Source organism: Solanum stenotomum, chromosome 3, assembly GCF_019186545.1.
Source record: "Solanum stenotomum isolate F172 chromosome 3, ASM1918654v1, whole genome shotgun sequence".
Taxonomy (NCBI): Eukaryota; Viridiplantae; Streptophyta; class Magnoliopsida; order Solanales; family Solanaceae; genus Solanum; species Solanum stenotomum.
In genome coordinates, this window is record NC_064284.1 from 4,801,116 (window position 1) to 4,862,063 (window position 60,948).

Genomic DNA, 60,948 nt, shown 5'->3' on the forward strand with positions numbered 1-60,948 from the left:
GGATTTTACCTGCAACAATTCCACAGATATGGTACGCTGTCTCTTGGACTATTTTGACTTTCTAAGCTTCTAGTACAAGTAATTTGGTTCTGTGTTATCACTGTGCTGTTAGATAATACTAGAGAGGAATGCAGCAAAGTTTTTGTTAGCACATTTCGTTTCCATTGCTGGCTTGAGTAGAGGCTATTGTGTAGTCAATAACATAAATTGGAAAATCCTACTAATCCATTATGAACTTTTGTAAATAATAAATGAAGAATCTCATCTCCAGCTTGTTATTGAGAAGATTAAACGCCCAAAGATACTATCACTAGTGAAGTGGTCGATGCGGGTTATATCCGTTTCCTGAACTATCTTTTGTGGAGCAGTTAAGGTTTTATGGACTGTACTGCTTTCTGTCTAATTATCTGACCATTAATCAGGAAAGAGGGAAGTTGGGTCCCCAAAACCCCGGTGTATGCTCAGGAAAGGCCACACATCTTCCAGTTTGTGAATGTGGATTCAAAATGTTGGACTCTTGCTTCTTGAATAAGAACAAGGTACTGTCGTGACAGTTTAATTATTCTGGTTATCCTTCGTGCTCTGAACTAGAATATGAAGCAAGACTATATTTAGCTATTCTGGTCATTCTTTTCAGATGCTTGAAATCGAAAAGGGAGCAAATGACTTTAACATACCCATAATCAGATCCAACCGAAAGTTAGTTGCCTCTATTGATGGAGGTCTGCATAAACCGTCTTGTTTAGTCTTCAATTCTGCATGGAAGGCCCGACAACTAGAACATGAACCAAACAAAAAGCTCAATTATCCATCACCTGCTGGTATACAAAGACCAAAAAGTGACGAGGATATCGCATTCATGAGTGTAAGTGCTCCGTGTTATTCCCTTTAGATCTATATATCAGGACTGCTCAAACTTATGGCATTTTCCGTCTACTCATACACCTATACTTTCATTTCAGATTCTTGAACTTGGTCAGCTTCTCAAGGCAAATTTAATCACATCAGTGGAGCTGACTGGAATTTTCTTGAAGAGACTGAAGAGGTGTTAGAACTAGTGTTTGCTTTCAATTATTTCTTGTTATTGATTATCTAGTCCTCATAATGATGCATCTACTGGGGGTGTCGCAGGTATGGTCCTGTTCTTGAATCGGTCGTTACAATTACTGAAGAATTAGCATACAAACAAGCAAAAAAGGCTGATCAACTGCTTGCTGAAGGCAAATATTTAGGTAACAGTCTGCCAAATTCCTCTCCACTAACCTCTTTCACGTATTTCCTACTTACATTCATAATTTTGGATTTTCCGTCAATCAATCACTGAACTATGCCTCAGTAATAATGAATTCTCCATATCCATTCCGCTCTATTCAAAATTTTTGGATTTTCTATATGAGTTTTTATTTATACAACTGGAGTGAGGGGATTTTGTGGGGAAGAGACGAAATAGGAATTTGGTTTTAAATCTCCATAGATGTCATGGACCCAGGACCTTTACATCTGAAAAAAGTAGTGGTATACATCCAACTTCTCCATAAAGAAATATAAAATGTGAGCATAGTAAGTACCATGGAAGGAAATTTTTATATGTTTATCAGCCATATCAAAATTAAACCATCGAAACATTACACATAATCAGGAAAATCGTAAATCTTCAAGCTGCAATGTTCTCCAGTTTCTTCAGACTGATATTTTCTTGATGCCATAATGGTTTACCTTACCCTTCAAGCACTTAAGGTTGTTCATTTTCTACAGTTACCTTTTCCAGACAGAGTAATCTTCCAATGCTTCCTTCGCTTCTCATCTCATGCTCTGAATTAATTTTTCTTGATTTCTTTTATTTTAGGGAAGCTTACTTTAGGATTTTATGGCATAGGTAGCTTCTTGAAATGATATTTCTTGGTACTTCTTTATGAAATTTGGAGTAATACGAAAAATGTTTTCTCCAATGTTTTGTTGGATCACTTTCGTTGCGACATTAATAGCCTCATAACCCTTTTTAACAATATTTTGTTCTCTAGATTCTCTGTTTTAACTCAAAGGGATTACAAGTATAACATCTTCTTTTCTATACAGGTCCTCTTCATGGGATTCCTTATGGTCTGAAGGACATCATAGCAGTACCTAACTATACCACAACATGGGGTTCAACATCTTTTAAAGTCCAAGTTCTTGATATTGAAGCTTGGGTTTATAAGAGGTATAACTAATCATGAAATCAACGACATATAAGGCCAGATCTAAATATCCATTCTTACTGTGCGTGTATTTGTAATAATCTAGATATGGTTGATGCAGGCTGAAATCTGCTGGGGCAGTTCTTGTTGCAAAGTTAGTAACTGGTTCTTTAGCATATGATGATATCTGGTTTGGTGGTAGAACAAGAAACCCGTGGAATATCGAGGAATATTCTACGGGATCATCAGCAGGTCCTGCTTCTTGCACCTCAGCAGGTATCTTTGAGCTATCGAGCTATCCCTGATTAAATTCCAAATTATGGTACCTGTCTTCTCCATTTTGCAATTATGACAATTCTGCTCAATGTCTATTGTCAGTTTGTATCCCTTTTGGAAGAATGAAATGGGGAAATGATGTCCTTTACTGATTTATAATTGATTAGTAGGCAGAACATATTGTTTTAAGAGAGAGTCTGGTATTGCAGGTTTGGTTCCATTTGCAATTGGTTCAGAAACTTCCGGCTCTATTACCTATCCAGCTTCCCGCTGTGGCGTGACGGCACTGCGGCCCACTTTTGGAGCTGTCGGCCGAACGGGTGTTATGAGCATAGCTGAAAGCTTGGTACTCATATTTCTTCCACAGTGCAGTTCCTTTCCTAACATTAGTTTTGATTACGATACACTAAAATCTAACTTTTTGTCAGGATAAATTAGGCCCTTTTTGTAGAAACTCTGTGGATTGTGTGGTTGTTCTGGATGCCATTCGGGGAAAGGACCCAGATGATGTTTCATCTAGAGACATATCCTTTGGAGATCCATTCTCAGTTGATATCAAAAAGCTCACTGTTGGATATCTTGAGGATGCTGAGATGGAAGTAAGTAGCTATTTTCCAATATCGGATTGTGGCTGAGTTAATTGGGTTCTTTATCCTATTTGACGAATATCTTAACTGGATTATATTGTGACGACGATACAGGTCGTTCATGTACTTCAATCAAAAGGAGTGAATATGGTCCCATTTAACCTGAGTTACACTGTTGATTCTGTCCAAGGTATCCTCAATTTCACAATGGATGTTGAGATGCTGGCTCACTTCGATAAATGGCAGCGCTCAAATCTGGATGATGAATATGAAGCCCAAGATCAATGGCCTATTGAACTTCGCCGAGCACGTGCCATATCTGCAGTTGACTATTTTCAGGTAATTGTCTTGACCTACAGAGTTTCTCTTGGTTTAGATGTTTAAAATGTTACTATTTTTATTTCCATTGGTATAGGAGAAGAACTTAATTAATTAAATTCTTTCAGACGTCTCAAAATCTGACTGGCTTAGTTACAGAACGGAGCTCGTAATCCACTTTTAAACCGTTGGTTCAGAATTTGTCAACACTAAGATCAATATTTGTATGTTATTTAACCAGGCACAAAGAGCTAGAGGTATATTGATTCAGCAAGTAAGAGAAAGTTTCAGTGTTGATGCATTTATTGGAAATGCAACTGACTGGGAGAAAGTTTGTGTTGGCAATCTTGTGGGTTTTCCAGTAGTAGTTGTTCCTACAGGATTCAAAAAGATATCTGATGCACCATCAAATGATACTCGCAGGAGAACAACAATAACTACAGGAATATATGCTCCTCCAGACCGTGATCATGTCGTAAGTGTTCTTTAGTTATGATCCTCTTTTTAGTGTAGTAGCAAATGTGTAAAGGACACGTGCTATATTATCTGGTCTTGGATAAATGTATCATCTTTGCTTTGTTGTTGAGTCCTGGGATTTCTGGACTTAAACAAGAATTGGATGACTTTGAACTTCTGATTGTGCTGCTTATTACATGCACTCGTTCATTTTGTTTGTTTCGTTTATGTCCAGGCCCTAGCGTTAGCAATTGCTTATCAATCAGTCACCAATCATCATAAGCAGCGGCCACCAATTGATGACCTTGGGCCAAATGATCCTATTCCAGAATCACCAAAATCCGTGTAGTGGGGTTGTTTGTTCATGCTCACAAGTGCTTGATATGAGCCTCTATGTGCTTGAACCTGGTGTGATTCAGACCAACGTTTGTAGCTGCTAAAACTATGAAAGCATGAATCGCAATTTTCTGTTTGAGCCATGAGGAAGATAAAAATTATGTTTACTTCTTTCTCTATGTTATGGTTCTAATTCTGCCAATCTGTAAATGTCTGTAACTTCCATATTTAGTGGATTATTTATCCAAGCTGAAGAGTAACACTTCTACCGAGGATTGAAATATTTTTTTTTCTTTGATGATATGATGTCTCAGTTCTGAATTTTCTCGTGTAAACACGGGTAAAAGTTTTACATCCATTTTCTATACCAGGGATAAAGGGTATTACAAGGTTGCTTTAGATCTGGGCTAGCTCCATCTTTCTTTTTCCTTTTTCTTTTTTGGAGATGAGGTAATCGTAGAAACAATATTTGCGTGTTAGTATCATTTACTATTTTGCTTTCTTCCTTTAAACGAAATGTCGTTGTTGCTGTCTTGACGATCGCGATTACCTAATCACGATAGATTCAGTTTTGAACATGTGCTGGAACAACCTGTATTCAAAACTGTTTGAAGTTGTTATTCGTTTGTTTTAAGTATTGAAATATAGATGTCTCAGAAAGGATGAATCTGGAGATATTGTTGTATATTTAACAACTTTGTGCCAAAACTTTATTCATCTGCTGCATCACATATCGTCACTCTGGTGATAGTGTGATTATCACCTGTGTTTCGAACCGTTTTTTGAGAAATCAGTTTTAAAAAAGATACAAAATAAATACTGAAACAGAAATGTAGAAGAATAAGAAAAAAAAAATCGAGTCAACAAGTTTGTTTGTGTGACCTTAAGGAAATATAACTCCCTCACTGTTGTCAATGATTTGGGTTACTTTCGGGATAGAACAGAGAATAAATAAATTAATAATGACAATGTAAATTACAGAACTTTGATGAAGCAAAATCACACGACACTTGTTGTTTTGTTTGAAAACGACGCACAAAAGAAGAGATCTTCCATTGTGAATAAAAATTAGGTGAAGTCTCAAAATTTATAGTCAGAAGTTGGACAATCAACATGTGTGAAAATACCTGTTGGAGATCTTCCATTCCCAATTCACATTACGCCTCATTTTGAAGCTATCTCCCAACAGATTGTCCAATTTGCAGAGATGTCCTGTTAATGAAGTTATGTGTCACATGAGGTAAATCCACAAGATTTATATCATATTTATCTAAGTACCAATAACGTAAAAAGAATAATATTTTCTATACTTAACAAACATACTGTTTTATTCTTTCATTGTGATTTATGATAGTTGAGCATACTACCTAACTTCATAAAGATATGCCAATCAATAATGTCAAATGGCGTATAAGCATCCTTTTCGAAAGTGACATTTATTTTGGTTAGATAGGCCCATTATAAAGATGAGAATTAAGCAAAAAAATAAGTATAAATTATAGGAACCACATATTATAAGTACTAAATAACATCCTATCCCTTCTAGTTTTCTATTTACCAAAACTCCCTTAAAAATGATGTTTGCGGGATACATAGCGTTGTGCACGGGATACATTAGGTTTCATACATTCCACATAGCGGGATACATAGCGTTGTGCATGGAATACATTAGGTTTGATACATTCCACATAGCGGGATACATAGCGTTGTGCACGGGATACATGCGGAATACATAGCGTTGTGCACGGGATACATAGCGTTTGATACATGGGATACATGCGGGATACATAGGTAAAATAAGGGATTTTTGAAATTTTTGAAATAAGTAGGGATAAATGGATATTAAGGTAAGTAAAGGAGTGTAGTTAAGTAATTTGTCAAAAAAAAAATATCACCCTAAAACTAATATAATTATGACGAATTCATTTGAGTAAGATAATAATAAAAATTTAGAAAATATTCAATTGTCTTAAAAAAGACATTATTCAGTATTGGTGGTCATTGATGTGCTCAACTAAATTTAGATGGGAAGAAGTTAGTTTAATTAAAAATAGAAACGGATGCGGAATTAAAATTTTATGAATTTGATTCTTAAAAAGTTTTCAATAATAAATTCATTATATTATTAATATGGAAAAATTGTATGAAATAACAAACTATTAATTCAAATTAAATGTTATAGCCATGTTTTCTTTTATTTGTAATTCGCAACAAACATTTCATGTTTTTTGTCATCCCATTTGTGTACCGAAATATACAAATAGACTCATTCGGTATACATATGTGTTGTATAAAAATTAATTGCAGACCCATTTGTATACCGAAATATACAAATAGACCCATTCGGTATACATATGTGTTGTATAAAAATTAATTCCAGGAGCCATTTGTATACTGATATATACAAATAGACCCATTCAGTATACATATGTGTTGTATATATGTAGTAATTTTGTTTATAACTATGTTTTAGTCTGTATACCGAAATATATAAATACATATTTTTATGTATATTTATATTGAAATATACACAATAGTCATAACAAACATAAAGTTTGGTATGAAGCGAAATTATACAAACTATAGCTATAACATATAAATATGATTTTTATGTTTGTTAAACCTAAAATTTACTCAATTAATATTACGAGTTCATATTTAAAATTTATACTAATTTTCATATATTCTTACATATAAATTCATAATTTACATCATTAATACTAATTTTGATACATTAATTCACCCAAATTAAAATCACGATCTATCTATCAAATGAAGGAGAGATAGTGGTGGAGAGTTAGTGGGGGAAATCAATTCACTAAACATTTTTTTTCCCTTTAAAAGGAGAGATTTTGACCTATTTGTGGACCCACAACCCCAAATAAAAATAATTATGGGACAAAATATATTAGCATAAAATTTATGTGTAATTTTACAATTCAAGCACTTCACGTAAGACAATACCATAGACATGTCAACGTTACAACACAAGTGGACATATTAATTGGATAATTCCTATTTTTGGATTTTCATACCGTAAGAGGTAGGTGGGTATGTTGAGTATAAAAAGTTTAAAACAATGATTTGTTTTATTTGCTTTTAGAATAATATAATTAATTTTTTATACGTAATTTTATATGAAGTAAATTGATCGACAATAAAGTTATAATAAATTTACTTATAAAAAATACAGAATAAAATAATATTAACTCTAAGAAAATTAAATTGCCCTGAACTTCAATGTTGCCTGAAAAGTATAAAAGTTTGAGAACTTCATATAATACTTGTGAAAGAATGAATTTTAGATGACATTCAACGAAAATGTAAGATATTATTTAAGGAAAATTATGTGAATAAACAAATATATTCTAGTTAAATTAGTTAACATAGCTACAATTTGAATTAATTATCATTTGTCACTAATTTATAGGCTTAATTACGCGGCCACGTCTAAGTTGTATAAGCATGTAGTTTTTGTAATTTGTATAATATAATTTGTATAACATTTGTATAGCTTTTTAAAGTTTAGATGTTTATGTTTGTATTTGTATAAATTTTCGAGTTTTATCATATTTGCATAATTTTAAATTTACAATTGTACCCATATTTGTATATAGTTATTCTAATTGTATATTTCTATATTTTACTTATACAAAATATATAAATACAAAATTTTACCAACAAAATTATACTTATACAAAATATATAAGTACAAGTTAGTTGCTACTATTCTGTTTATACAAACCACAAATAGAAATAGCTCATTTATCAAACACTTATTCCACCAAAATTGTAATTATCAATGATTCAAACAATCAAAAATAATTTATACAAAAATAAATACAAATCAATTAATACTAACCAATTTATATAAATACAAATGAAAATAACTCAATTATACAATTACACGCGAATTATACAAACATGAAGATTATCCATAGCAATTAAAACTATAGATACAACGCGTAATCATTTTAACGGTAGCCAATTGCCTAACTAAGTTTTCTAAAGTAGCTATTTGTGAAAAATTTACAACTATTTATAACTATATTTCAAAGATCGAGTACCATAAATTAAGCACTCACAAAGCTCATTAATTGTCTGTCATCATTGTCGGAATCATGTGTAACAGTTTGATTATTTAGATAACATTGATTTGATCCATGTATCGTAGCTGTTACTGGAGTTTTATTATATTTTTTACTGACTCGCGCCTAACCTGTCATTTTGCTGCATGCAACTTTCAATTCAACCACCTATCGAGTTTTTTTCCTTTTCTGGTAACACCTATCGAGTTTAGATGTTGTTCTATACAATCTTATCTCTTAATTGATAATTATTAATTTATGTTTTTGTCACGACTAATAATTAGCAGTAAGATAAGTTATCAATAATTGAGAGTGTAATAATAATATCAAAATCTTATGAAATAGCTTGATCAGTTAAATTATACTAACCAGATCCATATCTCATGTCTGACATCGCATCATTAATTGCAATTTTTGTTGACTCATACTTGACTTGTCGCTTTTGCCACATGCACCTCCCATTCAACTATCCACCAAGTTCAATTTTTATATTATATAATTTTATCTCTTATTTAGTAATTACTAATTTATATTATATCATGATTAATAATTAGTACTTGGATGCGTTATTTATAATAGAGTGTGTAACAATAATATCAGAATCTTGTGTAATGGTTTAATAATTTGAATAACAATAATCTATTTTGTCTCGTGTTCGACACCACAATTCTGATTTAATTTTTGCTCATTAATGTATGTCTTATTGCTATTTGCCACATGTACTTACCAATTCATTCACCTATCGACTTCGAATTTTATCTCATATAGTCTTATCTCTTGTTCAGTAACCGTCGACTTAAGTTATATCAAAATTAATGATTAGTAATAGAAAAAGTTATCTATAGTTGATCGAGAGTATAACAATAAAGTTTGAATCTTATGTAATGATTTGATCAGTTGAATAACATAGATTGTCTCATGTTTGTTACCATATTTTTAATGCAAATTGTGTTGACTCGTGTCTAGCTGTCACTTTTGCCACGTGCACATTCGATTCAACCCCCCATCGAGTCCGCATTTTATCCTACCCAATCTTTTTTTTTTGGTAATTACGTACTAACTTCAGTTCTATCAAGATTAATAATTAGTAACCGAATAAGTTATCCATTCCAAATAATGTAACTATAACACTAAAATCCTTCCGGATAAAATAATAAAAACTACAAAAATACCATAACATCCTTCAAACCCTTTCTACTAAATAATAAGACGAAAAGTAATTTTATAAACAAACAATTTTATCTTAAAATTATGACATACATATTATTTTGTAACGATTTGATCAGTCGAATAACATTGATTGTCTCGTGTCTGTTACCACATTTTTAATGCAAATTTTGTTGACTCGTGTCTAGCTGTCACTTTTGCCACGTGCACATTTGATTCAACAGTCCATCGAGTCTGCATTTTATCCTATCCAATCTTATCTTTTTTTTTTGGTAATAACTAACTTCAGTTATATTAAGATTAATAATTAGTAACCGAATAAGTTATCCATACCAGATAATGTAACTATAATAATGAAATCCTTTCGGATAAAATAATAAAAATTACAAAAATACCCATAACATCCTTCACACCCTTTTCTACTAAATAAGATGAAAAGTAATTTTATAAACAAACAATTTTGTAATGATTTGATTAGTCGAATAACATTGAATGTCTCGTGATGCAAATTTTTTTGACTCCTGTCTAGCTGTCACTTTTGCCACGTGCACATTCTATTCAACACCCCATCGAGTCCGGATTTTATCCTATCCAATCTTATCTCTTTTTTTTTTGGTAATTACTAGCTTCAGTTTCATCAAAATTAATAATTATTAACCGAATAAGTTATTCAAACCAAATAATGTAACTATAATACTGAAACCATCCAAGATAAAATATTAAAAATGACAAAAATACCCATAACTTCCTTAAAACCATTTTCTACTATATAAGACGAAAAGTAATTTATAAACAAACAATTTTTGTCTTAAAATTGTACAATACATATTATTTTAGTACAATTATAAATCAAACAGTCAATGAAAAATACTTAATCTCAAATAACTAAGAATCCTGCTGGGAAAAATTAAACCCATGGTTTGCTGCTGACATGGCAAAAGTAATGCCCTCTAAGTGACATGGCAAGGCTTTATTGGTAGAATAATCTTAGGTGGCACTCCATCGTCGTCACAAATCGAAAAATCCGCTTGTCTTTATTGGGTCCAAGTACAGTCACTTTTTTCAACTAACCTTCTTTTAACAAATTCAGAAAACCCGAGGTAGTCTATCTTAAATTACCGTACAATACACAAACCACCATGGCATTTTAGGTAATTTTACCCGAAAAAGGAGGTGAATCTTGTTTTCACTTCCCCTTGTATGCCCCAGTCTCATATAAATTCACACTACAATTAGGATTTTTTTTTCTTATATTTATTTTCCCGATCTGATCCGCCGTCCTCCTCCGGACACAGCTTCTGCATTGACGACCCTCGTTGGATTCCGGTAACCGTTGTCTTCGAAGAAATTCAATTTTGCATGATTTGTTAGCTTATTTGCTATCAGATCCGTGCGTTACTTTGCTTTCTCTCGATCCATTCAGCGCTGATCACTTAGGTATCGCTATTGGATCGTGTTTATTTAATGTTTTTCCGCATCAAATCAACTTGCTTTTACAATTGAACGTTATGCCAATGCAATTCAATGTTTCGTTATTTTTTATGTGATTTTTTTTGTCGTACATGCATAATGAATTCATATCACTGGTTTGAAGATTTGGATTTCGCTGCGTGTATGTTTAGGGAGTATTCACATTGGTTGATATGTTCAAACAAGTAGCCGCATGGTCATGTTTTAAGAGAAGACCGATTTGACATTCGCCTGTATTAAATTTTTTTAATTAACACGGCTGAGATTTTGGAGGTTATTTTGTTTAGCAATCTTTTACTTTTCCAGAGATCTATATACGAATTCGTTTTTTTTTTATTAAATTTTGATTTCGTTTACTTTGTCCATGTAAGATCTCGTTATTCTACCAAAATCTTTAGTTATTACACCTTACTCATGTTAAAGGTTTTGCAAAAGAGGCCCCTTGAAAAGTGTGGCTGTGCCTTATTTTGTTTCTGCATGTCTACCTGATCGATGAGAACCTCTTATTTGGTGTTAGCAGTATGTTTCTGCCTCGATCGAATTTTGTTCTTAACTTGGAATGTTAATCTCAGGCATTTAGCAGTTGAAATGGCATCAACAGGATGGTTGAAGGGAAGAGTGAAAGCTGTTCCCTCTGGTGACAGTTTGGTGATAATGGGTAGTTCCAAGGCTGAAATCCCCCCTGAAAAATCTATTACCTTAGGATCTCTAATGGCTCCACGATTGGTAGGGCATGCACTAATAGACCATACCTTTTTTATGATCCATATCTTCAAATTGCTCCTATATTTGTATCTCTTTTTTCATTGCTCATTATAGTTTTCTTCTTGTAGGCACGTCGTGGTGGAGTGGATGAGCCATTTGCATGGCAAAGCAGAGACTTCTTGAGGAAGCTTTGCATTGGAAAGGTGTCCTTGCATTGATCATTCTAACTTGTTTATATATTTATTTATCTTCTCTTTTTAGCAGTATAAAATTTAAATGCATCCTTTTTATTCTTTAGGAAGTCACTTTCAAGGTGGAATATACTGTACCTTCCATAGGGCGAGAATATGGAACTGTTTTTCTTGGTGACAAGAACGTTTCCATGCTAGTTGTTGCTGCAGGCTGGGCCAAGGTTGGATTGGTGTTAATTTCTCTGTTTCTCAGCTGTCTTGTTTCCAACTCTATATAGCTTCATGAAATGATTATTTTTTGTGGAACCAGGTCAGGGAGCAGGGTCAACAGAAAGATGCTAATCCCTATTTGAAACCACTGCAAGATGCTGAGGAACAAGCCAAACAACAAGGTCTAGGTCGTTGGAGTAGGGTGCGTTTCTCATATTTCTCATATTCTCTGATATGTTTTTGTTATTGGGAAAATATTATGAACTTCATGCTTTTACCTTATTGAGATCAGATACTGTGAACTTCACAGTAATATATTTCCAAGCTTTATTGTCTTTTGGATTGGTCGGGGGGTTGAGCCAAGGGAGATAATATTTTCTGCTGACTGGTATATTAAGAAGTCGTTTACCTCTCCCTTTTTGGTGCCTATGTATTTTTATAGATTTGTTCCATTTTGGTGTTCAATTCTTTGCCTATCCTTGAAATTTTAGATGTTATGAAGCATATTTGTTGTCCCATTTTGTGGTCTGCTTCTGTCTGCAAAACACCTTGTGCTACGAGGATTTTATCTATTTGAGCTTCGATGGCTACCACTTCAGGATAAGTGTTGAGACAGTGGGTGGTATCCACTATCCAGATTATCCTGTTATATTTCACTTTCTTGTTTCTCTCTTTTTTTTTTTTGGGTGTAAAAGGAGTATATTAGAGTATGGATCAGTATATGGAATTTTTGTGTTCACCAGGAAATATGTAAACTAGGAATGTTGTAAGGGGCTGTCTGTTTAGGAATTACTTTTCAGTACCTTCTTGGTTTTACTAATAAACTTCTATGTTATAAGTAGAAATTATTTTACTTGTTATTCTTTCAACTAGAAAGGTCAGCAACTAGATGTCTAGATCTAATCTAAACTGTATTGATCTTTTTCGAGCAACTCTTGTCACTGTGATTTGTGTTGACTGGTGAATCTTTTGCGTTGTATCTTTGTCCATTTAGTTCAGTGTTCACATACATTTGCAATCAAGCTTTTTTTTTACTTCCTTTTCTTGTGTGCGTAGTAATTCCTGGTATACTGCTGTTTTCAGGCACCTGGTGCTTCTGAGGCATCTATTAGGGATCTTCCTCCATCTGCAATTGGTGATTCTAGTAACTTTGATGCAATGGGACTATTGGAGCGAAGTAAAGGCAAGCTTATTGAAGCATTTGTTGAGCAGGTTCGTGATGGAAGTACGCTGCGAGTGTACTTGCTTCCAGACTTCCAGTTCATCCAAGTGTTCGTTGCTGGAATACAGGTCAATGCAATACAAGTTATATTTTCTTTATGACCAGATTTTGTTACTTTTCCAGTTCGTTTTACCGTGTTGTTTCAATGAACAGGCACCAACAATGGGAAGAAGAGCAACATCAGAAACTGTCATTAATGCTAGTGTTACTTCTGATGAACCAAATGGAGAATCAACTACTGAACAACGTGCAGCTCCGACATCAGCGCAGAGGTTGGCATCCTCAGCTGCATCTGTAACAGAAGTTGCACCTGATCCTTATGGCAGAGAAGCAAAGCATTTTACCGAAACTCGTGTCTTAAATAGAGACGTGAGATTCTATTTGTTAGCTCTTAATGATTTGTGTTTCCTGCTTACCATTTTCTAATGCAGTTTAACATACAGGTTCGAATTGTCCTGGAGGGTGTTGACAAGTATAGCAATCTAATTGGCTCAGTGTATTACCCTGATGGAGAGTCAGCAAAGGACCTGGGATTGGAGCTTATTGAAAATGTACGTGGTAGACATATTACTGCTGATACTTTAGAACATGTGTCTAATAAGAAACTGAAGTTGTTATAAGGTCACTGTAATTGTTACACAGGCATACTTTTATGTCTTTTTATGTGAGGTTTCTCCCAGAAATTGGAAACTGTCTTAAGCATAGATGGGCCTTTCTTGTTTATTTTCTCTTGTAAAGATTATTTATTTATGGATTAGGATCCTCTTTCACCTAAGTTTATTAGCTTTCTGTTGCTGTAACTTTCTCTACCTAGTTTTTATTTTATGAAATTGAGGTTGTAGCATAAAAGAATTTCATATCACTCGTCTCTAATTTTTCTATTAGTTAACTTACTTGACAGTGATCCGCTAGTTACTCCTAATTCTAGAAAAGGGAATGTTTAACATTATTTTATATTCAGAACGTTTAAGGTCTATCTAATCTGAACTTTATGCCCTCCCCCCTTCCTTGGCATAGGGTTATGCTAAATATGTTGATTGGAGTGCAAACATGCTGGAAGTTGAAGCCAAGAAGAAGCTGAAATGTGCCGAGCTTGAGGCCAAAAAGACTCGCTTAAGAATCTGGACAAACTATGTAGCTCCAGCAACAAATTCCAAGGCTATTCATGACCAAAATTTCACGGGAAAGGTAGCTATGAGTCTAAGCTTTTTTAAAGTTCTTCTTAGTTTCTGCATCTCTCTCTTCAATGTTTTGTGCTTGGCTTTTTGTAGGTGGTTGAGGTTGTCAGCGGAGATTGTCTTGTTATAGCTGATGATTCTCTGCCATTTGGAGATCCATCAGCAGAACGAAGAGTCAATCTTTCAAGTATTAGGTCTCCTAAAATGGGAAATCCTCGTAGAGAAGAGAAGCCTGCTCCCTATGCTCGTGAAGCAAAGGAGTTTTTGAGAAATCGCCTTATCGGAAAACAGGTATTACTATCTTTTCTGATAACTCCTCTCCTTGTTTTAGAGGTACAGAATAAGAAAGGGATGATTTACTAACCTTATATCCTTTCAGGTGCATGTTTCCATGGAGTACTCACGGAAGGTCGGCATGGCAGATGGACCTGCTGCCCCCACCAGTGGTGCAGATTCAAGGGTGATGGATTTTGGAACTGTATTCCTGGCATCCAAGGATGGGGATGATGCATCACCTGCTCCATCTGCTGCTGGCAACCAGTTGGCTGGAGTCAATGTTGCTGAGCTTTTGGTTGCCCGCGGTTTTGCAACTGTTGTTAGACATCGTGATTTTGAAGAACGTTCAAACTATTATGATGCCCTTCTCTCCGCAGAATCACGTGCTACTTCTGGGAAAAAGGGTATTCATTCTCCTAAAGAAGCTCCGGTGATGCATGTAACAGACTTGCTGACGGTTAGTATCCTTGCCACTGGCTCTCTTTTTATGTGGTGCTAAGGAATAACTAATTTTTTCTGTTTGACTTTCAGGCAGCGTCAAAGAAAGCTAGAGACTTTTTGCCTTTCTTGCAGCGTAACAGGAGGATGTCTGCTGTTGTAGAATATGTCCTCAGTGGTCATAGATTCAAACTGTTCATTCCCAAGGAGACTTGCAGCATTGCTTTCTCTATTTCTGGAGTGAGATGCCCAGGTCGTGATGAGCCCTACTCTGAGGAAGCCATTGCCTTGATGAGGCGGAAGATAATGCAGAGGGATGTTGAGGTAATATTTTTTCTTTCTTAGTTTTGTTATGTGCTACACATGAATTTCTCTCTTATTTCTTTCTTTTTGCCTTCTACATAGATCGAGGTAGAAACAGTTGACAGAACAGGGACTTTCATTGGAACATTATGGGAATCAAGATCCAATGTGGCGGTGACCCTACTGGAAGCTGGTTTAGCAAAGCTTCAAACTTCTTTTGGAACTGATAGAATCGCTGAAGTTCACCTCCTCACGCAAGCTGAACAGGCCGCCAAAAGGCAGAAATTGAAGGCAAGAGCAAGATCTGTTATACTTATTAGTCATGAATTTGTTCTTTACTATTTATTAACAAGTGCCTCGATATAGATATGGGAGAATTATGTCGAGGGAGAGGAAGTTGTCAGTAGTGGAGCAGCTGAAAGACGCCAAAAAGAAGAGGTGAAGGTAATGTAATTAGATCTAGTGCTTCTCAGTTAACTATTGTTTGTCATAATTTACCATCTGGATGCATTGTGAATACTATTTTGTGTTATGATTTTCTGACTTCTATACTTTTACATGATTATGTTCTCAGGTCACAGTCACTGAAATTTTGGGTGGGGGTAAATTTTACGTTCAGTTGGTTTCCGACCAGAAAGTAGCCGCCATTCAGAAGCAACTTGCTTCTCTAAATCTTCAGGAGGCTCCTGTCATTGGTGCCTTTAATCCAAAGAAGGGTGATATGGTTCTTGCTCAATTCAGTGCTGATAATTCATGGAACCGAGCAATGGTATGTGATCCAATAATTTTATTACTCTTACTTTATTTTATTTACGTAGATCCATAAGCCTTTAAACAGTTGAAGATATGACTTGAATTACTGAGTACCCTAACTTTTTGTATTCTATAATATGAATGTAAATTACCAGTTTGGATAGTTGTATGAAGTCAAACCGTTAAATCTTCTAAATACAATTTGGGACATTTCACTTGAAACATTACAGTTGCTACTTTTTATGTATTCAAAGAAAGTTGGAATGTGTGCTTTTCCATTCCAATCAAATTAACTTATTGCTTGAACTGTACTACTCTTTTTGTCATCACATAAACTGTATAAGTTAATCTAGTGCTTGGTTTGACACTTACACATATATATTATAAGTAAATCCCTGCTCATGTGATGTCCCTAGCTCTTTAAAAATACCTTACTTGGTCTTGCTGCTGCTCTTGTCTAATGAATTGAACTTTGTTCACCATCTAGTTGTGTCCCATAAGCCTTTTTTCTATAGTTAATCCAATGCAGTTCTTTGTTGGGTCATTATTGTAGATTATTGAAGCTTCATATCTTCTGAAGGATATAGGTGATTTTATTGTGTTATATGTTTGCTTGTCATATCATATTCTTTTCCTGATTTTTCACTTTAAAATATGTTTAAGATTGTCAATGCCCCTCGCGGTGCTGTGGAATCTTCCAAAGACAAGTTTGAAGTTTTCTATGTTGATTATGGAAACCAAGAAGTTGTTTCATACAGTCAGTTGCGGCCTCTTGAAGCATCTGTGTCCTCCAGTCCTGGTCTTGCCCAGCTCTGCAGTCTTGCTCATGTTAAAGTTCCTGGGCTAGAAGATGATTATGGTCAGGAGGCAGCATACCGGCTCAGTGAACTTCTTCTAAGTGGGCCAAAGGAATTTAGAGCTGTTATTGAGGAGAAAGATGCTTCAGGTGGAAAAGTTAAAGGTCAAGGAACAGGAACAGTCTTTCTGGTGACTTTGGTTGATCCTGAAAGTGATATCAGCATAAATGCTACCTTGCTTAAGGTTCGAAATTAATAGCCACTTTTATTTTAATTACGATTCAACATTATTTTACTCATTTCTATTTCTTTCGGATTCTGCTGAGTTTTTCAATAGCCACTAGGTCCCTGTTCAGTACCCCCCTACAATATCATAGTAAAGCAGTGCCTTGTATTTGGCTGTTCAAATTCCATTTAGTTAGACCATCTTTTATCTGGTAGAGTTGGGTTTGAAATTCCTAGTGCTGCCATTTTCCTCTGTCCCTTTAAGCATTATGTTTTTTTTTTCTGTTGGCGGTGTTATAACAAGGGACCTATAAAATTTTCAGGAAGGACTTGCTAGGATGGAGAAAAGGAAGAGGTGGGAGCCCAAGGACAAACAACAGGCTCTGGATGAATTGGAGAAGTATCAAACAGAAGCACGAGAAAAGAGGTTTGCAATGTGGGAGTATGGAGATGTCGAGTCAGATGAGGAGGATATCCCTAGGAAACCTGCTGGGAAACGGTGAATGCTGCAACAGAGTTAAACTGGTGGCAATTGACAAAATTTGGATGGGGGGTTTATCCGCCTAAAAATCAGACAATTGCTGTCTAGAGAAATAGAGAGGTGAAAGTTTGAGTTAGCTTTATGTGTTGTTCACATGTAACTTTAGGAGAGAGAGAGAGAGACTTCAGGAGGTGAGAAATTTTGTTCTCTTTCTTTTTTCCCCCTTTTTTTCTTAATTTTTTAAAATTTATATGACTGAATAAACCGGCCTCCTTTGTCGTTCTTACATCAGGGATGTGTTAAATTTTATCAGAACTGAGAGGCAATATTTATCGTGATCGTTTTACTATCTCTGTTTTTTTACGAGTAAAAGGAAACAAAAACAAATGTTTTCATCAATTTATTGAATGTTATACCGGTAAATCCTTAGATTTTACTATAAAAAGGGATGGAGATGACACCCATATTCCACTATAATTCAACACTTCCAGTGTTCTCCCATTCCAGGGTCCAGACTTTCACCTCTTTACCATTTCTCTTCCCCCTTTTCTGTCACCCATCGATCTTCTTTTGCAGCTCTTTCCACTCCATAACTATTCAGAAAATTAGGAAACATGAAATAAGATTGGTTTAGAAGCAAATTAAATTAAGAAAATTCAAATACCATTAGGATATATACATACAGAGATTAAAAACCATTTAAAATTTTGTCACGACCAAATGCAATCGTGAGTTGTGGAATGATCGAAAGATGGAAGAAGGTAGAGTCTTATGTGGAAATATTATTCAATGGCACTGCCTTATGAACATAATATCTGTGTAAGATTAGTTTTTTAAAAAAATAGACCAAGGTTTTCAAATAGAAATCGACAATTCACTACACGTATTTATTGTACCAAGCTTCAGCACAAGTGGGCCAAATTATTTGGAGAATCGTTTTGGGCTTCTTACTACATGTGAATTTTTTCTCAACAAAAGGCCACACGTATATGTAATGTATCATATTGCATAAATAGTATACAACCGTATATGTATGTAATATATTATAATCATATATCAGAGATCTATATACAATTATATATATTTATTGTTTATATATGTATAGCTATATATTAGAGATGTATATACATTCATATATGCTGTTTATGCAATATTTTTCATATACATATTTTTCTCAATCTCGATCAACTCAAATATCCTCTAAAATGTTTCAAATTTTAGATATGAGTTCCTTTTAATGTTTGAGTCTTGATATATTATTCATGAAATGATTTTCATTTGCGGCACGTTGAATTTTAGAATCGAGCTTTGAAGAAGTTTTAATGGCTAATGGAGTTTTTCAATCCCGATCAACTCAAAATCTCTTCTAAATAGTCTCAAATTTTAGATATAAGTTCATCTCAATGTTTCAAGTGTTTTGATTAAATCACTCGAAATAATTTATGTCTACGACAAATCAAATTTTAAAGTCGACCGTTTAAAGAAGGTTTAATTAAGCTAAAAGAAGAAGAAAGAAGCTAAGAAGAAAATAAGAAGCAAAAAAACTGAAGAAGGAAGATAAGTATTAGTGCAACTAAATGCACTTCGGCTGAAAATAAAATGTGCCGAATAACCATTCAGTAGTCAAAGTTATTTTTGACCCAATGAATATTTTGTCTAATTCTTCGGACTTCCGTTTAGTACTTTCTCTGTCTCAATTTATATGTGTTGGATTTGACACGAAATTAATTTTTTTTTTTATGAGACTTATGATCTTAAATGAGTCATCAATATTTATGTGATTAGAAATTATTTTATTAAAAATAAAATGAATATTTTAAAATTAGTAAATCATTATTCATTTTTTAGACTAACCAAACAAGGAAAGTAAATTGAGGGACTAATAAAACTTTTTCAGAACTTCAACGATTAAAGCAAGTCTGCACAAATCAACACTAAAAACAATTGGAGATGGGATTTAAAGTAAAACTTTTAACTCTTTTTCTTAAAAAAAAACCACGGTGCTGACTTGGCAACAGCAACATTTCCATAGTGACGTTGCAGGAGTTTATTGGTGGATTATTGCACGTGGCCCTCCGTCGTCGTCGTCACAAAAAAAAGGAAAATCCGCCTGTCCTAATCAGGTCCAAGTACAGTCATTTTCTTTTAATCAAATTAGAACCTTCTTTTACTAGATTTTAAACTACTACTGGCACTTTAAGTAATTTTACCCAAAAAGGAGGTGAATCTTCTTTTCACTGCCCCTTCCCCTCTTCTATATTGGGCTCACATATAAATTGGCACTCTACTCTACAGTTACGGATTTTCATCTAAAAAATTCTCCTCATTCGATCCGCCGCCCGCCACCGAACACAGCGTCTGCATTCTCGTTTCTGGCCGGATTCCGTTAACCGTTGTTCTGAAGCAATCCAATTCACATGATTTGGTAGCTGATTTGCTTTTAGATCCGTACGTTACTCTGCTTTCTCTCTTTTCCTCCGTCTACAGTCGATCCATTCAGCGCTAGTCATTCAGGTATGCTGTCGGATCGTTCATGCTTAATTGATGCTTTCATTTGTTTATGCATCAAATCAACTTACTTTTACAATTGAATGTATCGCCGATGCAATCCTTTGTATGTTTTTACATGTGATGCTTTTTTTTCCTCAGTTGTTTAATGAATTCAAATCACTGAATTGAAGAATTGTTGTTTACTCTGTATGATATATGTTCCATGTATTTAAATTGGGTTTAATCAAACCACTGGTTTGAAGATTTGCTTTTCACTCTGTAAGATATATGTTTCATGTGTTTAAATTGGGTTTAATAAATAAAAGGGCTGATAAAAGTGTATTGGTTAGAATTTATAGCACAACTTTGTAACAGAATTGAATAACTCCCCATTGATGGAAGGTGACAAATTATGTGACTGTTCCATGATTAGATGGTATCCATTCACAATGTACGATAATGTGGCTGATAAATTTTGGCAAGTAAGCATGACATGGTTTAGCGTGCATGCCTCGTCAACATGACACACATTGTGCTTGTACAATCCTGCTATATATAAATACTCATAATGAATTCACAGTTGCACATTAAGAAGAGAGTAGCTTAGTGATTTACTTTATGTGTAATTGGAGTATAAAGTGGTTTTTAGAAACTAGTCCTCTCTCAATTGCAATTCATAGTTATTTTTATCGATTAACGCGAGGAAGAAGGTAATCCAAAGGAGAGAAAACAGTTTCTCAGAACTAGAAAGTTCAAGAACTTTTGCTCAAGATATTCAAGAAATGCTATATGGTTAATCGTTTGTTCTTATTATTGTTGAATTTCACATTGATAATTTTAATGTGCCATTAGTTTTTTTTAAAAAAAATTGGTAAATTGAGGTTAATGTGCCATTAGTTTGTTTTATATCAATGATAGTAAATATTACTAATTGGCGCATTATAGATTATCGAATAATGTTTTAATTTTATTGAGCATGTCTAAATTTGTACTTTCATATTTTTCCCAAAGGAGAATATGACTATACATTTAATAATAAATATACAATTTTTTAATCTGATAGTATGTTTGGGTTATAACTCAAAACATTAACAAATTAACATATTTTATTTGTAGCATTTGCTCTTCGTTCACACTCTGCTTTTGTTATGACCTTCCCTTGATACGGGGAATGTGTTCTCAGAAAATCTTTCTCCAATCTAACCGAAATGGTAAACGATCCTTGTTCGCGATAGAGAACAAGACAACGAGCGAGCGCCTTTTGTTCGCTTCTTCTCCACCAAGCACGGAAGTTTAAGGATAACCGTAGATCGGTGGCTACCTAAGGAAACTACAATTTGATACGCTAACTTAACTTCCAACATTGATGTGAATAGATCAAATTCCATGTTGGAGTGTTAGATCTTGATTCCGCACTGTATAATGAGAAGCCAATTGCTGTTATTGGAAGTAGCATTGGGACCGATCTACCATTTAAGTCATAAGCCTAATGTTAATTGAATGAATATTACGAGCAACATTAAGACTAACTCTTTCCAAAACTGGGATGAGGCGGCGTTGGGGCTAAGAGCAAAAGGAGTCTGGGCAATGAGCAGAAGAAATTGGGGGTTGATTCCGGCGCATATTTGGTGGACCATTTGGAATGAAAGGAATTGCGGATGTTTTGAGAATAAAAGTAGCACCATATGGAAGATCAAGCTCAGTGGTGTTCTGCTATTTTTTTTGGTGTATAAAGTCATATCCTGAAGACACATAGACAATCCTAGTTTTTGATTCATGTTAGAATTGTATCCCGTCTCACCTTGTTTTTGTTATTTTCTGTTTTGCACTTTCTTTTGTAGAGAGTTTTTTTGGTTCCCAAGTATTGGTAACCAATACTTAGTTGTTACCTATTCAAAGAAAACAAAACTCTTTCCAAAACTGGAAGTGCTAGATAGATTTTGAAACTTGTGGATGAATGCTTCTAAACAACTGATAAATCTCTTGTCAGGACACTAATGGGTACCTTGACGGTCATGAAGTTTATGGTTTTGTACCATGCATGAGCACGTCATTGAACTGACAAATATAACAATAAGACTTAAGACCTTGGAAATGGAGGTAGATGAGAATTTCCTTGTGAAATTCATCATTAACTCATTATTGTTTAGGCCTTTCTAAATGAACTACTATATCATGAAAGACCAATGGAATGTGCATGAAATGCACTAAATGTTGGTGTTGGAGGAAACAAGGCTAAAGAGTAAAAAAACTCACTTCATTAACCTTATCAGCCATCAAGGAGCTAAAAAGAGGACAAAAACACGACAAGGGTAAATAGAGGCAACATAATGTAACAAGTCATCTCTCCAATTACGTAAGAAAGAACACATGAATGTTAAGTGTCGTTTCCATTGAGAACCTAGCACTTTTAGAAATATTACTTGAAAGGTAATGTTCAGTTTGAGAAGAAAGGTTAACCTAGTGCTTTTACGTGTCTTAAATTAAATCTAATTGAAGTACCTTACAGTACTTGGTGGATTGACTTTGGGGTTCTAACATAATGCAAGAATTCCTTACAACCAAGATCATAAATCAAAATGAAAGATTTGGGTACATGGAGAATAAAGTGAACACTCTATTTGAAGCTATCGAGACTTTTAAGTTTAGTTCTAGATACTAGCATCACTTAAACTTGTTTGGAACCTATTATGTACCCTTTTTTTCTTCAAGAAATCCAATTTTCATGTCTAAGTTAGGAAAGTTGAATACTTTTTAAATTTAGACAATGAATGCTCTAGTTTGTTTAAGCATATAATCATCTCATTGGTTCGAGTATTTGTTGTGATGGTTTGTACAAACCAAATCTTGATAGTCTACTTGACAAAATCCTTTCAACTGTGCATCATAATGTTGGATCTAAACGTGGTTTGGTGAATGAACACAATGCTTACTTGTTGCATGAACCTTTAGGTCACACATCCAAAGAAAGAAAGAAATCCTTCCAAATTTGAATTTTATGGAACTATAATATTTGATGTCAATTGTATTAGAGAAGAACAAACCAAACAAACAGGGAAAAGAGCCACATAAGCACAAAGCTTCTAGAAATTATACACACCAACATATGTGGTCATTTTGAAGTAAATTCTTTCAAGGACAAATGGTTAAATTTGCACTTGAACTGTGGAAAATGGACAAATTTACTCTCCGTTGATGGTTAGGGTCAAATCTGCTAAAATTGGCACAACCCTACTAGCTGTGCACATTTTTGACACCAAAAGGTATGGAAAATCACAGAAGAATATGTGCATAATATTTATGGAGTGGAGTGACTCGTCGTTACTAAAATGAGCTAATTTTGTCCTTATTTTCAAACAACGAAATAGCACCCGATGATGCCATGTGTTTGCGATTAATGATTAATTTTTTTAAACGGAGGACAAATTTGAACCTTTCGCATAATTTAGGGGTAAATTTGAACCTTCTCCTTAGTTTTGACTTTTTAATTCTTTTTGTTCCTTTTTTCTCCCTCCTTGCCACTACCTCTATCAGCAATCACTCTTTATTCCTCCATCCTTCTTCTCTCCCTACCAACATTGTCACCATTACCTTCACCACCATCTTCTCTTCCACTTCCTTTTCCCTTTCCACGCCACCCCACCATCACCTCCACCACTAGGAGGGAATATGCTAAACGACTTGAATATGCAACAAATAATGCTCCATTCGTTTAAAAAAGAATGACCTCCTTTCTTTTTTAGTATGATTCAAAAAGAATGACCTCTTTCTTTTTTTGGTAACATTTTAATTTCAGCTTTTCACGTGACATGTTTAAGGGCACAAGATTAAAGGACAATTTTGTACATTTGACATAACTTTAATTTAGGCCCATAGGATTCAAAAGTCTTCTTTATTTTCTTAAACTCCGTGCCAAGTCAATTTAGACCATTCTTTGTGAAACGGAGGGAGTACCAATTTAATGCAGGTGTATAGCTGCATATGGGACAAAGGAGGAAGAAAGAATGATTGACGGTAGAGGTAGTGGAGGGAAGAGAGAAAGGTGGAATAATAAAAAAAGGCAATCTAAAATCCAAAATTAAGGAGAAAGATCAAATTTGCCCCTGAACTATGCAAAAGGTTCATATTTATGCTCGTTTAAATAGATTAATCCTGACATATGGCATCATCGAGTGCTAGGCTTTCGTTGTTTGAAAATAAGGGGAAATGTGGCTAATTTTAGCGAGGAGGGTATAGTTGTCCCTTATTATTAACGGAGGGAAAATCTATTTCATTTTGCATAGTTTAGGGGCATATTTGACCCTTTGCCCTCCTTTCAATAAAGAAAAATAATTATCACTTTTATTGATGACTTTTCACATTATAGATATGCCTATTTGTTGCATGAAAAATCTCCTGCAATAAATATGTTAGAGTTATTTATTAATGATGTTGAAAGAGAACTAGATAAAAAGGTGAAAATAGTAAGGTCAAATAGAGGTGGTGAGTATGATGGAGCATATGATGAAACTGGACAACATCTTTGTCCATTTGCTAAATTATTTGACACTGGCATACATCCTCAATGCATAATGCTAGACCCCACAACAAACAGTGGTAGAAAGGCATAATCGTGCATCAAATGATTTAATCAGGAGTATGTAGGAGTATGTTAAGTAGTTCATCTTTACCCATCTCACTGTATAGGTATGCTTGTAAAACGGTTGTGTATTTGTTAAATAGGTTACCTAGTAAGAAAGACCGAAAAACACCTTTTGAACTTTGGATCAGAAGGAAACCTAGTTTAAGGCACCTGCATGTTTGAGGTTGCCCAGCGAATCATCTACAAGAAAAGAAATTGGATTAAAAAACAATTAGTGGTTTCTTTATTGGTTATCCAGAAAAATCAAAGGGGTATAAATTTTACTGTCCTAATCACAGTACGAGCATTGTTGAAACTAGAAATGTTGGGTTCATTGAGAATGGTGAAGTTAGTGGTAGTGATGAACCACGTGATGTGAAAATTAAAGAATTTAGGGTGCAAGTTCCTCTATACAGCACTTCTTTTTCAAAAATTGTTGTTCGTGAAGTAGTTGTACAACCTAAGAACAATAGTAGATGAACCCCCAAAAGTAGCATTAAGAAAGTCTCAAAGACAAAGTAAACTTTCTATTTTGGATGATTATTTGGTATATCTACCTGTGTTAGAAATTGACTTGGGAATTGACAATGATCTAGTTTCATTTTCACGAGTCATTTGAAGTAGTAGTTATGGTTAGATGTTATGAAAGATAAGTTGAAATCTATAGAACATAATTAAGTTGGCTGTTATTTTATTTAGCAATTTCAACAACTTTACTTCCGCAGAGATCTATAACAAAATTCATCTTTTTTGTTTTGATTTCATTTACTTTGTCCATGTAAGATCTTGTTATTCTACCAAATCTTTAGTTATTCGGCCTTACTCATATTAAAGGTTTTGATTTTTCTTTACCAAAAGAGAGGGCCCTCGAAAAGTGTGGCTGTGGCTTATTTTGTTTTTGCATGTCTACCTGGTTGATGAGAACTTTTCACTTGGTTTCAGCAGTACGATTCCTGCCTCGATTGAATTTTGTTCCTCACTTGGATTGTTAATCTCAGGCATTTAGCAGTTGAAATGGCATCAACAGGATGGTTGAAGGGAAGAGTGAAAGCTGTTCCCTCTGGTGACAGTTTGGTTATAATGGGTAGTTCCAAGGCTGAAATCCCCCCTGAAAAATCTATTACCTTAGGATCTCTAATGGCTCCTCGATTGGTATGACATGCACTAATAAACCTTATCTTTTTTATGATCCATATTTTCAAATTGCTCCTATATTTGTATCTCTTTTTTCATTACTCATTCTGGCTTTCCACTTGTAGGCTCGTCGTGGTGGAGTGGATGAGCCATTTGCATGGCAAAGCAGAGACTTCTTGAGGAAGCTTTGCATTGGAAAGGTGTCCTTGCATTGATCCTCTCTCTCTCTATATATATATATTCTTCTTTTAGTAGTATTAGATTTAAATGCATCCTTTTTATTCTTTAGGAGGTCACTTTCAAGGTGGAATATGCTGTACCTTCCATAGGGCGAGAATATGGCACTGTTTTTCTTGGTGACAAAAACGTTTCCATGCTAGTTGTTGCTGCAGGCTGGGCCAAGGTTGGATTGGTGTTAATTTCTCTGTTTCTCAGGTGACTTGTCTCCCATTATATCTAGTATCATGAAATGATTATTTTTGATGGAACCAGGTCAGGGAGCAGGGTCAACAGAAAGATGCTAATCCCTATTTAAAACAGCTGCAAGATGCTGAAGAACAAGCCAAGCAACAAGGTCTAGGTCGTTGGAGTAGGGTGTGTTTCTCATCGTCTCTGATGTGTTTTTATTACTGGACAATTATTGTGAACTTCACCATTTTACCTTCTTTTGGATGAGATGGGTTGAGCCAAGGAAGATGATATTTTTCTGCAGACTGAAACACTATGAAGCCGTTTACTTCTCCTTTTTGACCCCTTACACTTTCGAGCTGTTTTTGAGCATGTTTGTTTTCCATTTAGTGTCTGCTTCTTTCTGCAATGCTCCTTGAGCTACAAGATTTTAATCTAGAATGTATTGAGTTTTGATGGTAGCACTTCAGGATGTGTGCTGCAGCAGTGGGTGGTATCCAGATGATCCTGTTTCATTTCCTTTTACTTGTTATCCTTTCAAGTAGAAAAACCATCAACTAAATGTCTAGATCTAATCCAAACTGTAATCTCTTATGGGTAGTTCCTGTCACTGTGGTTTGTGTTGGCTGGTGGATCTTTTGCATAGTATCTTTGTTCATTTAGTTCAGTGTTCCACATATTGCGATCAAGCTTGTTTTTTCTGCTTCCTATTTTTGCAAGCGTAGTAATTCCTGGCATTCTGCTGTTTTCAGGCACCTGGTGCTTCTGAGGCATCTATTAGGAATCTACCTACATCTGCAATTGGTGATGCTAGTAACTTTGATGCAATGGGTCTATTGGAGCGAAGTAAAGGTAAGCTTATAGAAGCATTTGTTGAGCAGGTTCGTGATGGAAGTACGCTGCGAGTGTATTTGCTTCCAGACTTCCAGTTCATTCAAGTGTTCGTTGCTGGAATACAGGTTAATGCAATACAAGTTAAATTTTCTTTTTGACCAGATCTTGTTAGTTTACCCTTTTGTTTCAATAAACAGGCACCAACTATGGGACGAAGAGCAACATCAGAAACTGTCATTAATACTCGTGTTACCTCTGATGACCCAAATGGAGAATCAATTACTGAACCTCGTGCAACTCCGACATCAGCACAGAGGTTGACATCTTCAGCAGCATCTGTAACAGAAGTTTCTCCTGATCCTTATGGCAGAGAAGCAAAGCATTTTACTGAAACTCGTGTCTTAAATAGAGACGTGAGATTCTATTTGTTACCTCTTAATGATTTGTATTTCCTATTTACCCTTTTCCTAATGTAGTTTAACATACAGGTTCGAATTGTCCTGGAGGGTGTTGACAAGTATAGCAATCTAATCGGCTCAGTGTACTACCCTGATGGAGAATCCGCAAAGGACCTGGGATTGGAGCTTATTGAAAATGTACGTGATATACATACTACTTTTGATACTTTAGAACATGTGTCTAATAAGAAACTGAAGCTGTTAAAAGGTCACTGTAGTTGGTACACAGGTTTACTTTGTGTCTTTTTATGATACGTTTCTCCATGAAATTGGAAACTTTCTTAACCATAGATGGGCAATTCTTGTTGATTGTGTCTTGTAAAGATTATTTATTTACTTGTAGGTTTTCTGTAATTCAGAATTTTATGCATTGATATGCTCAACATAAGTGGCTTATATCTCATTTAGTAACACAGTTAGTGCCCTCTTTTTGCTGGTCATTGTTGGTACAAATGCAGTCTTCAATATTATGCATCTGTGTGCATTATGTACCCGTTTCCTATCATAGTCTCTATTACCTGTGCATTTAGTGAGTGCTCCCCATCATAGTCTTTATTGCCATTACATTCAGTGGGCATTTTCTGTCTCTCATTTTGTACCATCTCTTGGTTCCTTTATGTGGATGAGCAAGGGATCCTCTTTCACCTAAATGTATTAACTTTCTCTAGCCGCAACTTTCGTCACCTAGCTTTTCTTTTATGAAATTGAAGTTATAGAATAAAGACTGTTTATTAGGCTCATCTCTAATTTTCAATTAGTGAAGTTACTTGACGGTGACTGTCTAGTTCCTCCTAATTGTACAAAAGGAAATGCATTTTTTTTTTGGTTTTAGAACTTTTAAGGTCAATCTAATCTATTGTTTATGCCCTTCCCTTTCCTTTTGCATAGGGCTATGCTAAATACGTTGATTGGAGTGCAAACATGCTGGAAGGTGAAGCCAAGAAGAAGCTGAAAAATGCTGAGCTTGATGCCAAAAAGACACGTTTAAGAATCTGGACGAACTATGTAGCTCCAGCAACAAATTCCAAGGCTATTCATGACCAAAATTTCACTGGAAAGGTAGCTATGAGTTAAAAGGTTGTTTAACTTCTTATTCTCCTCTCCCTTTCTCTCTTCTAATGCTTTGTGCTTGGCTTTTTCTAGGTGGTTGAGGTTGTCAGTGGAGATTGTCTTGTTATAGCTGATGATTCGCTGCCATTTGGAGATCCATCAGCAGAGCGAAGAGTCAATCTTTCAAGTATTAGGTCTCCTAAAATGGGAAATCCCCGTAGAGATGAGAAGCCTGCTCCATTTGCTCGTGAAGCAAAGGAATTTTTGAGAAATCGTCTTATTGGAAAACAGGTATTGCTATCTTTTCTGATATCTCCTCTTCTGATTTTAGAGTTACAGAATCGGAAAGAGATGATTACTGACCTTATATCTTTTCAGGTGCATGTTTCAATGGAGTACTCTCGGAAGGTCAACATGGCAGATGGGCCTGCTGCTCCTGCCAGTAGTGCAGATTCAAGGGTGATGGATTTTGGAACTGTATTCCTGGCATCCAAAGATGGGGATGATGCATCACCTGCTCCATCTGCTGCAGGCAACCAGTTGGCTGGAGTCAATGTTGCTGAGCTTTTGGTTTCCCGCGGTTTTGCAACTGTTGTTAGACATCGTGATTTCGAAGAACGTTCAAACTATTATGATGCGCTTCTCTCAGCGGAATCACGTGCTACTTCTGGGAAAAAGGGCATTCATTCTCCCAAAGAAGCTCCGGTGATGCATGTAACGGACCTGCTAACGGTTAGTATCATTGTCACTGGTTGTCTCTTTTTATGTGACACTAGGGAACAACTAATCTTTCTGTTATACTTTCAGGCAGCGTCAAAGAAAGCTAGAGATTTCTTGCCTTTCTTGCAGCGTAACAGGAGGATGTCTGCTGTAGTAGAGTATGTCCTCAGTGGTCATAGATTCAAACTGTTCATTCCCAAGGAGACTTGCAGCATTGCTTTCTCTATTTCTGGAGTGAGATGCCCAGGTCGTGATGAACCGTACTCTGAGGAAGCCATTGCCTTGATGAGGCGGAAGATAATGCAGAGAGATGTCGAGGTAATATTGTTTCTTTCTTACATTGTATTGTGTTACATATGAATCTCTCTTATTTCTTTCCTATTGCCTTCTACATAGATCGAGGTAGAAACAGTTGATAGAACAGGGACTTTCATTGGAACATTATGGGAATCAAGATCTAATGTGGCAGTGACCCTACTGGAAGCTGGTTTAGCAAGACTTCAAACTTCTTTTGGAGCTGATAGAATCCCAGAAGTTCACCTCCTCATGCAAGCTGAACAGGCTGCCAAAAGGCAGAAATTGAAGGCAAGATCAAGATCTGTTATACTTATTAGTCATGTATTTGTTCTTTACTATTTATTAACAAGTGCCTCAATATAGATATGGGAGAATTATGTCGAGGGAGAGGAAGTTGTCAGTGGTGGAGCAGCTGAAAGACGCCAAAAGGAAGAGGTGAAGGTAATGTAATTAGATCTAGTGCTTCTCAGTTAGTTATTGTTTGTAGGGATGGCAATGGGGCGGATGCGGGGCTGGGTGGGTTTAAGGCTATGCGGGGCGGGGCGGGTTTAAGGTTGTGCGGGGCAGGTGGGATGCAGGGCGGGTTGAAGTGGGTTTTTTTAAAATTAATGTGGGGCGGGGTGGGTTGCGGGTATATGTGATTTCATGTGGTTCAAACTTAATTGAACTTCTTACATGTTATAAGAGTGATAGAGCATTATTTATTAAAATAATTTCTTTACGTAAACTGTTTTGAATGGCTAAGAAACTGTAATGTTAAAATAATGTTATAACATATTAATTTTAGCGATTAACAGCTAACAAAATTTTAATTTCTTAAGTTGAAAACTTACTGAGCCTATTATTTGAAATGCTTTTTACAAAATATGTGGGATGGGGCGGGTTTTTGCGGGGTGGGGCGGGGCGGGTTGGAAACAACAAAATGTGTTATGTGGGGTGGAGCGGGGCGGGTTGAGATCTTAAAGGGTTTAAGTGGGTTTGCCCCGCAACCGCCCCGGCCCGGCCCGGCCCATTGCCATCCCTAATTGTTTGTCATAATTTACCATCTGGATTCATTGTGAATACTATTTCTTCTTATGATTGTTTGACTTCTATACTTTTACACGCTTATGTTCTCAGGTCACTGTCACTGAAATTTTGGGTGGGGGTAAATTTTACGTTCAGCTGGTTTCCGACCAGAAAGTAGCCACCATTCAAAAGCAACTTGCTTCACTAAATCTTCAGGAGGCTCCTGTAATTGGTGCCTTTAATCCCAAGAAGGGTGATACTGTTCTTGCTCAATTCAGTGCTGATAATTCATGGAACCGAGCAATGGTATGTGATCCAATAATTCTATATCTCTTACTTAATTTTATTTATGTAGTTCCATAAGCCTTTAAATAGTTGAAGATATGACTTGAATTACTGAGTCCCCTAACTTTGTGTACTCTATAATTTGAATGGGAATTACTAGTATGAGGACAAACCGTTAATCTTCAAAATTCCAATTTGCTGCTTTTCACTTCAAAATATTACACTTGCTACTTTTTCACGTATCATGCAAATTACAATATGTTTTTCCATTAATCAAATGAACTAGTTGCTTAAACTGTACTACTCCTCTTGTCATCACATAAACATTGCTAGGTAATTTAGTGTTTTCTTTGGTACTACGCGCGCGCGCGCGCACACACACACACACACACACACATATATATATATACCTGTTCATGCAACGTTGCTAGCTCTTTGAACAATTCATTACTTCGTGTTGGAGCTTCTCTGGTCTGTTGCACTTGTCTCGAATCGATCTTTGTTGATCATCTAGTCGTCCCCTAGGCCTTTTTTTCTTTAGTCAATCCAATGCATGCATATTTCTGTTGGGTCATTACTGTAGGTTTTAGACGTTTCATGTCTTCTGTAGGATATAAGTGATTTATTATGTTATATTTTTGCTTGTCATATCATATTCTTTTTCTGATTTTTCACTACTTCAAAATATGTTCAAGATTGTCAATGCCCCTCGCGGTGCTGTGGAATCTTCCAAAGACAAGTTTGAAGTTTTCTATGTTGATTATGGAAACCAAGAAGTTGTTTCGTACAGTCAGTTGCGGCCTCTTGAAGCATCTGTGTCCTCCAGTCCTGGTCTTGCTCAGCTCTGTAGTCTTGCCCATGTTAAAGTTCCTGGGCTAGAAGATGATTATGGTCAGGAGGCGGCATACCGGCTAAGTGAGCTTCTTCTAAGTGGGCCAAAGGAATTTGGAGCTGTCATCGAGGAGAAAGACACTTCAGGTGGAAAAGTTAAGGGTCAAGGAACAGGGACAATCTTTTTGGTGACTTTGGTTGATCCTGAAAGTGATGTCAGTGTGAATGCTACTTTGCTCAAGGTTCGAAATTATAGCTGCTTTTATATTAGTAATTATTTTACTCATTTCTATTGGTTTTGAATTCTATGGGTTTTTCTATAGCCACTAGGTTCTTTTTGTTCACTACCCTCTTCCCCGCCAAACTTGTTTCGTTGGACTACAGTAGAGAAGCAGTACATTGCATTTGGCTGTTCAATCCATTTGTGTCGTTCCAATTGATTAAAAACTTTAAGGTTTACCTAGATTATCCTCTCTTTTTTCTGGTTGAGTTGGGTTTTAAAATATCTAGTGTTATGTTTGTTTTTTTGTTGCTGGTGGTGTTCTAACAAGGGACCTGCATAATTTTCAGGAAGGACTTGCTAGGATGGAGAAAAGGAAGAGGTGGGAGCCCAAGGAGAAACAACAGGCTCTGGATGAATTGGAGAAGCATCAAACAGAAGCACGAGAAAAGAGACGCGCGATGTGGGAGTATGGAGATGTCGAGTCAGATGAGGAGGATATCCCTGCTAGGAAACCTGCTGGGAAACGGTGAATGCTGCATTAGTGTTGATTGGTGGCAATTGCCTGGGGCCTTTTCAGGCTAAAGTCCACCCATCATACCAACAAAACAATTTTCTGTCTTGAGGAAATAGAGAGGTTAAAGTTCGAGATAGCTTAAATGTGGTGTTCACATGTAACTTTAGGAAAGAATAGTCTTCAGGAGGTGCGAGAACTATGTTCTCTCTTGTTTTCCATTTTAAAATATTTTTATAAAAAAATTAAATTATTAGACTGAATAATCTGGCCTCTTTGTCGTTGTGTCTGGGTGATAAGTTTTGTCAAAACTGTGAGGCAATATCTCTTGTGTCCGATTCCTTTATCTTTTGCTTTCTATTTGGGCAAATCTGCCACACACCTGTGTCCCCCGAACTACTCTTTCTGCATACCATCTTGATCCCCAGATGCCTATGCAACGTTCAAAATACTGATTTTGAGAAAACAAGTAACCAATGTGGTTTAAGATCTGCACTTGCCTCCTATCCTAACAAGGGTACAATTTCTCTATTGGTTTATTTGATTTCCTTTTCCCACTCAGTCAAACACCTCCAATCTACGCAAAATAGTTAGTCATTTTAAAATTCAATACATAGATAAAGTCATTTTTAAATTTAAGACTTAGTTGAAGTCATTTTAAAATTCAAGACATAGTTAAGGTCATTTTAAAATTTAAGACTTTGTCGAAGTCAAAAGTCTATTGTTGAGTAACAAGTTTTAAAAAGATAAACTCTTTGATCTTATTTGTATTCAAAAGATTCATTCAAATTGCATTGACGCTGGAAAAGGATGGACTATTTCCTAGCAAGACAATATAAATTCTTCAATGAAGTATTTTATTATTATCACATAATTTTGTGAATCAAATATGTAATTAATTTTAGAAATGGAGTCTTAAAAGTCAACTAGTTCCTTCCTAGATATTGATACTCACATCTCACAGAGTAGTAAAAATGACAAGAAAAAACAACAAAAAAGTTACTAATTGCTTAAGGTTTTGAGGTTATTGAGAAATTCATAATATGTGAAAATTCTGTTTGATCAAAGACCTTAAAGCTCCTTATTTTCTCATTGCAGCATAATTTAAAGAACAGACAAGGGCTGCTTCAACGTTTTAACAAGCCAACGAAATGACAAAGCAAATCTTGGTGTTCTCCTTTGTTCAAATGATCGATCCTCTTTGAAGCCGTCACTGCTTTGACTTTGTCCCAAAATGTCATCAATTTTCCAAGAATGTTCCTAATTTCTCTTAATTAACGTGGCTGCCTTTGTTGGAGTCAAAATATTACTTAGAAGAAAAAAAGAAAAAAAAAACTTACAAAAAGCCATCTTTTGAGACTTTATTCAAGGAATATACTTCAATCGCAAATTAAAAAAACAGTTAGGAGTTAGTTAAGATCTATTGGTTATGAAAAAATGAAAGGTCTTTTATTTGACTTTATGAGAAATATTAATAATTAAATACTTCAGAATTTTTTAAAAAGGCAAAAAGCCATGTAGGATCAGATTCTAATTTCACGGGATGCGGATTCTCTAATAATTAAAGAGACGTTTTCTGGAAAATCGCAATTTCCAAAGCATCAATTTATCTCAATTTACTATAAATTGCATGTAGGGTGCCCATAATCGGAATCCCATTTTCTTATTAAATAAAAGGATCTCCAGCAAAATACGAAACGCAATCGGTGCTTGAATTCTCTAATCTGTAAGTATTAAGGTTTTTTTTTTTTTCATTCTGCAGATTTGTTTATCTCTTGAGCTTTCGATGATATTGTATTGGTGAAATTTTGTTATTTGGATTAACATTTGAGTGAAATTCGTTTTAATCTTTAGCGTATATCTATTGTTCTCCATGCAGATCCTTTAATTCTTTTTTTTTAGATGTGATCTTCTTATTTTATAAGCAGAATTGAGTTTATTTATGTTTCTGTTTTGGTGATTTGTGTTGTTTAAACTTTACGCTACCTTTTTTCTGTTAACAAATTGGGGTTTTATATTATTATAATGAAATGAGGGACATATCTGCCATCTGGTTTATTTAGCATGTGTTTTTGCATTTCTAGAAGGGTAACTCCTCCATATGCCAACACTTCTTAAAACTCAAAAGCATGCACATACCCATAAGATCCCGATTGTGATTAACCTTTATGAAATGACTAATCTATGCACTTGGTAAAGGGGAAGGACAGTCAGGTGCACAAATCATTGCATGTTCATCTTGATGCAAGTACTAGTGGTTGCTTCTACTACTCGAACTCATGAACTACGCTCCAAAATTTTGGTGTATGAAATATGATGCTATTAAACAAATAAGAAAATTTAGTTACTTTTAGGATGGGAATGAGATTAGGTAACATATGTAATAACAACTTACAAAAAACATTATGAGAATTTAGAGTCATATTTGTTCCAAGAAAAAACTTCCCCTGTTTTTAACATTTTAGAATATTTGAAGGGATGTGGTAGATGTTTTTTCTGTGCATCACACAGGTGATGTTTCTGAAAAAAGAAAAGGTTGTATGATGACTATCTGTTGTTTGTCTTGTGAAAAAACTGTCCATTTGGATAGAGATATTTGGATGTAAGCAGAGAATTTTAACTCATTTCAAAAATTTTCTATGGAGATGGAAAGACTAGAGCTTGGGCAGCCTATGCTTTTCAAGCTTACAGTCACTTGGGGATTTTGCATTGGTGATGCGGTTATTATTGTCACTTTGGGCATTGATTTGTGTAGTTGGTTTCATCAAGCAGCTTCTTTATCTACTTTGTCTGTAGAAATTGGGGGAAAGGAAAATTGGAACAACAATAACATACCCAGTGTAATTCCACAAGTGGGGTCTGGGGAGGGTGGTGTGTAGGCAGACCAAACCCCTACCTTGTTGAGGATAGAGGAAAGGAAAATTGAAAGAATGGACTATTTAACAATGTGCGTCATGATTATGTTGAGCATTGCAAATGCTTCCTAATCTTACCTGGCCTGCACATTATATTTCTCCCCATGCTATTACTTGGCGATCATGATGAAAGTTAATTCAAAATATGTCATATCTAACAACACCTATACCAGAAATTGAAATTCAATCTACGTGAATTCTTTGTTGTTGAAAATAATGTAATCAGTAAAGTCGAGATTTTGGTTTTAACTCTTAACTTATTTCTACAATGCACAGGAAAGGCGTCTGCATTGGAGATTTTGATTGTTATATTGTGCTTCACTTTCTGTGAGGATGCTTAAGATCCCTCCCCACCAAGTTGCAGGGCACCAAGCAGGCAACGGGAAGCTTGGTCCCCTTGTGGATGAATCAGGACGTTTCTACAAGCCTCTCCAAGGCGATGAACGAGGGTCCAATGAGCTCAAATTCTACACATCATTCTCTTCTAACAGTAGGATTTTAGAACACATCTCCAAATTCTTCCCCACCTTTTATGGCACTCAGCTCATAGAGGCATCTGATGGATCTGGGTTGAAACCCCACTTAGTTTTAGAGGATCTCTCTGTTGGTCGAGTCAATCCATCAATTGTTGATATTAAAATAGGTTCAAGAACCTGGGCACCAGAAGCATCTGAGGAGTACATCCAGAAGTGTTTGAAAAAAGATAGAGAGACATCGAGCCTTCCCTTAGGATTCAGGCTATCAGGGATACAAATCTATGGAAACAGAGAATCTGGTTACTGGAAACCTGAAAGAACTTCCATGCAGAACCTTCCTGCAGAGGAAGTCAAGTTAATCCTGAAAAAGTTTGTTTCTTCTAACACATCGACTGACATGGACTTGCAACCAGATTGTGCTTTTGCAGCAACTGTTTATGGCGGTTCTACTGGCATTTTATCACAGCTACTAGAGATGAAAGCGTGGTTCGAGGATCAAACGATGTACCATTTTTATTCTTGCTCAATCCTGATAATGTTTGAAAAGGGACTTGCATTGGAAGGACAGAATCCAGGTGGACAAATCAAGTTAATTGATTTTGCTCACGTTATTGAAGGAAGAGGTGTAATTGATCATAACTTCTTGGGGAGTCTCTGCTCTTTGATCAAGTTCATATCTGAAATTCTTACTGATCCAAATGAACACAAGAGCCTCGTTTCCTCTGTTAATGGTGTCAACTAATTTAGCTAATTGCAAATTGCAACTTCTTTTTGTAGGTAGTTTTATTCTGGGATGGTATTAACCCAATTGTTAATCTCTACTGCACCCAGGATGACAATTGAACATTTTAACAAAATAAGATATTCTCAACTTTATTTTTTCAAAGCATATCTCTGTACTTGTAGAAGTGTGTTGATACATTTATATATACGTCTTCGACTAAATGAGTGGACGAGGTTATTATTAAATTGTTAAAAGGGTCGTTTGGTTAGATAAAGATATCTTATGAGATTACTTATTCCACCCTCTATATGGTATAGTTAATCCCATCATTTTAATACAAAATGGTTCCTGAGATTCAGTATTACTACTAATCAAACACACAAAATAAAATAATTTTGCATTTTATCCTAAGATTGTTAATCCCAAAAAAATAAAAAATTCTCTCAGATCCGATCCAAATATACCTTCTTTAGTTCAAAAGGTCATACATCTGTATTTCAATTTGTTTAAAATTCAAATTGAATGACATTTTGTTGTATTCAATATATGTTGAATTTACTTTTTAAATTTCTTAAATTTATTGCCTAGCCATAAAAAAATTGAAATTGAAATTGGAGGGAATAATTAATTAAACCATTTTATAATTAGAAGGCATTATTTTGATCACGTGAACTTTATTTGAAGGATCGAGTCATTTTGATATTTACTAATCCTCAAAAACACAAACCCAAGGAAGGCTGATGAGAGGTTAGGCGCCACCGCGCCAAAACCAGTTTATAAATAGGCGAGCGGCGGAGGATAAACGTAGCGTGAAAGAGGAACGAGCACGTAGCGTGTAAGAGTGAGAAATCCAGAAAATGGTGTTTATTTGCTTCGTCTTGGATCTCCGGAGCTTATCACCTCCATTGCTTCGCGATTTGAAGCAGGTGAGATGTCCACATCTACGCATGTACAATTTCTATACGGCAATTCAATCTGTTGAATGATTCGCTGGTGTAAAACATTGCGTTTTCTGTTTTTCCATTGATCTTCGAATTTCACTTAAAATCGCATACTTATCATTGCAATTTCTGATTGATGTTCTCTTCTCTACCAGTCGATGTTACAGCTTGCAAATTTCTACGCGATATCGTCACCGACTAGTAGTACAAGCAGTTCGAGATCCAAACCGCTGCTCGATCGCATTGGACTTTGCTATTTGTTCAAAAATCGACTCTCACGTACTGATGAAGTAAACATAGTATCTCTTCACTATTTCTAGTACGAATTAGTATATGCTTACATCAGTGTATGCATATTTAGTCCGAAATGCGAATTACAACTATGTTTACCTGGTAAACTTGTAAAAATATTCATATAAACTGATAAGTGGTGTTATACACAGCTTAAGGTAGCTTATAGTCCACGAGGCAACTTCAGTCTCCGAGATTTCCATCATGCTGTGAACAATTTGCCTTCCGATGCCTTTTTACCTGATTTCAACGGTTCTGGAGCTCTATGTTGTAGCGGTAACGCTTTCGTGTTTTCTTTTATATATAGTTTTCTATAATGTAAATGTATTCAAGTTTATGTGCTGCTACATGCGCACACTTAATTCGATTTGATCGCTCTTGTTACAATTAGAGTGGGCACCTTTTTGGCGCTTGCAGATTTGAAACTTAGCAGTGTCCTAAATGACAAAATTTTGTACTCATGGGGAGGTCATAGTAAAGATATTACTCGAAAGGTGGTTTTGATCAGTTCCTGCATATTTGAAACCCTGGACTCTGCTACCAAAAAGGTTCTCACGGTGTGGGCATCTACTCTCTGCATTTCTATCATTATCAACTCTACTTTTGTTCTCTGGTGTTTCAAGTGATGATTAGATGTCTTAGTTGTTCAGTTTCACTACTAGATTTAGAAGGAAAATGAACAAATGGTAATGTTTTGCCGGTGGCCAGAAAATGAACCTTTTAAGCTGTAAGCTTTTGGTTGAGAAAACTTGTGGTTTTGCTGACAGGATGCAGCAGCTAACTGTATATCAGTAGAGTTTGTCTTCTTGGAGCAAAATTCAAGTCATCTTGCTGATATTCCTGAAAGTATTAACAAATTCTTGAAGCAGATTGGTGATCTCGATAACTGTTCGTTTCAAAACTACATTCCAGGTTATGGATACTCCTTAATCCTTCCCTATAGGGATCTTTAAGATGAATTGTTCACTGTGATTTCATTTTATGTTTTACTTCATCTTGATCATGTCAAGGGTAAATATAATAAATTATCTAATTGAGCAAGGGCTATCTTTGTTGGTTCTATATTACAGATTCTTAGAATCGAATCTGTTACCTAAGTTACCATAGAGATCAAATTTGTTCTCAACGCTTTCAGTGGGTAGGAAGTGAACTATTAGATAGGATTTCAGAAATGCCAATTCTAGTCTTCCTGATTGTAGGTTATAACATTTACGATTATAAGACACAAAATTGTCGGTAATTCAAGCTACTTAACAGTGACAATGATTTTAATGCTCATTTAGTTCTAAAAAATGATACTCTGACAAGATTTCCTATTCATGTGTGCTTCTTTGCATCCTTCCTTATGTCTTTGGATCCTTGTTAATGTAATACTAAAACCAGCTAAAACTTAGTACTTTCGTGAGTGTTCAAAGAGGTTAATGTTGCCCTTGATGGATTATAAAGGTCAAATATCCTCGACTGATTTCATAAATTTGATCTTCAAAGGTTAAATCTCCTTCATTTAGTTCAATGGATGAGTACACTCTTGGGCTTCACATCTTTGTATAATTTTCTGGGAGAATCAATTTTTCTCTTCTTATTATCTATAACGAATAGTGCAGATGCACATGCTTTGTCTGGCTTGGTAAAGAAATGGTTTCAGGAACTGAAGGAGGGCTTGGAAGAACAAATGCAGGCTCGTTTTGTCTTTAAGATCAATCTTTTAGGCTCAACAAATAGGATATCCTGCAACTTGTGCACCTCTTTCAATCAGATAATTGATGAATTCGTTCCTTGTAAGGTATAAATTAAGTTCATTAAGCTATTATGCAAAACAATTGATTTATTTCTAAATAGGTCATAAGAATGCCTTCTTATTTTAAAGGTGAAAGTCTTGATGAGCTGGATTATAAGAACTATTGATTCTTCAGTAAAATCGTGGTGTTCTCTCTGTTTAGCATTCTCCCTACCACTAACTTACATTCTTTAACTGATTCTTAAAAAATAAAAAGTTACATTCTTTAACTGATTGGTAATTGTTAAGTTTTGGATTTGTTTTATGATGTATTTAAACTACTTATCTGTTCTGTGATGGCCTAATGAGTTGGTTAGAAAACATTTGATATTTTAGGTTCTATGATTTTAACCATGAGATACAACAGCAGCGACATACCATTGTGATCTCACAGGATCTGGGGAGAGTGGGGTGTACGCAGACCTTACCCTCACCTTTTGAATGCTATTGATATCCCTGCCATTAATTGCATCAGAAAACCCTCTTTTACTTCCCCTGGGTGTGCAGGAGTATACATCATTTATTTTCTTGTAGTTAGCGGTAAGTTTCAGGTGAAATTTCTAAGAGTTATCACTCCTTTGACAGTCATGCAGGTGTCACGGCATTCCATTTGACACCTCAAGAACAATCCCGACCGATATGTCTTCTTGTCCAGTAACTGGTGTTGAGCTTGGAGTACTGGATTTGGTTGATAGCTCGGTGAAGATAGGAGAACATACAATCCTCTATATGCCCTCTTTTCAATGTTGCCAGGACCTTCAGAAAGTTCCTTTACCAATTAACTTCAATGTTATTGAAAGAACTAACTTGAGCTCACTTGATGAAGGTAAGTTTGGATGAGAATTAAAAGCATCCTCTTTTAAAATTTGCATACTAAAAATTAAAGAATACAAGATATGCTATTTCCCAGATGATTATATAAGATTGATGCCAATGTTAAGAATTTCGATTGTTCATGTCTAGTTCCAGTTGAAACTATATTAGTTATGAGAATTCAAAGTCCTAACAAGACCCTATCTTTGCATTCATTACCTCACTTAGAGATTCTCATGGTGCATTGATTCATCAGTTGGCACCTAATTTGAACATGCATTTGTTACCTTTACTGATCATTGGCGATCTACACTCAATATCAGCTTTTGTTACTTGACAGGGATTATTTTAGGTGCTTCCTACATTGTTACCCCAGCCTTCTCTGAGTTGGATGATACTGATAAATCAGAGCTAAATGTTAAACGTAAGCAGAAGGCCTACCATCATTTCTTGCAATGTATTTCCATATATATTATATAAACTTGTCCAGCTTATAAAATGTTCTGTTACACAGTCGTTGAGATTAAACTCTGAATACTCCATCATGAAGAGATCTTGATCTGACTTTGTGATTTGGCAGTATTTCGAGTGCTGTGTGGTATACTGCATTCCCTTGACCAGGGTTTAGTTTGCTCATCAAATTGTAATATAGAAACAGCAAAGCAAACTTCCTTCCTGTGCTATTATATTCTTTTACCTTCAGAGAAAGGAGTGATGATTCTAAGAGTAAGTCCACAGTCCCTTTAACAACATCTTATTTTCCCTTCTGTTTCTCTTCATTTTGATCAAGCATTAGTGCTTTCTTTCCTTCTCATTTAAAATAAAATAAAATCATGTGACTGATAATTCTTACTAGGTTTAACTTGCAATATGCCACCAAGGAGAACATGCAAGTAGTTATTGTTGTTGTTATTTGTTGATGATGATATTTCTTTCGTTTAATATCCTAGTGTTTTCTGTTTGACACTGAAGTCCAATGTCTATCGGAAAAGCCTCTCTGCCTTCTAGATTTGTTGTTGTACTGAAGTCCAATGTGTCACCATCGTTATAATCTGCAGTGGGAATATTACTTTGTTCCAACGATCTCTGGATTATTTTTGTCTTAATATGTCCAGCTATCCTACTAGATGGTTCTCTACTCTTTATTTTGTGATGTCACTGCATAATTATTTGCAGAGGCTTGCTGGATCAGAGGAGGTCTTGCCTGTCCCTGACATCACTAATATTGCTTGCATCCCAGTCAGCAAGGATATTGAAAATTCTCTGCAGGCCTCTTTGCTTAAGGTCTGTTTCATTAGGGATATTCTATTCCTATACTTTTTGTTGATTCTACCAATGCCTCTTCATTTGTTACTGGGAGCAATGCCAAATTACATGCATTCATGAGATCAAAGATGAAGTAGCATCCATCTATAAATACATCAAGCGCCATTAACTGAATCTCATTTTATTTCTCTGAAGTATTTGCTGTTTCACATTCTCGTCATTAATGATAATGTAGCTCTATCTCTAATGTGTTTGCACTTTGCTAGGTATAAAGAAACGGCTGAGTGTGCCTCCTTGGTGCATAGAGGAAAGTCATTTTGGTACATTTCCAGTTTAAGTTGATGCTCTTTGTTATTATATTCCAGATCGAATTAAGAAATTACGATCCAGTTCAGCACGACAGGGGCTTCCATCAAAGACTAAACTTGCTTGTCAAAGAGAGCCTACAATTTGGGTAGCTTTTTTTTTTCTCTCCTGTAGAGTTCTTTCAATATAGTTCACAGGTCAGCCTTACAGTATATGCATTGGCTGTTTCTTGAAGTTCATTCCTTTTCATCTTCTGCCAATAATAGACCTGAAAGTTTTCTGGTGGTCTATTGAGAGCTGCCCTAAGTTGCTGATGGTACTGTTGATTACTTCATAGCATCCATTTGAGTTCTAGGAGCTTGTTGCCTTTTTTAGTTATTGATAGGGCATCAGTGTAGCTAATTTGTTCAACTAGCATCTTCTCAAGCCCTTAACCTTAATTACACTCTTCTGATCTGGGTAAACTATTGCCCATACTAATTATTCGCAAAGAATTATCCTATCTTATTAGTTGTTTGTGAGATGGAAGAAGTCAGCTACTTTGATCAGGAGCTATTTGCTTTTAGCAAGATCCACAGCAAATTTCATTTGAACTCTTGTAACAAGTTTAGCTTCTGAGCTTTAGCCTTAGCAGTCTGATCACCATCTGCTAATCACCATCCATGATGATCACGTGTACATCAGCATTATGTAGTCATTGAGTCAATTGCTTCTTTTCGATATTTTCATTGGTTGGTCATGGACCTTCATCTTAATAGTTAGGTTGTCTCAGGGCAATACCTGCTAAGGCTAAAGAACCGGTGACTGCATCAAACACAGCTCTGCAAGACCCTGTGGTAGAGGATTTATTAGTACAAGCCAACGATGTGGAGGTTATAGAAGAAAACGTGCTGGATAGCATTTTGGCTGATGGTAAAACTGGTGCTAAAATTACAGAAGAATGGGAACAGCTGGTTGTATTAGAGATGCCAAAGATGTCTTCTCCCACTTGTATCTCCAAGCTGAAGTTGCATAAGGAGGTTTCATCTCCCCTTCTAAGTACTGGGAAACTTGATGACAAAACTTCACGAATCCTTGAAAGACTGGAGATACCAAAGCAGCTGAAAAGAAAAGCAGCTTCCCCTACATTGTCACCTTTCCATACAGTGTCAATCTCTTCAGTAAAGAAGCCTTTGATCCCCTTTGGACCCAGTAATACTGACAGTCAGGTAATTGTTTTGAGCCAGCCCATAAAACCAAACTTTCAGAGGCTAAAGAGGAAAAGATAACTAGGAAAATCCTTTTCAAGCAGAAAGCTTTCAGTATGCAGAGGTCCGTCTTCTCGTTCTATGTTGTTTTGGCATCTCTAATTCTCTAGCATGCTGTCTTTTCATAAGATAACTAATCATGTGCATAAGATGTTCTTCATTTTACTTCAATCTTAACATTCTTGAACTATTAACAATTCTGGACGGTCATGATTACCACCATACCTTGTGATGTGCCTTAATAGATTTTGAAATGAAGAGCTTTGAACTATATATGCTACAATTTAGCAAAGATTAAGGAATTTGTCTGGGGAAAGGTCTTTGTAGCTTAATCTTTGACAGTTGACAATGACACATTATAAAGAATGAACTTGTTCTGGGGAAATGAACTGGAAACACCAAACTCAGGAACGACAAATTCAATTAGTTAAATTCCGATGCATCCTTACATTTTGAAAAATGAGTACATCAAACCATATTTCTAACTTCAAGAAGAGTGACGTACTGACGTATCATCGTCCACCTAGCATTCAGGGAGGAGATTAGATAGGTACACTTAGAGAGACTAGAAAGACTTGTTAGTACAACAACATACCCACTAGTGTGATCTCATAAGTGGGGTTTGGGGAGGGTGGATGTACGCGGACCTTACCTTACCTTGCGTGAGGTAAAGAGACTTTTCTGATAGACTAGACTAGAAAGCCAAAAGACTTGTTAGTGAGTTCTTTATTCGTCTTTTTTACTTCATGAAGAGTGATGCATTATTTCCTCAAATATTAGGTGGAAATGTGGTTTTTAGCTAGTTTGCAAGCTTTCACCATACTCTTCAGTTTTTTTTTCCTTTTCTTCAGTTTTGGTCAGTGGCGGATCCAGGATTTAGGGTCCGTGGGTGCCAAATAAACTTATCGATTAAATTAATTTTATATTTGATTAAATTATTCGTCTTTTCGATACATATCATAAATCAATCAATAAAATATAAATAATAAGATATTACACTTTTATTGAGTATTTAATCAAATAAAAGAAAAGTTAAAGGAGTAATAATGTAATTAATTTAATTTAAGTCAATAACAATTATAAAAAATAAAATAAAATTGTGCCAGCTGTTTTTCCTTAAGAAAAGGTGCTTGGAGCCTTTTTTTTTCTTAAAAAACATCTGCAGCAAATTTTTTTAAAAAATAGGTACAAATGGGATTTGAACCCGCAACATCAACCTTCTAAAGTTGCCCTCCTACCGTGGCACCACAAGCCAGTTTTATTCTGTGGGTGGCACGCTTTATATTTATATAAATATTATATATATATACCTATGCATATATAGAATTTTCGTCGAAGTTCGGGGGTGGCGTGGCACCCCACACCTCTTCATAGATCCGCCCCTGGTTTTGGTCAGTCTTGATTCCTTTTCCTGGTGCATCAAAATAGTCTTTTGGCCCACTCGCACCCATCAAATAAATAATCAGCTATTGAGTTTTGCTCATCAGTGCAGGAAATTCTTAGTGGTGCTGTAGAAAACATAAGTCCTTCGAAATTACAATTTATTCTTTTCTGCATTTGTGTGCCCGTCGGCACCAAACCGGTTGTGTGTGAAAAGTTACTATTAGCCTGCCTGTATCCCATCTTTTAGCTTCTATATTGTGGGACGTCAAAAGACCAACTAATCTATGATTTGAAGTTAGTGAATGGAGTACCGCTATATTCACCAGTATATCTTTGTGCTAGTGGCGGGGTTTAATGATAATATACACTCTTTTTAAACTTCTTTAGTCATAAATAAATAATTAAACTAGAGGTCAAGTTGAAGCACTATCAATGTCCGTTTACTTCCATCTGTCCCATGACCAATTACGTTTTCGTATATGATTATGGGACAACACTGAGTGCATTTAATTATACACAATTTAATGTAGTAAAAGAAAAATAATTTTAATAAGTTAGCATTCAAATTTAAATATACTCTCTTAAGAATCGTACTATATTCAAATTTACAATTTTAATCTTAAATCGAACAACAAACCGGCGTGTCCTCCGGTTGAATTTTGTAGACTCCGAGTTAGCGCACAATGCTTCAATATTCTTTTAGGGAAGCAATCAATCATTACTGCACCACATTATTGGCTAGAGAGATAGAAAAGTTTTTTATGCTACAATTTCAAAAAAAATAGTGTAATGTTTTGTGTATCACTAGTGTAAAACAATTTAAGTATCATGTTTCATATTCTGTACTTGCAGTAATTTTTGTCATTGTCCTCTGTTGTTGTTGTCATGTTACTCCCTCCATTCCATATTAATTGAATTTTTGAGGTGTTTCACATCCTTTAAGAAAAGTAGATTAAGACATAAATTGAACATAGTTTTCCATTTTTACCCTTATTAATTATTGTCAAATTTATTGAAGTCATCACATTGAAAATCCAAATAAAGGGTAAAATTGGAAGAATATTTAAAAAATAGCCTTGAAGATTGAACAATTAAGTTAATTTGGAAAATGGAAAATGCCTCAAGAATTCAATTAATATGGAATGGAGGAAGTATAATATTATTGTTCTCGCCGTTATCTTGTAATTTTGCTTTCATTGTCAATATATGGTAGTTGGATCAATGATCAATTTCTGATTTTTTTTTCTTGCTGTGTTTAATATTTCTAATGGGAAGTGCTAAATGGCCAGAAAATTAAAACAATTAGTATTTTTTTTATTTTAAGACAAACTGATCTTTTTTCCATATTTTAATTAAAATGTATTTAAGTTAAAAGGATAAAAATATTTTAAAAGGTAAAATAACATAGAAAAACTATCATTCTGGCCAAAAAGATATTTCCATTTCTAATATCTTATAGTTTAAAAGTATTGAGGACTCTACTTTGTGAAACTTATTGGGTACTGTCTTCATTCAGGTTTATCCCTCATCCCCACGCCAAAACCCCATTTTCCCTCTTAGCGGTATAGTGAAACATATGAGATATTGTTTTTGTGTAAGAATAATCGGATTACTTCTTTTTACGAATCTTTTCATTTCTCGTATAGTTTATGTACCAATTATCATTGAAGCAAATTAAATAAGACGGTCTCCTTAGTATTGGGGTTCTAACTTTTTTTAAAGCAAACCAAGCAATTCTTAAGATCCATATTATCACTGCATTTTTTAAAAAATTTATTTTGGGGGTAGATAATAACATTTTGTCATCCACGTGCCACTAAAAGGAATAATCTTATAGCAATTAAGTTTGGTATTCAAACTATATAACTCTTTTTTATACAAGAAGGCCTAGTATACAATTATTACTGGAAACTATTAAACATCCACATATAATGGTCAATAATTACTAAGTAGGTGGCTAGTTGACTCTCTCTTCCACCACCTAAAAGAGTACAAAAAATAAACAATAACAAAAAACAATGATGACAACCACCTTCCTCTATGCAATTATAATGTAAAATCCAATTTAGTGGTGGGTGGCACCCATAAAAACAGGTTCAACTCCACTATCTTCTGCCTGTCTCTCCAAGAGAACATTCTTAATTCCTTCAGCATCTTATCTATATACTTTAAAAAAATCTTATATTTTGTAATATACTAATATTACAACCACAATTAATATATATCAACTTGGTATGCAACATTATCTGTACATAATAGGGAGAGGTAGTGGATTCTAGAAAAACAACTAGTGTCCGTGACAGTTTTGACGAATTCTTTGATGGTCTGTTTAATGGTCCATTTGTTGATCAAAAATTTTCTTTATGGAAATCAAACTTGGTGGATGTCTTGTGTGAAAAATCCAATGCGTGTTGTTTTAGCTCTTTCGTCAGTGCCGGTGCCCCACAGTAGAACACTCCTGCAAATTGTCAAAAAAGGGAAAACGAGTTAGCCATCGACAATATATGTCATGAAATGGATTTGAAAATGACCCTAGTGCCAATTGCTTTCACAAAGAAAAACTTATCAATTGAACATGCTTTTTCAACTCTCACAGGACATAAAGACACCAAAGTCAAAAGAAAGAAGATTGATTAATAGTAGTACTTACCAACTTTAGCCCCTGGGTGGTTGAGAGCAATGCGTTTGTAGACGTTTCTCCAATTAGGCTTAGCAAAGTGTGACTTAACTCTCGTGCCAGAAACAATGTCTACACCATTTTTGGCATGATGAAGTGACTGAAGCATAGTAATAAGAGCAGAACGAGCATCACCTTCTTCATAAACACTTGTACAATAATTGTGCATTTCAATTACTCCCTTATGATCCATTTCAGCAGCTTCATTCATTATACCTTTGAACCAGTCAAATGAACCTTGTTCTCTTGTGACCCAATAGAAATATGCCCTCCTTGTATTGAAGCTATTTCTTCCACTTGCTGAACCCCTCTTCTGTGACATATTGGGACTAGCATTTTGTGCTGCATTTGACATCCCGTTCCCATTTTCCAAGGAATTTTCTTCTTCGTCCATGGCCTTCATGTTGTTGACAATGTCTTTAACGATACTGATCATTGGTGTGGCTCCAATTCCAAGACCCACCAATAAAACCACCTCATATTGCTTGTAGTCTTGTGCTGGTGCTCCGTATGGTCCATCTATTAGCACTCTTGGGAAACTGCCAAACACATATCATTTCCATTAGCTATGCTATATAATTAAGTTTTTATGGTAGAGTTTATCTTTTCCCCACAAGACAAGGTATATGAATTTTTACCAAAGTTATTCAGACTCTTCACAAATGTTATTTCATGCAATTCCAAGTAATTATGTATAATAATAAAAATTTGTAATTTGAGAAATAAAACAAGTAACCTTCTATAGCATATTAAAAATTGTAGATATATGTAAAATTAATCCTTTACTAGAAAAATATCTTGCAAGCAATCGTTCCTCTTTTTTTTTTTTCCTTAGAAATATCAAGCAATAATTGAGTTTTGTTTTATCCCTCCTTGTCCCTATCCCGGTAATTTCACAAAATAATAACCCTGTAGTACTTTAAGAAGTGGTCCATTCAAAACGTGTATAGATTCTTTAGGAAAAAAGTGACTACCGAGCTTGTTAGACGTACCAGTCCAGACCAATCACGATCACTTTAAGGTCTAAACTAATTACATTTGCAGTATTAAATTATCAAAAAGTTTGTATTATAAAAATAATATCCCCGGATATTAAGGTGGGAAATCTTTTAGTTTAATTCTGCAATTCAGTGTGCTCAAAAAGGTGAATGTAATGGAGAATTGGAGATGATTTTATAGAATAGAAAAGGACTTACTCAGGATTATTCTCTCCTTGCAAGTAGTCAGCTCGAAGGAGTCCACTTTTCCCATTAGGCGGTGGCTGGCAAACCTAACAAAGACCAAAAATTACTAATAATTAATTCAGGAAGATCAATAATTAACATTTAACACTAACATAGTGGAATTAACATTTACTTTTTGGGAAAAAACGACAAAAAGTAAAATATAAGAGGCGGTTTTTAAAGCTGTCATCCAAAGTGGGACAATCATTCCTCCACTATTTAATTAACTAGATATTTTGGTTCAAGTATTTAAGTTTTAAATAATATATAATTATATTTAAAAGGACTAATTAGGAGTAATTAGTAATTACCTCAGAGAAAACAGTTTTAAGTTGTCTGGTCCAATCACCAAGAGTTCTAATATGGACACTGAGATAGTCATCTCCTGGGGCCGAAGTTATGGAAAATGGATGCCTGAAATTTTATATTAATGTTTATCCATAAGTCAGCAAATACTGCAAAGACGTAGTAATTAAAGGATACCAAAAATTCATGACTTGGTCAAATTTATGGCATGAGAAATAATAATGGATGGGCTGATTTCATGCTTTTAATAATTAAATAAAAAAGTTTCACCTACCATTCAAATGGTGAAACCGCAGCACAGTTGACAAACATGTATTGCCCACTTTTGTATTTGTAGCCTTGTGGTTTTGACATGTGAAGGGCCAACACATTTCCTGGATATACAGCCACCTACAAATTCCAGCACCAATTACTTTGTGTTCGAGTCAATCTACAATTTACTGTATTACATTCATGACTGTATGGATAATTATATTTTTGGTCCCTCAAATATTGGTAAATTTAATATAAATCCTTGTGATATTTGTTTTAACATTTAATCACACAAAAGAAAAAAAATCGATCCGTCAAATAGAAAATATATTATATTTACTTTATTTAATCATCCCCAATTGTGAAGTAACAAAATAAAATAAACCTATAAAACACATGGGAGGCCAAATAATGGAGTAGTTGTTTGTATCTACATGTTGTTGAGTCATAAGATTGTTTCAAATAATTAAAGGTTAAATATATTAAGTAAATATTAGAAGGATTAAAAATAAAATTTATCAATAATCAAGGGACTAAAATGCAAATTTCTCTTGAAATTATTAAGAGCACGACATTTTGTCTGATTGGATTTACCTTCAAAATCTTAACAGCTTTGATGCTTGACCTGAAGGCTCTAAGCAACCTTTCACCAGCATAGAGTACTAGTGGGACAGTAAGGTACATCCATGTCTGCCAATTATGAAAAATCCATCTAATTTTAGCAAACATTCATCAACTTAGAAACTTAAATGAAAATGAAAGATTTTGAACATTTTACTAACCGATCTCTTGTACCAATCTTTGGTAATGTATAGCTTTTCTCCATGGACAATAAGTAGAGTGTAGACAATGATAAACAGATGGTGTGAGTACCAAAAGGCATTGAATCCAGTGAGCTTGTGAAATGGTTTGGGGAAACTGACTCTGCCCCTTCTAAACCATGGGGTTGCTAGTGTAAAAGCTATTGCCATTAGTACCACCATTATAATTCCAGTTACCCCTTCAACTCCCCACACAAACCACCAATAGCTTTTGGGCTGTTCTCCAAAATAGTATATCATTGGTTCATATGCTTCTTCACTAGCATTCAGAAGCCGAGGAAAATCACACGTTAAATGAGCTAGTCCGTGTATTGCAACCCCAAGTGCAATCGCAACTGCTATCACCTAAACAGGGGAAAAGGAACCAATTAGTTTCCTGTAATGAGCCATCGACTACTCAGGAATTTAACCGTCTAGACGTACTACTATAAGGCACCAAAGGTTGGACCAAAGCAAATAATAGTTTGGATGTTAGACTTGTACACAATTAGAGTACTAATTATAACAAAAAAATCGCTAAGTTTTCTGGAAATCAAGGAGTAATCAACTTACTTTGTGAAAATTGAGATTATCATCGAAAGGAACAGCAGAACCTAATCTGGTCTTGTTACGAAGCCAGGTAATTGTGTTTCTGCAAACTGGGAGTAAAATGATAGCCATGTTGAGCTTGATTGTCTCTGCAGCACCCTTAGCAAGACACACACAGGGACCCATAACATCATATGCAGCTTTTTGTTTATACTGAATATACTTCCAAGTAAATAGACCAGCCATAATTCCAATCCACAACAACAATACCCAAACTCTCTGCCAATTATCCAGCAAAAAGTACATAAAACTCTTATACCATCTCACTAATGGATTTGGCTCTTGTGTGTGCTTAAGTTTCTGACTTAGCATCTGACTCAAGTTCCGGCTTTCGCCTCCTCTCTGCACCGATTGATTTGGTGCTTGCAGTAAAAGCATTTCCAAGTTCTCAATCTGTTGAATATCATAGCATCAACAGTTAATTTTCAATTTAATACTATAAATTTAAGCTTACTATTAGTCTAATTAATGCCTCTTACTTACCATAATGTATCCCAGGTTATTAGGATCCAACTCTTCCATGATCATTGCCGCATATTCATCAGATTGTTTCTGGATAGTTGACAGCCTGTTGGCAGACGCACTAAGGCCTATAATCTGCAAATCGCAAAACAAATTTTAGAAAAAAAATATAATATATGATAGACTTTGTCAATGCCATTCCGAGTTTCTGACGTACAATAAAAGAATAAAAAAATCAGAATTCAGAAATACCTCTCTGACTTCTTCTTCTGTGATTCTACCATCAGCATCTTTATCAACCCTGTATAAATTAAATTCATCACACGATTTAGATCTGAATCGATTGAATCTGAGATGCTTAATTTATGGGATAAATGTTGAACTTTAACTGATAATTAACCCTTACATGTCAAAGAAGGTCTGAAGTCGAGTATCAAAACTTTGATCTGCAACTTGGTCCCAGAATTCTTTGAGCTGTGCTTTGTTAATGGAATCAGTTGTGATGTTTCTCCTTCGAGCAAGCGCATCATATAGCTCTCCAGCAAATTCCTTAGACTCCTTATTCATACCTAACATTCAAAAACAATTCATTTTCATTTTCCATTTTAACAAGCTGAAGAAAAATAAAACTACACGAAAAGTAACACTAAAATGAAGTATACAGCACGAAATAACTGTTTGTTGTGACTATAATTCATTTAATTTACCTATGCATTCTCCAAATTTGGCCCGGGGAAGCAAGCCAGTAGTTGGAGCAGTAATCTCATCGAACCGCTTCTCGACGGCGGCCCATCCAGCGCCGCCGTCAGTTTTGCTGATGAACTTAAGACCTTTAAGAGCATGAGCAGCAGCTGATTTATTCCTATCGAACCTTCCAGTAGGAATTGGGCGCTTATTTAAGGAAGCCAATCGCTTGAGCTCTTGAGACACTTGCCGGATTCTCGAAGAAGCATTTCGGACAAGTGAAGCTCCCAAGGTAGATTTCTTCTCCAAACCTTTAGCCAATAAAGCTAACTCTGGATCTTCCACGTCAGCACCGCCGGCAGTTTTGACACTGTGGACAGCCACAGAGTCTTCACGAACATCGAGAGTGATTTCCACATAAGCATCGTCATTGGACTTGGCGCCGGCTCCGGCACTAGTTCCGATGTCAGTAGATTCCGGTATGTTAAACCTCGCGCTCTTTTTTCCTCCTCGTTTGTTCAGCGGTCCGCTTAAAGGCCCGCTGTACGACGCTCTATCATTCCCTATAATCTCCGTATCCGAGTGGTGATGGTGGTGGTGCGGGTGATGATTTTCCGAATTTTGCATCGCTACAATAGTCTCTTCGTGGAAAAAAGAAATAAATAAATGGAATTCGAATTTGAAATCCCAGTAGTAGATATGGATATCAAAAGGAAAAAGATAACAAAAGTAATCTAATTTGGATTTTCAGACCATAGACTAAAATTCAATAAACAAATAAAAGATTTAGGATTTCTTCTTCCAAACAGAACTCAGAAGTGGTCGTAATGCCTTAATTCTCTTCTACAATAAGGCGTTCAACTTTGGGGTTTATATATAATGGCAAAAGGAAGCCGCATTGTTTAAAAAAGAAAAAGAAAATAAAAAAGGAGGGAGCTAGGAAAATGAAGCTGGTCTTTGTTTGACCAAAGAAAAATGTTTTATGTAATATTGCATTATTTCACCGGTACATTGCATGGCTTTATATAACCTTTTAATTATTTTCCTTCAAATAATTATTTTAAGACTTATGTTATTATCAATTAATTAAACTAGATTCGCCGCAACGACCCACCCGCGTATTTTTCTAAATATAAAATTTATAATTAAGAGGGTCACAATTCAGATAATTTAATAATTATTGTGTGTGTATCTTGAGGGGAATCAAGTGTGTAATGTATTGATTTACGGAAATTTAGTGAGTTCAGTTATATTGTATATTAACTTAAAGTCATTGCTAAAATTCATAAATTACAAATCTTGCTCATGTCTTTGTTTGTATCTGATGAAAAAATTTAGGCTGGAGATATGATTTTTCAAGTTTATTTTCTGAAAGAAAACCTTTAATCCGTAAGCACGTATATGGTTATGTTATACATATTTTCTAGGCGAGGGGAGATTTAAAGGTCCAAAAATAATTTGAATTATAACCATGAAATATGAGAAAGAAGATGGGTTATAACTTATATATGATATGATTATAATTAATAATTTCAAAAACGATTAGGAACTATTTTTCTACCATATTTATTAATAATATGATTCTATTTAGGACTTGTTCTGGCATACAATTTCTGGTAGAAAATACAACATTTGATGGTAATAAACGACCTAATAATTCACATATGGTTGAACTTGAAATTTCAAGGAAATTTATTTTTTAGCTTGGAATCCTTCAATATTAGTAATTAATATTCACGTTGGCATCGTTCTTGGATCAAGTGGCAAATATTAGAGTCAAAAGCACAAAAAATTGAAGAAGAAGAAGAAATAGGGAAAATAATATGAATTAGTCAACCTAGGAGTACTTGATAATAATAATAATAATAATAATAATTTACTTATATTTTAGTTTGAAAAGAAAAAAGTTAACAGCTTTGTTATTTGTGAGTTGATTTGGTCATTCAATTAATATTTTATTCGTCTATTTTTATTTGTTTATGTTTGATTTGACACATTTTTTAAGAAATAATTAATAAAATAATAAATTTATTATATATATATTTTTAATATAATAAATTTAATGTTTTGCGTAATGCATTGTGAAATGATTATAATTAATAGCAAGGGTAAAATATAAACTAAGTGATAAACTATCTCTTGATATTTCAAATTGGACAAGTAAAAGTAACAATCTATTTTTAGTTTAGTCGACGGGATAGTAATTATTATCCCAAAAAACACTTTTTTGGAAGAAAATTAGAATAAAAGGGAAAAATGACTTTCTTATATAATACATATTAATTGTGAGTGATCACTAGAATTATAAAAATTGAATAAACGGTTAATAGTATCACTTAATAATTGGCACGCGGAAATGCATGTGGACAGATTAAAAACTTAGATAGATAAAAAATAAGTAAAACAAAATTTCACTTACGTTACTTATTGATCAGATTGACTAACAACATTATAAGTTGAATTAAACACTAAAGTAGGTAATAACCAATAATCTCACTGTCAATTTTTTCTCCATAAATGATCACCATTATATTCAAATTTAGCTTTTAAAATACGTGGTCGTCGATTAGATTGAATTTTGATGCAAAATACTGTCGTGGTCTTGAAGATAGTTAAACTTAGCAACGACTAATTAAGACATCAAAACACATATGTGCAAACTTAGCAACGACTAATTATTAATTAAGACTTCATAACACATAGGTATAAACTTAGCAACGACTAATTATTATTTAAGACTTCAAAACATAATAGGTAAGGCTTAGAGTTGTTTGATGTGCAAATTATGCACAGTAATCCACATTGTACAAATTTGCATGTGTTCTACCTAATAATATTGTTAAATCAGTTATAAACGATAATTAATCTCAAATTTAACTGAGATTGAAATATGATTGTTATTGTTAATTAGCGGTAAATTATTATAAGGACAAAAAAACAATTTACAAGCATTTTTGAATTCGTGGATAGTGTTAATATATATCACAAATAGTTTGATTTCTTAAACTTTGACTAAATTATTAAGTCCTGGACTTGATTTTGTTCACTTTCCCGTTTCAGCATATGCGCATGAGTTTAGTCTGAAATTACGTCCCTGATTGAAGTGACAAATGGATTAAATGTTTGATTAATCGTAAAAAAATATTTAAAATTTGCTTGAATATCGCTTCAAGTTACTAGAAAAAAAAACTCATAATATTTATACGATACTTCTTAAATAAAGTTGAAGGATTTTTTTATTATAAAAAATAATTTAATAACTTTCACAGATACGTAAATGAAAATTAAGTTAACAGTGATATAATGAAAGTCGAATAATAATCGAGAAATTAATATTAACACAATATGAATTCGAAGTGATAACGTTTTTTTTTACCCTCCCCAGGAGTTCTCACTCCTTTTGCTCCCTTGGTGATTCGAACTCGCAACCATCGGGTTGAAAGTGAGGAGTGCTTACCATCCGAGCAACTCCCACTCGTTAATTCGAAGTGATAGCGGTCGGTCGATGAGTCGCATTTAATAGATTTTATTGCTGGTGTTATCCCACTAAGATTATCTGTTACATTACGTAATTAATTAAAAAAAATCCTTGGCTAAAATTGGTCATCTTGTGCCAAATCTTTGATTACTGTTCTTGACAAACGTGCGTATTTTACAATTTTCTATTCTATGTTGATCGACAGTGCTATACATATGTTTAAAGTGTGTTTACATAATAATTATATATTTTATCGTTTGCGGTGACAAATTTTGAATTCATATGATTTTATAAAGATATAATGGCCAACAATAGTAGTAATTAGTTATTCTTTAATATAAACATTTCACATGATCAAATAATCTCTTCAGGTAGAACATAAGTCTTTGTTGCACAATTTAAAATGATGAATATAAACTTATGGATAATTTTTTACATTTAAAAAAAATTAAAATCACGATATAGAATTTAAATGATGATTTTTTTTAAAAAAATGTATTTGAATCATAAAATCATGATCACGAATCGTATATTCAAAACCTCATTGAAATCATAACAAACATATCCAAAATGCCTACTAAGAAATGTTTTATTTATTTCTTTAATATTTTGATGAAGTAATTAAGATCAACTCACATACTCATAGTCTCTCTCCATTTTCACTCAAAATGTGCTGTTATGTTTAATTAAAGGAGTAATAAGTAGAGAACTCACATTTATGACTCTTTTTAATCATTGTTTGATTTTTAAAATTATTAACATATATATATATATAATGCATTCTTCTGTAATACTACTAATCTGCTATTTAGATCTTCTCCTGTTATTATGCTGCGTATTTTATTAGTAAAATTATACGAGTTTGGTCCCATTATCGATTTGAAGCTACCTACTTGAACTAGATCAGGAACTTCTATATAATTAATTCTTATTTTTCACGAATAAACTAGAAAACTAAACTCCTTAGGTAGTTGGAGAACTCTTCTCGAACTCAAAGTCAATTTAACGTGAATTATTTAAGAAGGAGAAGAAAATAAGTTTTAATTGAGTATGTTATCCTTTTTTAAAAAATAAAACAAAATCGAATCTATTTATTGTTCCATATATGTGTTGACTAATTCTTAAAGAGAAGTTCATAAGCAAAAAAATTGCAGTGTGTTCAGACTAGATGTGTCTTCGTCATATATAATTGCAGTGTAAAGTGTCATACATTTGAATTCTTTGTTCTAGATCTTCTAAAAGGTAGAAATTATTAGAGCATAAATTTCAAAAGTAGTTGATATATATAGTCTATATATACTAGTAATATACTTTACTTTAAACCTTTTATTTTAATGGCCTCTTATATTAAAAAAAATATAAGTATTTCATGTTATTTATTCGTTTTAGTAAATTTAAAAAGTTTTATCATATTTTTTATATTATCTATAGTATTAAATAATTACATAAAGAAGTAGTAGTCAAATTTAAAGTTTTAAAGTATTATTAATAAAATTAATTTAATAAAACATAAATCTATTTAAATTTTTTGAAAGATATATATGTAATTAATAATAGAGATCAAGTAATATAAAAAAGAGGAAACATAGGAATCATATAGTATCAATTATATACATATACTCTCAGCTTGCCATTATTTTTTTTTATCAAGGGTATTTGCAGAACACTAAATTCAAGAAAAATACGTGGAACATGGAGGGTGGTTCAAAGTTGCTATAATTTTGGAAGGTGAAACTTAATTTTGGTAAAAAAATTACTAGTAGAACCTTTAAGAAGGAAGACATATTTTTCGAATAGAAGCTTGCCTGTACATGATATTTTATATGACATAAAAGAGAATTAAAAAAAAAAAAAAATCAAATCTAAGAATTGATGATGGTGTAGTCTAGATTAAAAACAAATCTATGAAGTTAGTTGCACTAACATATAAATATATATGTTTCGTGAACTTGGATAATTGTCTTGCCTGATTGGCTTTCGAGCTTGGTAGATCAAATATCAATGAAGACGTTAAGTACCTCTAAGGATTGGTATATATGATGCACAAGATAAAAAGCAGGCTGACGAAGGTTGTTAGTAAAAGAAAAAATTGATATGCTTTAAGTAGACAGTTTTTTGTAAAAAAATAAATATATCTTAGACTAATTTTACGTTAACATGAAAGAGGAATATGAATTTTTTATACAACATAAAATAAATTAATATAATACACATTATTGGACTCGATAAAAATATGATCAAAAGGATAAAATTATAAGATTTGTTAGGGCAAAACGAATAATATGTTATGAACTTAGATCAATACGACGAATACAATATTAGTTGAATGAAAAAGAAAAGGCAAGTTGTTACAAAAATAATCTACAAAGAATTACATTTAACACGTGTCCTAATTGGGAACACGGTTCTGGTTTTGTCAGCTTCTATCCAAATGTCTAAGGACTTTCCTTTCTTACTGCCTTATAGGACTTTTCATACCGGTTTGACCTATATTAGAATAAAATAATGACAAAAATATCTTCACCCATTTTGTAATTTCCCCAAAATAATACCCCCAAAAAGAAAGGACGTAACAAAAATGGAATCGTCATATTTTCAACCATATATAATATTTTATGCATAGATTAGGTGCAAGAACCTCTAATAATTCAGTCAAAGTAGCAGCCTCTAATTCATTCACCTAATCCCGTTAATTTACAATGAACAATTACTTTGGGTCATCATAAATTTGACCTATTTTAAAATAGAATCAGATTAGGATTTTTAATTTATGAAGTTTAAATTATGATGATTTTTGTTTACTAGATTTTAAATGAATTGTTTATATATATAATAAAATTGAATATAAATATAATATTTGAACCTAAATTATTGAGCTCCGTCCCAATTTAGCAAGTGACCTATTATAGTGTTATCTGTTTATTTAGAAGGTGACCCATTAAATTCTTGGACTGCCTAATTTTATTTTCTCCAACTTGGGTCTTATAAACGTCAAAGTTCACAATAGAAAACATTAACTGGCAAGCAATATAATAAAGCATGTTGTCATTAAATTCATTATGAAAATAAAATGACTTAATTCTATATTAATGGTGTAATTAAAAAAATACAGTTCTATCATAGTACCAAAACGACAATGACATGTGATTATCCGTAATTAATAAATTTCCATAACTTAGAAAATAAGGTATGAAATATGTTATAACATGTTAGAGTAAACACATAATAGGTTGAAAATCAACTAAAGGAAATGGACTGGCATTACATAATCAATAATGCAAAATTTTACCCTGACACAATAATTCAATTATAACAAGCTATCTTCATACTTTTTAAATGTTGATGAATGAGATATTTCACATCGATCAGAAAGTGGTTCCTTATAATTATATGTATGATTTGGGATATATTTTCCTTTTTGAGCTAGTTTTTTAGGATAAATTAAAGCTAAGGTCCATTTAATATACGAGTACTGGATTTGGATAGTTGATGTTGAATCCCTATAGACATTAAATGTGTACACACATCCAATACTGGATAGTAACATTTATGTGTGTGGGGATGATGACTATAGATATTCCATATTAGTAATTAATGAGTGGATCTTCTTCTTACCTTGAATGATCTTGACCAATTTTCCTCTCTTAAATTAAATTCAAGATTCATATAACAAATATTTACTATAGAAAGTTATCTATAGTTTTTTTTTTAGAAAAAAAATAATAATTTGATACTTCCTCTGTCCGTAATTACTTGTTCACTTTTGAATTGACACATTTATTAAGAAAACAATGATTGACATAGTACGTTTATCATTTACCCCTATTAATTATGAAGTAGATGAATTAAAAACTTAAAATTTTCAAAAAGTTTTTACATTTTTCAATGTAATTAATTGAGGGTATAATAGGTATAAAAAAAAATTCTTGATTTGTCAAAATGAACAAGTAATTAAGGACAACTTAAAAGGAAAAAGTGAACAAGTAATTAGGGGCAAAGAAAATGTTGTGTCCAAAATTGTAATGCTTCTGGAAAGTGGAAACAATAAATGAGTAGGGGTAATTGATGGAGACAGAGATTGCAACTTGGTTTATAATTCTTACTAAAAACAAAAACTTGGTTTATAAGGTCAAAAAATGTGTACCCACTTGTTTAACGACATTTTTGTTGCTACCCCTATGGAGCTTTTTGTCTAATGCCGCCACCTTATCGATAATGTTAACAATTTTTTTTTATATTATTAATGAATTGTAAGATGATTATGATTTTACCAAATTAATAATTAATAGCTATTAATCTGATTATATAAATATTTTTTATACCACTCCTCAGTTTAAATTCCATTCAAATTAGTTCCATGAAATGAAAGTTTTTATATATACTATGACTATGACCTGCATATTGTACGTACGTATGATATTGTGAATTTGTGGATACCCTTTCAAGTCAGTGTTGCTGAATTGTGTGACACCAAAAACATGTTAGGTATACCTAAATGGAATGGAATCTTAACATAAATTAATTAAAAATAATTATTAGATAATCCTAAATAATGTTCCCCTCAATTTCTCTATGACGAGTAAACTAGTTAGTTTTTTCAGTTGGAGTGTATTCCTAATGGAAGAAAAAATTCAAAACAAAAATCAATTTTTTTTATATTATGATTTTAAAAATTGAAAAATATTTACTCTTACAAAACAAAAAAGCTTTTAAAATGAGAAAAATGTTGATTTCTAATAGGAATAGGAAAATAAGTTCCATTAATTAAATAATTTTTTAATTGTGTTATCTTCTTCCTCCAACACACTTCATCTTTATTCTTACTGTGTAGCCCCCCATCTTCACCACCCCTAACCCTAAGATCTAATTTTTCATCCTTATCTTCATAATATTTATCTAGATTATATTACAAGTATAATATAAGGTGGTGCACCCTCCATAGTCCATACAAGCAACCATTTAGAATAATCATTTTTCTTAGGTAATAACACAAAAAAAAAAAAAAAAAAAAGAAGAAGAAGAAACCCACTTATTTTTTGAAAATCATATCAAACACACCCTTCATCTTTATCAGTTTTCATTAAAAGAAATAGAGTTTTTTTTCCATTGCGAATTAATCAAAAAAGTGTTTTACAAAATATAATTTTTATTCATTTTTCATCGAACCAACTCAATAGGAAAATCTATACTGATATACTGGAAAACTTCTTAATTTTTTATCTGAAAATATTAGGAGTACTATTTTTTTCTTCTTTATATGATTCAATCAAAATATTTATAAAAATAACCACTGAATATTTTTTAATGAAACAATAATAATTTTTTTTAACCGCGTCTTAAATTGAAATCCTGAAGAAAGGGTCAGTTAGGTAACACTCTTATCTTTTCTTTTTACTAACAGATATTTTATTTTTATTCAATACATTATCTTGTTTTTAAAATTTCATTGATTTCATTCAGAGGTTACAACTTAATTTACAATTATAAGATTGGAAGTACTATGATATGAACAACAACTTCCCTTATTTTGGAAATAAGATTGCCCATCTTTTATTTTGGAGTTCAAGTCTCAGCTCTCAAGCTATTCGAAAAGTCCTAGCTTGATTGACATATTCTATATAAAAAAATTTTTATCTATTTTTAATGACAAATTTAAAATTTGAATTTGAGTTACTAAATAAAAAAGTTAATTTTTATATATACATTGTTCTTAGTAGATTTCTTGACACTAATGTAGAGTCTTAAGTCTAAATTATTGCATTTGGTTGAATTCATACTTAATTATAACTGAATC

General features: G+C 34.2%; 6 protein-coding genes and 1 long non-coding RNA gene across 10 annotated transcripts in view; 5 read left to right on the forward strand and 2 right to left on the reverse strand.

The window, feature by feature from the left end:
• Positions 1-4,419, forward strand: part of LOC125860236 (uncharacterized) — a 5,133-nt gene extending 714 nt beyond the window's left edge. For both annotated transcript variants that reach the window (XM_049540161.1, XM_049540162.1), the window contains exons 2-13: positions 1-31; positions 423-539; positions 638-865; positions 963-1,045; positions 1,132-1,232; positions 2,077-2,200; positions 2,299-2,453; positions 2,663-2,799; positions 2,882-3,052; positions 3,155-3,379; positions 3,600-3,833; positions 4,050-4,419. The exon at positions 1-31 is cut by the window's left edge. In XM_049540161.1, the coding sequence (XP_049396118.1) occupies positions 1-31; positions 423-539; positions 638-865; positions 963-1,045; positions 1,132-1,232; positions 2,077-2,200; positions 2,299-2,453; positions 2,663-2,799; positions 2,882-3,052; positions 3,155-3,379; positions 3,600-3,833; positions 4,050-4,163 (1,720 nt within the window). In that variant the 3' untranslated portion in view covers positions 4,164-4,419. The remainder of the gene's footprint in view (positions 32-422; positions 540-637; positions 866-962; positions 1,046-1,131; positions 1,233-2,076; positions 2,201-2,298; positions 2,454-2,662; positions 2,800-2,881; positions 3,053-3,154; positions 3,380-3,599; positions 3,834-4,049) is intronic.
• Positions 4,420-10,662: 6,243 nt separating this feature from the next.
• Positions 10,663-18,007, forward strand: LOC125860663 (ribonuclease TUDOR 1). The gene is made up of 17 exons (XM_049540665.1): positions 10,663-10,842; positions 11,448-11,601; positions 11,709-11,783; positions 11,879-11,992; positions 12,082-12,183; positions 13,065-13,271; positions 13,357-13,572; positions 13,647-13,754; positions 14,221-14,391; positions 14,475-14,672; positions 14,761-15,114; positions 15,189-15,419; positions 15,501-15,689; positions 15,765-15,842; positions 15,973-16,167; positions 16,815-17,192; positions 17,497-18,007. The coding sequence occupies exons 2-17, from the start codon at positions 11,464-11,466 to the stop codon at positions 17,674-17,676; spliced, it is 2,934 nt and encodes a 977-aa protein (XP_049396622.1). The 5' UTR covers positions 10,663-10,842; positions 11,448-11,463; the 3' UTR covers positions 17,677-18,007.
• Positions 10,669-32,801, forward strand: LOC125860662 (ribonuclease TUDOR 1-like). Of its 2 annotated transcripts, none has more exons than XM_049540664.1 (17): positions 10,669-10,842; positions 25,764-25,917; positions 26,025-26,099; positions 26,189-26,302; positions 26,392-26,493; positions 27,060-27,266; positions 27,339-27,554; positions 27,630-27,737; positions 28,488-28,658; positions 28,743-28,940; positions 29,028-29,381; positions 29,457-29,687; positions 29,766-29,954; positions 30,030-30,107; positions 30,786-30,980; positions 31,655-32,032; positions 32,361-32,801. In XM_049540664.1, exons 2-17 carry the CDS (start codon positions 25,780-25,782, stop codon positions 32,541-32,543), a joined length of 2,937 nt encoding a protein of 978 aa, XP_049396621.1. In that variant the 5' UTR covers positions 10,669-10,842; positions 25,764-25,779; the 3' UTR covers positions 32,544-32,801. The 2 variants fall into 2 exon arrangements, with proteins under 2 accessions (XP_049396621.1, XP_049396620.1); XM_049540663.1 differs by lacking the exon at positions 10,669-10,842 and adding an exon at positions 19,945-20,168.
• LOC125860664 (uncharacterized) lies at positions 15,508-29,959 on the reverse strand. Its single transcript, XR_007445866.1, has 2 exons — positions 29,910-29,959; positions 15,508-15,644 (listed from the first exon to the last, which is right to left on the reverse strand). It is a non-coding gene; the product is annotated as an uncharacterized LOC125860664 (long non-coding RNA).
• Positions 32,802-34,099: 1,298 nt separating the features above from the next.
• Positions 34,100-36,801, forward strand: LOC125860869 (inositol polyphosphate multikinase beta-like). The gene is made up of 2 exons (XM_049540901.1): positions 34,100-34,250; positions 35,716-36,801. Exon 2 carries the CDS (start codon positions 35,773-35,775, stop codon positions 36,655-36,657), a length of 885 nt encoding a protein of 294 aa, XP_049396858.1. The 5' UTR covers positions 34,100-34,250; positions 35,716-35,772; the 3' UTR covers positions 36,658-36,801.
• A 598-nt stretch (positions 36,802-37,399) lies between these two features.
• Positions 37,400-43,578, forward strand: LOC125860783 (uncharacterized). Of its 2 annotated transcripts, XM_049540802.1 has the most exons (12): positions 37,400-37,565; positions 37,736-37,870; positions 38,024-38,147; positions 38,289-38,428; positions 38,639-38,783; positions 39,476-39,654; positions 40,234-40,474; positions 40,802-40,885; positions 41,042-41,187; positions 41,638-41,745; positions 42,093-42,181; positions 42,806-43,578. In XM_049540802.1, exons 1-12 carry the CDS (start codon positions 37,497-37,499, stop codon positions 43,299-43,301), a joined length of 1,956 nt encoding a protein of 651 aa, XP_049396759.1. In that variant the 5' UTR covers positions 37,400-37,496; the 3' UTR covers positions 43,302-43,578. The 2 variants fall into 2 exon arrangements, with proteins under 2 accessions (XP_049396759.1, XP_049396760.1); XM_049540803.1 differs by lacking the exon at positions 37,736-37,870 and having other exon boundaries at positions 37,406-37,565.
• A 2,932-nt stretch (positions 43,579-46,510) lies between these two features.
• LOC125857425 (respiratory burst oxidase homolog protein C) lies at positions 46,511-52,549 on the reverse strand. Its single transcript, XM_049537008.1, has 12 exons — positions 51,700-52,549; positions 51,399-51,561; positions 51,245-51,293; positions 51,014-51,127; positions 50,495-50,923; positions 49,904-50,287; positions 49,716-49,811; positions 49,144-49,259; positions 48,875-48,977; positions 48,537-48,610; positions 47,314-47,879; positions 46,511-47,121 (listed from the first exon to the last, which is right to left on the reverse strand). Exons 1-12 carry the CDS (start codon positions 52,301-52,303, stop codon positions 47,012-47,014), a joined length of 2,808 nt encoding a protein of 935 aa, XP_049392965.1. The 5' UTR covers positions 52,304-52,549; the 3' UTR covers positions 46,511-47,011.
• Between the last annotated feature and the right edge of the window lie 8,399 nt (positions 52,550-60,948).

Coding starts and splice junctions, on each gene's coding strand:
- LOC125860663 (XM_049540665.1), top strand. CDS start 11,464: ATGGCATCAACAGGATGGTTGAAGGGAAGAGTGAAAGCTGTTCCCTCT. Junction 12,184..13,064: donor GTCTAGGTCGTTGGAGTAGG/GTGCGTTTCTCA, acceptor TGCTGTTTTCAG/GCACCTGGTGCTTCTGAGGC. Junction 13,573..13,646: donor CTCGTGTCTTAAATAGAGAC/GTGAGATTCTAT, acceptor TTTAACATACAG/GTTCGAATTGTCCTGGAGGG.
- LOC125860662 (XM_049540664.1), top strand. CDS start 25,780: ATGGCATCAACAGGATGGTTGAAGGGAAGAGTGAAAGCTGTTCCCTCT. Junction 28,659..28,742: donor ACCAAAATTTCACTGGAAAG/GTAGCTATGAGT, acceptor GGCTTTTTCTAG/GTGGTTGAGGTTGTCAGTGG. Junction 30,108..30,785: donor GCCAAAAGGAAGAGGTGAAG/GTAATGTAATTA, acceptor TTATGTTCTCAG/GTCACTGTCACTGAAATTTT.
- LOC125860869 (XM_049540901.1), top strand. CDS start 35,773: ATGCTTAAGATCCCTCCCCACCAAGTTGCAGGGCACCAAGCAGGCAAC.
- LOC125860783 (XM_049540802.1), top strand. CDS start 37,497: ATGGTGTTTATTTGCTTCGTCTTGGATCTCCGGAGCTTATCACCTCCA. Junction 37,871..38,023: donor GACTCTCACGTACTGATGAA/GTAAACATAGTA, acceptor TGTTATACACAG/CTTAAGGTAGCTTATAGTCC. Junction 42,182..42,805: donor AAAGAGAGCCTACAATTTGG/GTAGCTTTTTTT, acceptor AGGTTGTCTCAG/GGCAATACCTGCTAAGGCTA.
- LOC125857425 (XM_049537008.1), bottom strand. CDS start 52,303: ATGCAAAATTCGGAAAATCATCACCCGCACCACCACCATCACCACTCG. Junction 51,128..51,244: donor CAGAAGAAGAAGTCAGAGAG/GTATTTCTGAAT, acceptor TGCGATTTGCAG/ATTATAGGCCTTAGTGCGTC. Junction 47,122..47,313: donor CCACCCAGGGGCTAAAGTTG/GTAAGTACTACT, acceptor GACAATTTGCAG/GAGTGTTCTACTGTGGGGCA.